We start from the raw sequence: 71,696 nt of genomic DNA on the forward strand, positions 1-71,696 counted from the left end.
AGGAGGAGGGCATAAATGTTCCAGTGCATATATAGAACATAGAACATAGAGCATTACAGCGCAGAACAGGCCCTTTGGCCCTCGATGTTGCACCAACCAAATAATGAGAGGTAGATACAAGCTTATTCCTGTTGGTATGGGAGGGATCTGTGTGGCATGTATATATGGTAGAACTGATGCTATGTACTGAATAATACTGAATCCATTTGGGATTCGAGTTCCACATGCACCTCGTGACCTTGCTCTTGTGTGAGGCTGTTTGACTAAGGAAGGCATCGGCAATGAGTCTGAGCTTATCCTTAGCCAATATTCCTACTGAGCTGATCAGAGAGGGAATTCCTTACCTGGGCTGAAGAGGCTGCAGGATTAGAAACAAAATGGAACAATGTTCCAGTGTTAAATTCGGAAAATTGCAAAAGATGTTTTTACTTCAAATGCTCAGGGTTTTTTTCCCCAAGTTATCTTTCCTATTTCTCTATCTTACCCAGTGTCACACCTTACTGGAAATCGAGCGCCTCTATTTCTAGAGTCATCACCAAAGGTGAAAGTTTTATCGAAGTATGTGAAGGCAACAATATACCTCTCAGATAATACAAAGCACAGCATAAATTTCTGTACTTAAGCATTGCTACTTATTGCACATAAATGAATTCTAAGCAGTAAACAACTGTGGACTGTTGACATACTACTCTCAAAGTTAAAACTCAATGCCATTGTATAACCTCTTTACATGTAATTAGACAGGCAAAAATATTTAGTGCTGTGACCAGAAGGGCAAGCCCTAGGAAAGCAGTTTGGTGACTCCACAGGGTTTTGTTGAGATGATTTTTTGGATCGCTGTTCCTGACTCCCATCTCCAGTCCTATCAGGTCTTTACAAGAGCCAAAGACAATTGGCCTGTTTTCTTTCCATTTATAATCAGCGGAGATGGTGACATCATGGAGGAGGGCAACCACAGCAAGAACTCTTGGCAAGGTGGTGGGAGCCTACCCTGGCAAATGGGACTAGAGTCGTGGCATGCCTGGAGCTGGGCAGCGGAGGCAGGGGCTCTCGGTTGCAGGGCAAGTGTGGGTCCAGAGTGGAATCGTGTATAGGCCCTGCTGGCGGGATGGGCCCAGCAAGGAAGAGATGGCACCTGAAGAGTGGTAACTCCGACCCTGGATCTGGCACAGATGGCGGCCCCGGTGGCGGAGGAGGTTAGCGGCACAGCTGTCGTTGGTGAGCCGAATCCGGGCTCACGATATTGGAACGAAGATAGACCCTCTTTCAGCTGCACACTTTTGTTCCTTTTATTCTTAGCAATGGTGCTAGATTGTGGCTGCAACTGAAGCTTTTCACTACTTTGCTACAAAATTCAAGTGACAATATACCAGCATGTGTCTTTCATTCACATTAAACACAAAGACTCTCAATTTACTGGTTAAAGCCACAGCCTAGTGGCTGCTGAAGTTAGGATTCCTGTAGTACAATGGCAGCGTCCAAACCTCTGAGCAGGTTGATTAGAAAATATCTACAGCAACTGATGGCGGAAAATAAACTGGCTTCTACAGGATGAAGGGTCTAGGCCTGAAATGTCAGCTTTTGTGCTCCTGAGATGCTGCTTGGCCTGCTGTGTTCATCCAGCTTCACACTTTGTTACCTTGGATTCTCCAGCAACTGCATTTCCCATCATCTGTGGCTTCTACAGGCTTCGTTTTTTTTTCGAACAAGAGGGAAAGACATACTGCTTCCTCTTCAGGGAAGTTCAAACGCTTCTGGCAATATTGATTTTAACCTCAAGTCTGCATTGCTGCCTACCCCTAGTAGCCTTTCACCCTTTGCATGTTAAGAATCAATCTGCCTCTGACTTAAAAGCATCCAAGGACTGCTTCCACCATCTTTCATTGGTTACCCACTTCCCCTTTTAAACATGACGCATTCTGTTTTTCCCCTGCTGTTTATAATAGTCTCCTGAAGTCGATTGCAATCCAAATCAAAGTTAATTAAGTTCGTTATTTTGGGAGGTACATGCGATCCTATAGTCAGTGCCTATGTTTTGAGACCAGCAGTGATCTCAACACCGGGACATGACAGATTACGCTCGCCCAGTTTAGTGAACATTGACGTGCCTCTAACCACATCTATTTCAATTCCCTCAGTTTTGACGCAGATCGGGCTCGAAACGTTAACCTTTTTTCTCTCCGCAAACGCTGCTGGGTCCTGCTGAGTTTCTCCAGCGTTCTTTGTGTTTTTGTTCTGTAGCTGGCGTGACCCACGCTGACCTTCTCCCACAATAACATTCGCCTTCATTTTATCGGATCGGTATATTTTACCAGAATGCCTTCTCTGCCGCGTCTCACTCATTGGCTTCTCAGACAGATTTTTAAAAAATGACATTTGTCAGGCATGACCTGCCTTGTGAGGCTGACACTGGGCTGACTAGTTAATAAAATGTGAGGCTGGATGAACACAACTGGAATAAATAGGGAGAGGGGGAGGCGGACCGAAGATGGAGAGTAAAGAAGATAGGTGGAGAGAGTGTAGGTGGGGAGGTAGGGAGGGGATAGGTCAGTCCAGGGAAGACGGACACTAACCTCATCCCACCTCCTTGACCTGTCCGTCTTCCCTGGACTGGCCTATCCCCTCCCTACCTCCCCACCTACACTCTCTCCACCTATCTTCTTTACTCTCCATCTTCGGTCCGCCTCCCCCTCTCTCCCTATTTATTCCAGTTCCCTCTCCCCATTCCCCTCTCTGATGAAGGGTCTAGGCCCGAAACGTCAGCTTTTGTGCTCCTGAGATGCTGCTTGGCCTGCTGTGTTCATCCAGCCTCACATTTTATTATCTTGGAATTCTCCAGCATCTGCAGTTCCTATTATCACTGGGCTGACTAGTTTCGAGTTACCTGGCTTATCTCTCCCTTGTTACACAGCCACCCTTCTATCTTCAACGTCCAAGGAGATTGAAAATCTATGAGCACAGTTTTGCTGTTTCCTCTCTGCCTTCCCTCAGTCTATTGGATGTAAACCATCTTTTTAAATTGAATTCCCTATAGTTGATCAGCTTTACTTGCTGTATGCTTGTCGTTAGGCAACTAAATTGCACAGCACAGGAACAGGCCCGTCAGCCCCCGATGTTGTACCGAACGAGACATCAAATTAAATCAACCCATATTCCCCCATTCCTTGTACATTCATTCACTTATCTAAACGTTCCTTAAATGCTCCCGTTGTATCTGCCTCCGCCACCACCCCTGGCACCACGTCCCCATATTCCTACAACTCTCTGTGTTACATAAAAAACCTGACCCGCACATCCTCCTTCGAACCTTTCCTCCTCTCGTCTTAAATTTCAACTCTGGGAAAAAGGTTTCTGGCCATCGGTCGATCCTATCTATGCAACCTGATAGACATATATCAAGTCTCCCCTCATCCTGTGCCGCTCCAGGGAAATCAGCCTGGGGTGACTGGATCGTTTGGAATGTCAGAACAGGATCAGGCTACTCAACCCCGGAACCTATTCCAACAAAGGAACACTTGGGACAGTAATCACCGGAGTTTGGAAGAATGAGCAAGGGGAGGGGGTATCATATAGAAATCTATGAAATTCCAACAGGATGAGGCAGAATAAACGCAGGAAGGATGTTCCCAAATGACTGAGGAGTCGGAACCAGGACTTTAAGGATGTTGGGTGGTGGGTTGGCCATTTCTTCAAGTCTTTGCTTGGGGAGCCTGTGGAATTCTCTGCCGCAGAAAACAGTGAAGGCCAAAACATTGAACAGTCTGGCAGCATCTATGGAGAGAAATCAGAGTGGATCAGGGACGTATGGGTTATAGGGGGATGGGTCTGGGTGGGATGCTTCAAGGGGTGGTGTGGACTTGTTGGGCCGAAGGGCCTGTTTCCACGCCGTAGGGAATCTAGTCTAAAAATTGAGTCTAAAATTTCCAAGATATAGTTCTGGGGGCTAATGGGACCAAAGGGCGTGGGGAGAAAGCAGAAACCGGGTATTGACTTAAATGATCACATAAAATGGTGGGACAGGGTTAAAGTGCTAAATGGCCTACTCCTGCCCCCCCCCGTTTTCAACGCTTCTGTAGGCAAGGCCCACTGCTTGACAGCAGGACACCGGTTTCAACTCAGCAAAGTACATAGCCATTCAGCTGTTCGTTGCTTGGAACAAGGCCCCGACTAGTCACTAGCTGTTAACTGTCAGCCATCATTAATTGGTACATCCTCCGTGGCGACAGCTCAACCATTCAAGTGTCCACTTGCCAACCAATCAGCACTCTCCTCATTCGGTTTCAAGATTGAATTGGCATTCTTGCAAATTGCCCTGATGGGGCTGGGAAGGAAATGTTCAACGTAATACTCAAGTTCTGTTCTTCCAAATGACTGCATCTCTCATGTGTTTCGTATATTTCTTATTGCTTCCCCCTTATGTTTAACTTCACACCTTTCCCCTCAGAGCCAGTGGCTCAAGTGGCAAATCTGTATTCCGGGCTATGTATCTCAATGTCCAAGACACTCAATGCGGACTGTACTTCCGTATTCGGCTGATTGAGTTCTAGGCCTGTTCGCGTGCACTGGCCACACAGTGAGGTGCACTCTCGATGATGGGCTGGTACTGAGAATGATTTCTAATTTCTTCATTGTTTGAAATGTGACCGTCTTTGGCTCTGTTGTGCTTTCCCACCCCCACCCCCACCCCCTCGCTCTGTTTCCATTCAACACTGACCTGAATGTTTTCTCATAATGGAGAGATGTTTTCCACAACCCCCCCCCCCCCCCCACCACTGTTGTTTTCTCTTTTTAATAAATGTTTGTTGAATTCCTGAATCCTTTGAGTCTAATCGCCTGACTGATCTGGCTCCTATTGTTTGAGCAACATTTGGCTCCATTGATGAATTTAGTTTCCCAGAGGAGCAGGACTGAGGGAATTAACAGGGAGACAGGGAAAGTTCACATTGTGTCTCTTGCATTGAACATACAGGAAGATCTGCATTACTACGATAAACCCAAGGTTGTGATTGCAGCAAGACTTGTCATAGTTTGACTGCTTATTCATTATTTTCTTGGATGTGCTATTTATTTTCCTGTTATTTATGGCTCTCTAACCACACAACTGTGCCTCCTGCCAGCCCCCTCCACCCGCCATCTCTATACCTGCTACTTTGCAACAACAGGTAGAATCTGCATTTTTAGAGATACAGCCAACTGGGCTCAAGCATAGAGATTGCGTTCAACACTGACCCCATCAAACACTCCCAGGATGGGGACAGCACAGGGTTAAGATACAGAATAAAGTTCTCTCTACACTGTCCCCATCAAATCACAGGACAAGGACTGCATGAGGTCAATGCAGAGTAAAGCTTCCTCTACACCGCTCCCAGCAAACCATCCCAGGACGGAGACAGCATGGAGTTAGTTACAGGGTAACATTCCCTCTACACAGTTCCCATCAAACACTCCCAGGACAGGGACAGCACGGGGCTAGATGCAGAGCAAAGCTCCCTCTGCACTGTTCCCATCAAATGCTCCAATGACAGGGACAGCGCGGGGTTGGACACAGCGTAAAGTAGCCTCTACACAATCCCTTCATGTGAATCATCCATAATTGCAGGAAATACGCTGTCAATGGGTCTTGAGTCATGACTTCGTCTCAAGGCGTGAGAAGGGAAGAGAAGTTGTAATGAAATCGATTTATCCTGGAAAGTAGATATTTTATCCGGATGTTCATTTGTCCTCAGTGATTTATCAGCGATTCAGCTCCTAAACAAGGTCTCCTTCAGACCACAATGGCCATTCTGTACATGATGACTGCTTGTTTAGATGTAACATTCATGCTTTACTCTGTCCTACCCAACAGCGCTGCTTCATCCCAGGCAAGGGAGGGTCCACCTGGTTTTGGTAATGGTTTTGGTTCTGACCTGCCAGTGAGGCAATGGAAGTCGCAAACATCACCCACTGACCCACCCCCACTCCCGCCACCCTCCCAAGCGCAATCAAAACACGCACTTTCCCCACCCCAAGTACCCGCAAAGTGTGTTATAAGCCCAAGTAACGAAGATACAAGGGTGTAATGCTGATGGAGCAGTGTGTGAAGGCCTTTGTAATACACACCCTCGTCCCAAAACCGGGTGGAGGCGAATCACCGACAAATTCCCTGTCGATAAGATTTGGAAGCAGGAGTAGGCCATTCAGCCCATCGGGTCTGCTCTGCCATTCGGTAATCCCGTGGCTGCTCTGATAATCCTCAGCTCCACTTTCCTGCCTTTTCTGTACAACACAGATTCCCATACTGATTAAAAACCTATCTCTCTCAGCCTCGAATATACTGAATGACCCAGCCTCAGAGGCCCCTGTGGTAAAGAATTCCACGGTTTCACTGCCCTCTGAGAGAAGAAATTCCTCCTCATCACCATCTTAAATGGATGGCCCCGGTTCTAAGATTATTCCCTCTGGTCCTAGAATCTCCCACCACTCCACATCTACCCTGCCAAGCCCCCTAAGACTCATTTTTTTTTAATATACCCATACACTGCTGCTATACAGCAGTAGTGCTTATTTTTATCCCACATGTTTTGTGTGTGTGTGTAAGTGTGTGTGTGTGTAAGTGAGTGTGTGTATAAGTGTGTGTGTGTAAGTGTGTGTGTGTCTGTAAGTGAGTGTGTGTGCATGTGTGTGTGTGTAAGAGTGAGTGTGTGTGTGTAAGAGTGTGTTTGTAAGTGTGTGTGTAAGTGTGTGTGTGTTTCTAAGTGAGAGTGTGTGAGTGTGTGTGTGTAAGTGACTCTGTGTGTGTGTGTAAGAGTGTGTGTGTGTGTTTGTGAGTGTGTGTAAGTATGTAAGTGTGTGTGTGTATGTGTTTCTAAGTGTGAGTGTGTGTGTGTAAGTGACTGTGTGTGCGTGTGTGCAAGTGACTGTGTGTGCATGCGCACGCACGCAAGTGCAGAAGTCAGGAAAGATGCCATGTGCAAAATAATTTTATCCAACATTTCCACCACCAGGTTAAAAAAAAACGCCGTGTGGCCAGGGAACCAGTAATAAGCAAAGCCTTTTGTGCTCCGAGGATGCTGCTTGGCCTGCTGTGTTCATCCAGCTTCACACTTTGTTATCTAAGCAAAGCCCCAGTCGGGACAATGCTTATGTGAAAGGAAAAAGTGAGGGAGAGGTTAGGGATCCAATCATTGGAGGGGGGAGGAAAGCAGTTCCCACTCGTCTACATCAGCCCTCAACCCCAGCTGTACCCACCTCTTCCTAAAGGCATCCAGAGTGTTGTTGGACCCTGTCCAGGGACACCCAGGCTTGAGAGGAACTGGGGCAGGCTGTAATGACCCCCTCCACTGCCCACTGTCTGGACCAACTTGACCAGGAGCAGATCCACGAGGAGATCCTCTGACCTGCCTGTGCCCCTCTGTACAAAGATCAGGAGCCTGGAGCTGAAGTGCCACCAAAAGAAAAATGCAGAGGAGAAGGTCTTTGAGATAATTGAAAAGGGAGTGCAAACACCCAGACCCATTATACACATGATCAACGGGATCCACAGCGTTACAAAACCAACAGTTGGGTTGGGAGCTAAGAAACTTGTACACTTCTCATTTGTCTAAATTCTAATGAGTCTCGATCTACTCTACCACTGCTCATAAGGCAGTCTTTCCAATGCCTGGTATCAGCCAAGTGAACCTTCTCCGGACTGCCTCCACTGCCATAAAACCTTTCCCTAGCTAAAGGGCCCAAAACTATTCAGTGTTCCAATTGCGGTCTGAAGGCCTTGTATAATTTTAGGAAAAACTCCCTAAATTTATACTCCATTCCTTTTGAAATCAAGGCAATTGCCTTCCCTATTATCTGTTGAACTCGGATGCTAGGTTTTTTTTGCATGTGTGACTCATGCACTAGCACCTCCAAATCTCTGTGTCAGAGATAATGGGAACTGCAGATGCTGGAGAACTCCAAGACAACAAAATGTGAGGCTGGATGAACACAGCAGGCCAAGCAGCATCTCAGGAGCACAAAAGCTGACGTTTCGGGCCTAGACCCTTCATCAGAGAGGGGGATGGGGAGAGGGAGCTGGAATAAATAGGGAGAGAGGGGGAGGCGGACCGAAGATGGAGAGTAAAGAAGATAGGTGGAGAGAGTGTAGGTGGGGAGGTAGGGAGGGGATAGGTCAGTCCAGGGAAGACGGACAGGTCAAGGAGGTGGGATGAGGTTAGTAGGTAGCTGGGGGTGCGGCTTGGTGTGGGAGGAAGGGATGGGTGAGAGGAAGAACCGGTTAGGGAGGCAGAGACAGGTTGGACTGGTTTTGGGATGCAGTGGGTGGGGGGGAAGAGCTGGGCTGGTTGTGTGGTGCAGTGGAGGGAGGGGACGAACTAGGCTGGCTTAGGGATGCAGTAGGGGAAGGGGAGATTTTGAAACCGGTGAAGTCCACATTGATACCATATGGCTGCAGGGTTCCCAGGCGGAATATGAGTTGCTGTTCCTGCAACCTTCGGGTGGCATCATTGTCCTGCAACCCTCGGGTGGCACCAAATCTCTGTGTGTTTGTTAGCTGGCTGTAGTATTTCTAAATAATATTCAGCCCCTCTGTTCTTCCTGCTATAGTGTATAACCTCACATTTCCCCACAATACGCCCTGTTTTTGCCCGCTCACCTAACTTATCCACAGCCCTCTGTAGACATTCAGCGCCAACACTTGCCTTTTTTTTGTGTGATCCATAACCCCATCCACTTTTTGGATGGAGGTGGGGGTGTGCGCTGAGAGAGTCACAGAGTAATATCCCCCTAGGCCAGCTTCTGAAAGCGCTCTGGCCTGCAGCCTCAGTGAACCCTGTGTTGTGTCAGCAGCTCAGCTATTGGGTTTCTGTTTTCACAGAATGGGTGACTTTACGGGGAGCATAAATTTCCTGCAAATCAAGGTTAGAACTTGAGCAGCTTTTTGTTTGAATCCCGCCCCCCGGTCTTGCCCTGATGCCTGGATCCTGCTTGATTAGTCTTTACCACTGTCAGCTTTCTCCCCCGCAGTGATTACAGCTTGGTGCAGTTCAACGTGTCCTTCCTCAGCTGTTGCCTTCAGTACTGGCAGTCCCTAGAAATGCAAAGAGACTAGTCTGCCAGAGCATTGTGGTGTTCAGGCCACTCTGAGTCAGGCTTCGGTGGGAGAATTGGTCCCTGTGGCCTCCAGCCTGAATGCAGCGAAGTGTGGGGATGTAATTGAACAAGGCGCTTCCTTGCTCCTGATCAAGATCCAGCCCCTTGATCCCTGTGCCTGGAAGTCTCTTGAGGTCTGTTTTGATTTGGTTTGATCATTGTCACATGCACCTGAGATACAGTGAAAGGTATTCTGATGAAGGGTCCAGTTCTGATGAAGGGTCCCAACCCGAAATGTCAACCCTCCTTTTCCTGACTGACTGTGTTCCTCCAGCTCCACGCTGTGTTGACAGTGTAAAGTATTGTTTTGCGTGTTACCCAGGCAAATCACACGTTACGTAAGTAAATCAAGATAATGGAACAGAATGCAGAATATAGTGTTACAGCAGCAGAGAAAGATGACTCCAATATATGAGAGGTCCGTTTGTAAGCCTGATAACAGATTCTTGAATCTGTCAGTACGCATTTTTAAACTTCTGTTTTCTGCCTGATAAAGGAGGGTGGAAGAGAGTATAACCAGGGTGGTTATAGAACATAGAACATTACAGCACAGTACAGGCCCTTCGGCCCTCGATGTTGTGCCAACCCGCCATACGATCTCAAGCTCATCTAACCTACACTATTCCATGTACGTCCATATGCTTATCCAATGATGACTTAAATATACCTAAAGTTGGTGAATCTATGACTGTTGCAGGCAAAGTGTTCCATTCCCTTACTACTCTCTGAGTAAAGAAACTACCTCTGACATCTGTCTTATATCTTTCACTCCTCAATTTAAAGCTATGCCCCCTTGTGCTCACCGTCACCATCCTAGGAAAAAGGCTCTCCCTATCCACCCTATCTAAACCTCTGATTATTTTATATGTTTCTATTAAGTCACCACTCAACCTTCTTCTCTCTAATGAAAACAGCCTCAAGTTCCTCAGCCTTTCCTCGTAACACCTTCCCTCCATACCAGGCAACATCCTAGTAAATCTCCTCTGCACCCTTTCCAAAGCTTCCACATCCTTCTTATAATGTACACAATACTCCAAGTGCGGCCGCACCAGAGTTTTGTACAGCTTCACCATAACTTCTTGGTTCCGGAACGCGATTCCTCTGTTAATAAAAGCTAAAACACTGTATGCCTTAACAGCCCTGTCAACCTGGGTGGCAACTTTCAAGGATCTGTGTACATGGACACCGAGATCTCTCTGCTCATCAACACTGCTAAGAATCTTACCATTAGCCCTGTACTTTGCCTTCCGGTTACTCCTACCAAAGTGCATCACCTCACACTTGTCTGCATTAAACTCCATTTGCCACCTCTCAGCCCAGCTCTGCAACTTATCTATGTCTCTCTGCAACCTACAGCATCCTTCGTCACTATCCACAACTCCACCGACCTTAGCGTCGTCTGCAAATTTACTAACCCATCCTTCTACGCCCTCATCCAGGTCATTTATAAAAATGACAAACAGCAGTGGACCCAACACCGACCCTTGCGGTACACCACTAGTAACTGGTCTCCAGGATGAACATTTCCCATCAACTACCACCCTCTGTCTTCTTTCAGAAAGCCAATTTCCGATCCAAACTGCTATATCTCCCACAAATCCATTCCTCCGCATTCCTTCCTTAGCCTATTGTGGGGAACCTTATTGAACGCCTTGCTGAAATCCATATACACCACATCAACCGGTTTACTCTCATCTACCTGTTTGGTCACCTTCTGAAAGAACTCAATAAGGTTATGGTGCATCTATAAAAATTGGTAATAGTCATTGTGGCTGTGCTGAATTCCCTTAGACTTCAGAGGAATTCCTGGGCTTTCTTGACTGTAGGGTTGATGTGAAGGGACCCCAATAGATTGTCTGAAATACTCCGAGGAGCTTCAGATCACAGAATCCCTACAATGTGGGAACAAGCCCTTTGGTCCAACAAGTCCACACTGACCCTCAGAGCATATCACTCAGACCCATCCCTGAACGCTACAGGCAATTTAGCGTGGCTGATCTGCCCTAACCTGCACATCTTTGGACTGTGGGAGGAAACCCACACAGGCACTAGGAGAACATACAAACGCCACACACAGTCGCCCTGGGTCCCTGGCGCCGTGAGGCAGTGTTGTTGACCACCGAGCCACTGTGCTGCCCCAAACCTGAAACGCTCAGCACCATTAGTACAGATAGGAGGTGCTGTCCCTCACTCCGCTTCCCATTGTCAATGCCTGGCTCCTTGGTTTTGCTGATATTGAGGCAAAGATTGTTGACAGGGTCAATACTGAGAGACTGACTCCTCTGGGGTGGGAGGGGGGGGAAGTGGGCGGTGGTGATGTTGGTGGTGAAGGTGGAGGGGAGGGGCCCGCATCCTCAGCATAAAGGGTCCAATGAACTTCAGACTGAGCTGAGGAGAAGCGTCTTCCCTCGGGGTGGGGTGGTGTGGGGTTGGGGGGGCGGGTCATGACCCATTGGAATTCTCTAACCACTCCCACCCCACCAACCCTTCCCAGCAGAGATAATGGGAACTGCAGATGCTGGAGAATTCCAAGATAATAAAATGTGAGGCTGGATGAACACAGCAGGCCAAGCAGCATCTCAGGAGCACAAAAGCTGACGTTTCGGGCCTAGACCCTTCATCAGAGAGGGGGATGGGGAGAGGGAACTGGAATAAATAGGGAGAGAGGGGGAGGCGGACCGAAGATGGAGAGTACCTGGTTTGACAAGAGAGTTGCAATGGGAGAGAGATTCCCTGAGGTTGGTCCGGAGGGAGGAGGAGGGTCAGGTTGACTTTGATCAATCCCACCCTTGGCAATGTGGTGCCTCAGAGACATCAGGGGACAGTGGGCAGAAAAGACTCGTTGAAGCTGAAGGCGGTTAACGATGGTACCAACGCCGTGCGGTGAAGGGTCCCGACCCGAAACGTCTACCCTCCTGCTCCTCTGATCCTGCCTGGCCTGCTGTGCTCCTCCAGGTCCACAATGTGTTGACTCTGGCTCCAGCTTCGGCGGTTCTCGCTGTCTCTAACGACTGTACCAAACGGCTAACGGGAGTTTCAAGGGGGTCACACTGTGCCGTCCCCTGGCTACTGCCTGTACCCAGAGAGATTTCAGGAGGTAATGGAATTAACGGGTATAGAATTCTCCATCCCTGTGCTGAGTAACCACATTTAAAAGACTCAGCAAACAGCATTTATTGATTGTAAATAATAAGTTAAAAAATAGCAAACATAGTTGTTGATAACAGTGATACAGTTGGTGATAAGAAGACTGAACGCAGACTAGAGCGCCATCCCCACACACCCACCTCAACACACCAGCCCCGCACTCCAACAGAGTTACAATGTTCGTCTAAAAATCCCATCTCCCCACACGCACAGCTACAGCTGATGGCGAGGTGCCGGAAGGGGTTCGTACTTTGCACCACATCGAGCTGGCGCTCCGAAGCGGCGCTGGATGAGCGGTACGGCCGGCGCAGTCCTCGGCCGTCGGGCTCCGTCACCCCGGGCTGTTCAGGCACACCCGGGCGCCGCCCGACGCTCGCCGCTCGGCTCGAGGGCCAGGCTAGCCGCTTCGATGGAGAACAAGTGCTCGTCCTCCACCCCTGGGCAGGCCGAGCGCATGAAGTGTGCCAGTCTGAGCAGGTACTCCAGGTTGTGGCCCGAGTGGCCGCGAGAGCGGACGATCTGCCCTGCGATGTCCTCAGCCTCGGCAGGGCCCAGGTAGAGCGGGTTCCGGGGGGTGGCGATGTAAACCAGTGCCAGGGTGCTGCGGCCACGGGCCGTTGACCCACGGGAGTAGAAGGTGACGGTCTTGCGCACGTATCCGCCCAGCACGCCCTCCCGGAGGTTCAGGTACTCCAGCGAATGTCTGAGCTGGTCCTTCTGGACCTGGTAAGCCACTCCCCATGTGTCAGCCTGGGCAGAGGGAGAAGGAGACAACACTGCAGTTAGACAGACACACACACACACATTCCAATCCTGACTTCCCCGATCCACAAAGCAGGGATTTGTGGATAAGCACCTCAAGATCCCTCTGTTCCTCAGATCTGACGAATACCCTGCCACCCGCCGAGTGCTCCCTTGTCCTGTTGGTTCTTCCAACGTACATTACCTCAGGATTGTCAGCGTTAAATTCCATCTGCCAAAGCCTGTCCGCCACCTCCAGGGCATGGGTCAGGACTGTGATGGAATACTCCCACTTGCCCTGGATGGGTGCAGCTCCAACACTGTTCAAGCAGCTTTGACACCACCCGGGCCAAAGCAGCCCGCTTGACTGGCACCACATCCACAAGCATCCACTCCCTTCACCACCGACCCTCAGCAGCAGCAGTGTGTACTATCTGCAAGATGCACTGCAAAAATTCACCAGCACCTTCCAAACCCACAACCACTTCCACCTAGAGGGACAAGGGACACAGATGCACGGGAACATCAAACTCCCTTCCAGGCCACTTGCCATCCCGACTTAGAATGATATCACTGTTCCTTCAGAGTCACTGGGTTAAAATCCTGGAATTTCACCCCCTCCCACCCCCCAACCAAGGGCATTGTGGGTCTACCTATAGCACATGGACTGCAGTGGTTCAAGAAGGCAGCTCAAAGCCACCTTATTCTGAAGGGCAGCTAGGGATGGGCAATGAATGCTGGCCCCTCCAGACACGCCCACGTCCCATAGGTGAACAAAAAAGACTGGCTTTCCTTTCTAGGCATTGGTTGCTGATGCAATTTACGATCCGGCATTGGCCAAAACAGGGACCACCTACCAGCAGGGCTGTGGAGCAGGGAGGAAGGTGGCTGAAGAGTGCCAATCTAGATTATTCACCCTGCTGTAACATAACCCTTTGATCCCCGGTACGAAACTGGTCATTTGGCTCGAAGTCAACTATACAGCCTGTTTGGGGAATCATGCCCAAAACTGAATACGTTATCCCGGATACTGTTAACCAGATCACAACACACCTAACTTGTATCCTTGTATATTCCAGTCATCTTGAAAGCTAGCTATTTCAACTCATCTTATTTACCCTGTCTACTTGCTGTTTATCTGTCACAGACCCACAGTTCCCAGATTCTAATTGACCGATAACGACCACGGACCTGATTCTGGGGAGCGAGGTCGAAATGGCAATGAAAGAGCATTTTAGTGACACCAGGCACAACTCTGCATGATTTAAGATTGTTATGGAAAAGGATGAAAGATGGCGTGCGAAGGAAGAGTTTTGGATTGGGGGTGGGTGGAGGACAGAATTTATTAAAATAAGGCAGGATCTTTGGGCCAAAGTAGACTGGACCTTGTGGGAAAGTCTGCAGCAAAAACAGAAGTGCAGGATGTTCAAAAAGGAAATGGGATTGGGATGAAGTGTAGGAGCAACAAGCCCCGAGAACTCCGGGAGTCTAGGAATATTCAAGGCTGGCTAAGGAAAAGAGGCTTTTGGCAGATGTAAAGGGAGGAGATCACTGGAGGTCCTCGTGGATTATAGGAATTGCAGCAGGGTTTACTCAAAACAATTAGGAGAGCAAAGAAAGGGGCATGTGAGAACACTGGCGGGTAATATTAGGGAGAATCCCAAGATATTTTGTACATCAGAGGGGAGAGGATAACCAGGGAAAGAGTAGGGCCCAGTAGGAAACAACAGAGCAATTTGTGTGGATCTGGAAGACATTGACAGGGTGTAAAATTAGTGCTTCATATTTATCTTAACTGGGGAGGAGGTTGTAGGTACAGAATTCTGGAAGAGGAACTGTGAGGTTCTTGAACAGATTGAGAAAGGGAGTTGGAGGTATTGGCAGGCTTAAAAGTGAACAAATCCCATTTCTGGATGAGTGCTGCGGGGAGGAGAGGGAGGAAGTTACAAGGGCTCTGACCCAAATTTTTAATTTCTCTTGGATCAAAGGGGAGGACAGGAGGATGGCTGATGTAGCCCTGCTTTTCCAAAAGGGTGGAGGAGATAAACTGGCAAATTACAGACCAGTGAGTCTTACATCAGTAGTAGGGGAAACTGTGAAGGAAAGATTTAACTTCCACTTGCAAGGATCAGGGACAGTCTGCACATCTTTGTCAGAGGGAGGTCATCCTAACAAATCTGGTTGAACTTTTCAAGGTGCTGACCAGGTGTGTGGATGTAGTTGATGTAGTTTACACTTATTTTAGCAAAGCCTTCGACAAGGGAGACTGAAAAAGATGATAAAAGCACGTGGGATCCAGGGTAAGTTTGCAGGTTGGACCTACAATGGCTTCAGTGATGGGAGAGGGAGGGTGGTTGTAGGATATTTGTGTGGAGGCTGGTATCCAGTGGTGTACCACAACGATCAACCCTGGCTCCCTTTTCGTTCACGATCTACAGAAATGTTATCAATAAAAACGTTTGTGTGATTGCAGGGAGTCAGAGAGAGTGACAGAGATGATAAGTAAATTTGTGGATGACCCGAGGATTGGTCAGGAGATCAGTAGCGAGGAAGAAGGTATTAGGTTATGGGAAGATACAAATAGATCGGTTCAGACAGGCAGGCCTTTGGCAGATGGAATTTAATGCTGATAATTCTAGGGTAATGTACTTTGGAAGAAGTAACAAATCAAGGGAGTACTCAATGAATGGCAGGGTATTCATAAGATCCAAGGATCTTGAGGTGCTTATCCACAAATCCCTGAAGACCACAGGACAGGTTAACCAGGGGTCAAAGAAGGCATACAGCTGTGGCATAAATTGTAAAAGTAGGGAGGCCATGTTGGATCTGTACAGGACTCTGGTGAGGCCATACCTAGAGTGCTGTGTGCAGCTCTGGTCCCCGCACTGTAGGAAGGATGTGATTGTATTAGAGTGGGTGCAGAGGAGATTCAATGGGATGTTGCCTGGCATAAAGCAGGTTAGTGATGAAGGTTGGATAAGCTTGGAGCACAGAAAGTTGAGGGGTATCAAAAAGAGTTGTGCAAGATTTTGTGGGGCATGAACAAGGTGAATAGAAAGTAGCTGCTCTCCTTTTCATAGAATCATACAATCTCTACAGCGTGGAAACAGGCCATTTGGCCCACTGAGTCCACATCAACCCCCCAAACAGCATCCCACCCAGACCTATCACCCTAACCCATCCTTGTAACCATGCTCCTTGTTTGAAGAGTCAACAATGGGTGGGCATAGTTATAAAGTGAAGGGCAGGATGGGATTTGAGGGAAAGCTTTTCCACTCAGAGGGTGCTGGGAATCTGGAATGCACTCTTGGAGAATAGTTGAGTTGGGAAACTCGCAACTTTAAAAAAAAGTATTGGATGAGATTTCGAAGAATTATAACATTACAAGCAAAGGACCTAGTGCTGGAAAGTGGTACTGGTTTGGGTGGGTGAACATAGACTCAATGGACTGAAGGGCCCCTCCTGTGCTCTACGACTCATTTTTAGGCAAAGTATCTTTTTCCTTGAAAATGTGTGCATGGTTTCCTCAACGTCAGTTCACATTGTTGCTTAGGAAGTTTGGTACCTAAATGTGCAGAGCATGCGGTATCTGTGACTTGGACCTAGGTCAGAGCCTCACAACGTCACTGTTACATACTCACATTAGCATCTTCCAGCAAAGTGACAACCCGGCCAGGCTGAAACACAAAAGCAAAACCAAACCCAATTAGTTAACTTGCTGATGGCCTGTGTAACGGAGGCAAAACAAGGGACAGCTCTGGACTGCAACCCAGTTTCTGTGGGTCACACCCTAAACAATCATCCCTCCTGTGCAGGGACAGAGTGGGGTCTGTCTTTGTGATTCCCTGACACTCTGGTTCTTGGGCTGTCAGCTCTGAGCCAGCGTTGAGTTCTATCCAGAGCTGCTCTTAACAAGCATTATCGACACTGACACTTCAGTGCAGCGCTGAGGGAGTGCTGCACTGTCGAGCATGCTGGTTTATGATATAAACCCTTTACCCCAAAGCTTTGCCTGTCCACACAAAGGATCCCACGGTATTATTCGGAAGAGCAGATACCCTGGATGTCATGGTCACTACCAACATCACTAAAAGAACAGGCGACCTGGTCATTACCATGTTGCAGCTCATTGAGTTCATAACTGAGTTGCTGTGGTTCCTGGGTTACAGCAGGGGCAATACAATGAAAGTGGTTCAAGTCCTCTCCTTTAGTGAAACGTCAGGGGTCTCTGTGCTGGCTTTCCACTATAGAGAATGGGGCATCTGCTGCTGATTCCCCAAAATGCACAGTCAACCACATCACTGCGGGTCAGGAGTCACGTGTAAACCGGACCAGGAGGGAACATGAGAAATTCCCTCCCTAATGGGGGCATTTTTACAGGAATCGGTCTCCATTTCAGAATCGATTCCAATTTCACCCGCGGGTTGGTGGGGAAGGGTGAGGGGGGGGGGGGGGGGGGCGTCGGCTTCGAACCTGTGCCCCCTCGACATTAATGGCATTAGCACCAGCTCCCGTTATAACATGCAAGAGAGAGAGAGAGAGAGACAGGGCAGGGACATCTGTGAGCGTGCAGGCAGATGGAGACCCAGTCGGACTGACTGGAGGTCCCAGTCCAGCAACCTCACCGCCCCCCGCCAAATCTCTGTTACACACATTCCATCAGCCCAGAGCACGTACTTCCTGTTGGTTCCCGCGATGATAGGAGTCTCCCTGCCAGAACCTCCTGCTGTATCCCCGGATAAAGCCAACCCTCCTGCGGGTGAACTGAAATCCCGGTTTCCAGATGAGAGAGCCGTACCCGAAGATCCACACAGGCTGTCCCCGGAGGCTCCGGTGATCCGGGGGGAGCGAAGCCCCCTCAGACGGCTCCGCATCTTCACTGACCTGGGGAGGCATCACTCCTTGCCTCTGCCGGTCTGTCTCTCACTCCTTGTCCTTCTCTCTCACTCCCCTCCCTGTCTGTCTGTCTCTCTGTACACACTCTACCTCTCTCCTAAACACTGTGTCTCTCTAACACTCCCACTCTCCCTGTCTCTCTCTTCTTGTCCCTCTCCCTGCCTGTTTTCTCTCTCTGTCCTTTGAATGTATGCAGGTGTGCTTTTCTGTAAGTATCTCTCACGCTCCCCGTCCCCGTCCCCGTCCCCGTCCCCGTCCCCGTCCCCTCTGTGTCTCTGTCTCTCTCTTTCATTCCGTTTCTCTATATCATCACGGTTGCAGTGGGCGGGTTGTTTATGAGACAGTTGACCAATCGGTGTTTTGTTGAGTGAGGTTTGGATTTGGAACTTACCAATCAGAGAGAGGGTCCCGCAATGAATGAAACACCATGAAGAAATTGCATCAGAACCAACAGGAGAACTGATAGGGAGAGAGAGAGGCTCAGAAAGGGAGAGAGAGAGAGCTGGACAGAGAGACACAGAGATGAGGAAAAAGACAGAAAATAAAATAGAGAGAGAGAGAGAGAGAGGGAGACAGAGGGAGAGAGAGCATTCCTTAGCCATGCAAGTGCATACCTAAATACCTGTTCAATGGTATGAGGGTTTCTCTCTACCACCCTTACTGCCGATGAGTTCCAGATTACCTCCACCCTCTGGGTGGAAAGGAATTTCCTCGCATTCCCCTCTAAACCTTCTGCCCCGTACCTTAAATCTATGTCCCTACCCTAACTATGCCGCACTTAAATTTATGCATCTCAATGATGTCCACTTCCAATCTCCTCTGCTCTAAGCAAAGCAAGCCCAGTCTGTCCAATCTCTCTTTGTACCTGAAACTCTCCAGGCCAGGCAACTCAGCACCCTCTCCATTGCAATCACATTCTTCCTATGATGTGGATTCCAGAACTGCACACAATGATCTAGCTGTGGCCTAACCAATATTTTATACAGTTCCAGCACTACCTCCCTTCTCTTAACATCCACACCCCCGCCAATAAATGCAAGTAATGCCCTGTAAATTTTTAACTACTGACAGGGAGTAAATCTCATTCCACTGCCTCCATCAAACACTCCTAGGACCAGGACAGCACGGGGTTAGATACAGAATAAAGCTCTCTCTATGCTGTCCCCAAAGAAGACTCTCAGGTCAGGGACAACACAGGGTTAGATACAGAGTAGAACATCCTCCAATCTGACCCAACAAACAGTCCCAGGACAGGGACAACACTGGGTTAGATACAGGGTAAAGCTCTCTCTACATTGTCCTCATCAAACAGTCCCAGGACAGGGACAACACTGGGTTAGATACAGGGTAAAACTCTCTCTACATTGTCCTCATCAAACAGTCCCAGGACAGAGATAGCACAGGGTTAGATTCAGAGTAAAACATCCTCTAATCTCACCCAACAAACAGTCCTAGGACAGGGTCAGCACTGGGTTAGATACAGAGTAAATCTCTCTCTACACTGTCCCCATCAAACACTCCCAGACAGGGACAGCACAGGGATGCTGGAATAAAACTCTCAATATCTCTTGCAGGTCTAACCCATGATCACACTCAGTGGAATTTAAAATCAGGGTTATAGTCAGTGCAGAGTGTGTCTGGGGTGATATCTGACCCTGGATAATGAAGGACACAAACAGGCAGATTTTGGAGCAGGAAATAATTTCATTGGACAAAAAAATAAATTCAAACTTTGCCAACAAGTTAAAACCATGGGTGAAAGTGATAAGTGTATTTACATGTGAAGACATTTATAAATATACATTATATACAAAATAATTATATAAAAGTATAAAGTTCAGTGCTTCACATTTAAATTAATTACGAAATACCTAACCTTAACAAAAATAACATTATCAATGCGTTTAGGGGACCATCATGGGGCTAATCTGTATTTGAGACCCTGCTGTCTGCTTGAAGCGAAGATGTTAACTGAGATCCTGGGTCGAGGGAGTAGATCTGTGATCCTGGCTCGGTCCAAAATGCCCCTGCCTGGGGCTTTTCTCCAATCGAGGTCCCAGCCAATCTCAGTTGATGTGAGTGAGCGAGTGGGTGGGTTCCTCAGAGTTAAGGGCGGTCCTGGTTAAAAAAAGTATTCACCACCCCCCCACCTTCTGACATAAAAAAGTAGAGGCCGGACCGTGCATCAGGTTCCCGAGTCTGTCTCTCTTCAGAAATACAGCAGCATCTGCAGTGAGAACAGCGGTGTGAGTTCATGCAGCACCCCTCAGGCTCGGGTGCATCCTCGGGAGTTTCATTCTGTCTGTGGCAGCGGCCTCCCAGTAAATCTCCCGCGCTCTCTTTCTCCCGCTAGCAGCTGCCCATTGGGCCGAAGGGCTGGTGCAGTTTGTCGCAAGCCGGGCGGAGAATCCGAGAGGCAGAACGCCAGCCCCTCACAGAAAACACGCAGGCTCCACTCCTCAGCCCCTTGGTGGTGGTGGTGGTAGTGGTGGGGTGGGGTGGGGGGGGTTGTGGTGGTGGGAAACCCGGTAGCCAGTGGCGAATATAAGACGGCAAATTCCACTTTGGGTGAACAGATAGGGTGGGAGGGTCCCGACAGATATGGGAGGGTCCCGACAGATTCCCTCTGCTCTTCTGCATCAAGCAATTAAACCTGCACCCACACACACAAAGAGAGGGGGGGGGGTCATTTCCAGTGCCATGATCTCACCATGAGCTCAGCTCCCTGCCAAGGGACTGTCATGTATCCCCCACCCCGCCACCCAGAGACCAGCCAGACTCTTGAGTGACAGACCTTACCCCCACCACCCCCACCACCAACTCCCCACCACGATCCCCAGCCAGTCTTCCAACAGGCTTCACTGGATAACACAGAATGTCTTAGCCTGACTCAGCCTTAAACCCAGCAAAGCCCTCATCCCTCAACCTCGTCCCGAGACTCTCAAGCAAATCACCCCCCACCTCCACCCTAAACATGGGGACTCCCCTGTCCCTCTCCCCCACTATGGGAGCCTCTCTCCCCTTCCCCCTCCACCATCGTGGGACTCCACCCCCCCACCAGCCTCCCCTCAATCATGGGAACCTCTCCCTCTCCCCCATCATGGACACCTCTCCCCAGCCCCTCCACCATCGTGGGACTCCACCCCCCCACCAGCCTCCCCTCAATCATGGGAACCTCTCCCTCTCCCCCATTATGGACACCTCTCCCCAGCCCCTTCCCCACCAGGGACACCTCTCCCCACCCCCTTCCCCACCATGGACACCTCTCCTCACTCCCATCCCCACCATGGACACATTTCACCACCCCCTCCCCCACCATCGACACCTTTCCCCAGGCCCTCCCCCATCATGGACACCTCTCCTTCTCCCCCCACACCCTATACCCCAAATACAGCTGATTTTCAGGAGCCCCGCAGCACAGAGTGTGGCATTACCTCAGTGACAATATCGTGGACCCTGCCCTCACTAGGGCAGTACACGGGTTGGTACATTAGGCCCCGGGCACTCGATACCGTGGATACTCTGCCGTCTGGCTGTTGATGGCTTAAAACAAAACACAGAGAGGAAACCAGGTGAGGGGCCAGGTCAGAGACAAGCAGTCCATCAGCAGGAAATGAGCTACCCCAGTCACTCAGGTGGTTACACAGCAGAACCACTCACCTCTGCAAGCTAAGGGGTTTGAGCTGGGAAGTTTAATTCAGATAACTACGAGATGTTGCATTTTGGGAAGACAAACCAGGCAGGAACAACAGAGTTAGTGGTAGGGCCCCTGGGGTGTGTTGCTGTACAAAGAGACCTGGGAGTTCAGGTGCTTGCTTCCTTGAAAGAGAAGTTGCAGGTAGACAGGGTGGCAAAAAAGGCATTTGGTATGCTAGTCTTCATCGGTCAGAGCTTTGAGTACAGGAGTTGGGATGTCATGTTACGGCTGTACAGGATATTGGTGAGACCACGTTTGGAGTACTGTGTACAGTTCTAGTCGCCCTACTACAGGAAGGACGTTATTAAACTGGAGAGGATGCAAAAATGATTTACAAGCACGTTTACTGATTTTACTGGAAGGTTTGAGCCATAGGGAGAGGCTGGGTAGGGCTGGGACTTTTTTTTTACCTGCAGCACCAGAGGCTGAGGGGTGACCTAATAGAGGTTTATAAAATCATGAGGGACATAGATACGATGAATAGCCAATACCTCTTCCCCAGGATGGATGGGTCCAAAACCAGAGGGAATGGGTTTAAGGCGAGAGGGGACAGATTTAATGGGGAACTGGGAGGGTAACTTTTTCAAACAAAGGGTGATGCATATATGGAGCGAACTGCCAAAAGAAATGGTAGGAGGGGGTATGGTTACAACATCTAAAAGACATTCGGATAGGGACATGGATAGGAAAGGTTTAGAGGGATATGAGCCAAATACAGACAAATAGGACTTGGTCAGTTTAGCAAACTTGGTCAGCATGGACATGTTGGGCCAAAGGGCCTGTTTCTTGTGAGTCTATGTGGCAGGTGTTGGATCCTCAGCAGGCAGAAAGAGCCCACCCACTAGGTCCAGATGGGGTTGAGGGGGAATGTGTGGATCTAGTCGGAGCTGGGCACAGAGCTAGTACCCATGGTTCTGGTAGATAGACACCAGACATCAAGTACAAACCACATCATGGACGAGACTGAGACGTTCCAGTGAGGATGGGCAGACAGTGGTGAGAGTGAGAAGGATCTCCATTGTACCCAACAAGGGTTCACACTATCAGAGTGAGCAGAGAGAGGGATAGAGAGAGGCAGGATGAGGCTGACAACAATGGTGAAAATGAGGGTAAGGCATGTAATGGACACCATGAGTGAGAGATTGACACAATAACATCATATTTCTGGGACATTGCTGGTGAACTCAGTTCATAACGGTTTCTGAAACCACAGGGAGATCCACTTTTTCCCATCATTTCAATTACTGCTCTAATGATAGTTCATGGCTAATGTGGACCATCTGAAAGTTGCGGCACTCCCTCAGAACTGATCCTCTGACACTGCAGCACTCCCTTAGTATTGCCCCTCTAACAACACTCAGTACTCACCCTTCAACAGTGCAGCACTCAATCACTCTTTACCTTTTGATAGCACAACACTTCCTCATTACTGACCTTCTGGCAGTTTCATAATCCCATAATCCCTCCATCAGTTCCACACGCCCTCAGCACTGACCCTCTAACAGTGCGGCACTCTCACAGTACTGACACTCTGACAGTGCGGCACTCTCACAGTACTGACACTCTGACAGTGCGGCACTCTCACAGCACTGACCCTCTGACAGTGCGGCACTCTCACAGTACTGACCGTCTGACAGTGCAGCACTTCCACAGCACTGGTGCCCTAACAGTGCCAGAGCTCTTTATTAGACAGCCTCTGAAAATTCACCATTTCCACAGTACGAACTCCTCTACAGGGAAACACTGACTCATTACAGATTCCCTGACAATCCAGCACTTCCTCAGTACTGATAGTTCCACATTGCAGCACTCCCTTAGTGCTGAACCCCTGACAGTCTTGTGGTCCGTCAGCACTAACACTTTGACAGTCCAGCAACCTCCTCGTGACTGACATTCTTAACAGTGCAATATCCCCTCAGTACTGAACGTCTGACAGTGCAGCCCTCCCTAAGTCATGACCCTATAACAGTGCAGCATTTCCCTAGCCCTGATGATCTTAAGACGCAGGACTCCTTCAGTACTAACCTTCCAAAAGTGTATCACTTTCTCAAGACTAACTCTTCTACAGTGCAGCTCTCCCTCACTACTGGCCCTCTGACAGTACAGCACTCCCTTAGCATTGACACTGCGGCACTCCCTCAATACTGACCCTCTCACATTACAGCACTTCCTCAGCACTGATGCTGGAAAAGTTCAGGACTCCTTCAACACTAACCCTCCAAAAGTGCAGCACTCCCTCAGCACTGACCCTCTGACAGTGCGGCACTCACTCAGCACTGACCCTCCGACAGTGCGGCAGTCCCTCAGCACTGACTCTCTGTCGGTGCAGCACTCTCACAGCACTGACCCTCTGACAGTGCGGCACTCCCTCAGTACTGACCCTCTGACAGTGCGGCACTCTCTCTGTACTGACCCTCCGACAGTACAATACTCTGTCTTGAAGGACCCCCTGAGGGTGCAGTATTTTCTCAGTACTACTCTCTGGAAATGCAAGTTCCCTCAATACTAACCCTCCAACAGTCAGCACTCCCTCTGTCCCAGCCCTCTGAAAGTATCACAATCCCTCAGGACTAACCTTCTGAAAGAGCAGCTCCCCTCAGTACTGACCCTCTGACAGTGCAGCACTCCCACAGCACTGACCCTCTGACTCTGCAGCACTCCCACAGCACTGACCCTCTGACACTGCAGCACTCTCTCAGCACTGACCCTCTGACACTGCAGCACTCCCTCAGTCGTGACTCTGTGACAGTGCAGCACTCCCTCAGTACTGTCCTTCTGATCCTGCAGCACTCCCTCAGTACTGACCGTCTGACACTGCAGCACTCCCTCAGCTCTGACCCAATGACACTGTAGCACTCCCTCAATAATGACCCTCTGACAGTGCAGCACTCCCTCTGTCCCACTTCCAAGGTTGATAGACAGCATGAATGCAGGGGAGCACTGACTCTCTGTCAGGTAGATTGCCCGATGCTGGAGCGCTGAATTCAAATTCAGTTCGCAAGTGAGTCCATGATCTAATGGAAGCTCAGATTTGTGGGGAGCAAAACTGATCTAGGGAAGTTGAATGCCAATGTAGAATACGCATGATACATGGGGCATAGGAAAGCAATCTGTATAGAGAATATTTTTAACAGCAGAATTAAGGACAATCTACCTGAAAATAGACAGCATTCATAAAATGTTAGATTTGAATGCATAGTGTGTGGTCAATGGAGTTTTGTTTATGGCTACAGGGTGATCAAAATTGGGAACAGATTGCCCAAAGATGTTCAACATTTAGGAGGGATGACGACAAAGAAAACAATGTGGGATCGTTATCTTACTAAGAGTTGACACCATTACATTTGTAAGAGAGGACTTCAGGTCAAAGAAGCAGTTTGGGTAGAACTAACAGATAGTAAAGGGCAGCAAAACCTCCGTAGGAATGGTTTGTACGCCGTCAAACGGTCAAGGTAACACTGGGGATAACGTAATCAGGAAATTAGAGCTGTATGTGCCACGGGTAATTCAGTCACAATGGACAATTTCAGTTTACACACCGATTGGGTTAACCAAGTCAGCAGTAACATGACAGACAACACATTCCTGGAATATGTGCAAGGCAGGTTTCTGGAGAGGTACTTTGAGGGACAACTAGGAACTGGTCTATTTTTGGTTTAGCGTTTTGCCACGAGGAAAGGCTAATTGATAACCTTGCTGTGAGGGAATCTCTGGTAAATGGTGACCATGACAGGATGTCATGTTAAGTTTGAGTGCCATTATGGCTCATTCTGAACATCTGTAGGGTCTTGGATGTGAAGCAAGAAAACTATGAACGCATGAGGGGCAAGCTGGCCATGGTGGTTTGGGAAAAAGGCACAGAAAGATTTGACGCTAGAGAGGCTAGTATTTAAAGAATAGTATGCAGTCTATGACAGAGAGATTACGGAGAGTGTGGGGTTTGCTGCACACAGAGCTGGGTCTGCGAGGAATTGGTGGGATTGTGGTGTGAGAGGGTGGGAGAGGGGTTTGGCTTATGTCCTCACCAATACCTGCATGGTGTGGTGGCTGGTAGGGGTCACCTACAGTCGTCGGTGACCAGGCTTCCTCTCCATGCCTGGGCCACCTCTGCAAGACTGGACAGATGGCAGGCAGGGAGTTGTGAAGTCTCGTAAAATTGGGGACCACTGCTCTAAGACACAAACACCCAGGAGGAAATGTAAATTAACTCACAGAAGTCAAAGATTGCACTCGATCAAAGGAAGCAGCTTATAAAGTTGCCAGAAAAGCTGATAAGCCTGAGGTAACAAATGGCAGAGATGGAAGAACACAGCAGGCCAAGCAGTATCTTAGGAGGCCTGCTGTGTTCATCCAGCTCCACACTTCGTTACTTCGCTTTCTCCAGCATCTGCAGTTCCCGTTATACCTGATCACAATAAGCCTGAGGATCAGGAATAATTATAAGGTAGCAAGAGAGGTCCAAGAAACTATTATGAAATAGAGAAACACAAGTGAATGCAAACTAGTAAGGAACATAAAGGAGAAGTTAACTAGACCGAAGGTTGATAAAGGACCTTGGACCAAATGAGAACATTCAAGGAGGTGGCTAGGGACAAAGTGGATGCACTGGTGGCTATCTTTCAAAATGCTTTAGTTTCTGGGCAGGTCTCTATGGACTGGAAAGTAGTAAATATAACCTCACTATTTAACAGGGACACAGAATGGAAAACCGCAGGCCTGTTAGCTTGATGTCAGTAGGAAGGAAAGTGTGAGAATCCATTTTGAAGGTTGGGGTAACTGGTAATTTTAGAAAACACTGGTAAAACTGGACAGAATGGACCTGGAGCTGTGAAAGGGAAATCATGTCTCACAAGCGTCTTAGAATTGTGCAAGAAAATTACTTGTAATATAGATAGAGAAGAACCAAATGTACCACTTTTGGATTTTGGCTTTTGATAAGGCTTACAGAGGAGATTCGTAAATAAAATGATCGTAGATAGGATTGGGGAGTTGTATGAGTATGGATTGTGAATTGGTTAACAAGCAGAAAATGGAGAAAAATGGGCCCGATTACAGTTGCATTGACTTGTGTAGTGGACACAGCTCTTTCCTTCAGTCAGACCTCCAGTTCAAGCCCCTCAGTAGCCCCCAGGCTCTGTCCATTCTGAAGAACAGGTACCCAGAATGTAGACAGCTTGGACTGTGAGTTACTTCCCAGACCCTGTGTTGAACTCAGAGTGGGATCTGTGCCACAGAGCTCATGTCTCTTCCCTGCATTTACCTCAAGAAGCTGTCACCCACCTCTCCAGACTCAATCCCTTTCCAGACTTTGCTCCCTCCTCTTCCCAACCTCACCAGGAGTGCTCTTCCTCACCACCCTTCTGTTGTGCCCTCGCCCTCTGCTACTTCGGTTTTTGGCTCTCTCTTCATTAGGCCTTGTCTTTCAAGTCTGAAGACCTGACCAAGTTAGTTTGGAGACCCCCATCCCGTGCTCTTCAGAGTGATCACAGCAGCAGCAGGCAGAGTCAATGTGGTTATCTCACCTTCATCCTCCCTCAAGTCACACACAGTGTCCCCCCACTGAGTGTTTGTGATCTCCGCAATAACATCAGACATCATCTTGGATCTCCATGACAACAGACAGCATCGTCTTGGATCTCCACAACAACAACAACAGGCATCATCCTGGACCTCCAAGTGCTGAATCTCCATGACGACACACAGCATCATACAGGGGCTTCCTTGACGACAGGCAACATCATCCAGGATCTCAACCGTGACAGGGAGCGTCGTCTGGGATGGCAACAGCGACAACAAGTAAGTGCTGTCTGCAGTTTCCATGACGACACTGAGTCCTGGTTGATATGACCTGATGGCAAAGGAGGAGCTTGTACTTAACACAAGGTGTTTGTTGTTGTGACAGCGTCCTCTTTGATTTCCCAGAAAGCTGTGCCTTTTACAAGACATTTAATAGGCTTGACATACTGCGAGTCTAATGTTACAGGCAGCTCGTCAGGTGGAGCTGTGGGTTTGAGAATTTCTGTCGTCTGCAGATTTAATAAGGAGGAGGCAACTGCTGAACAGTCCTGTTTTAGCAGCACTGTCCCATTGAGGGCAAAGGGGATAAGCAAACCAAGGCTAACCAGGGATGTTAAGGATAACATCAAATTAAAAGAGATAAAAATATACAACGTGGGCGCAATTAGTGGCAAGCCAGAGGACTGGGAAAGTTTTAAAAACCAACAAAGGACAACCTAACAAATTATAAGGAGGGAGAAGGAAAACTTTGCAGGCAAACCTGCAAGTAATATCAAGATAGATATCAAGAGCTTCTTTAAATATATGAAAAGGACGAGAGAAGCCAAAGTGAACGTAGGATGCTCAGAGAACAAGGGGGAATGATAATGGGGGACTAGGAAGTAACGGAGGAGTTGAATAAATACCTTGCATCAGTATTCAGAGTGGAAGACACCTATAGTATTCCAAAAATACTAAACATTTAAGGTTTAAAAGGAGAGGAAATAAATATGATAACTGTCGCTGGTAAAAAAATGTTAGGAAAACAAATGGTATGACCCCTGAACCTGATGGGATGCATGCTGGGATCTTAAAGGAAGTAACTACGGAGATAGCGGTTGCACCAATAAATATCTTCCAGGAATCCTTAGACTCTGGAAAAGTCCTAGAGGATTGGAAACCTGCCAATGGAACACCTCTATTTAAAAAAGGAAGGAGTCAAAAATACAAATAACTGTAGACCAGTTAACTTATTGTCTGTGATAACAATGTGTGGAGCTGGATGAACACATCAGGCCAAGCAGCATTTCAGGAGCACAAATTCGGGCCTAGACCCATCATCAGAAACGGGGGACAGGGAAAGAGTTCTGAAATAAATAGGGAGAGAGGGGGAGGCGGACCAAAGCTGGATAGAGGAGAAGATATATCCTGCCCCCTTGACCTGTCCGTCCTCCCTGGACTGACCTATCTCCTCCCCACCTCCCCACCTATACTCTCCTCTCCACCTATCTTCTTCTCTATCCATCTTCAGTCCGCCACCCCTCTCTCCCTATTTATTTCAGAATCCTCTCCCCATCCCCTTTCCTGATGAAGGGTCTAGGCCTGAAACGTCAGCTTTTGTGCTCCTAAGATGCTGCTTGGCCTGCTGTGTTCATCCAGCTCCACACTTTGTTATCTCGGATTCTCCAGCATCTGCAGTTCCCATTATCTCTGATCCCAACTTATTGTCTGTAATTGTTAGAGTCTATGATAAAGGATGTGATAGCAGAACATTAGGAATAACGTGATAAGAGTCAGTATGGCTTCATGAAGGGGAAAATCACACCTGACACTTTTACTTTGAGCAGGTAACGAGCGGGATGGATAAAGGGGAAACAGAGGATAGAATATATTTGGATTTTTGATAAGGTACCATACATTATCACACATTATTATAATACGAAGCATGGTGTTGAAGGCCGTTCATTAACACAGAGAGATGATTTTCTAACAAATGGAAGGCAGAGTTGGGATAAGGGGTTTTTTTTAAATTTCAGATGGCAACCTATGACCAGGGCCACAGGGATCAATATTGGGGCTACAGTTAGTTGTGGCTAGTTAGATAAGAACATATGAATTATGTTCTTATGAAACAGATTAGGTTGTACATTTTGCTCAGCATTCGATAAGATCACAGCTCATGGGCTGTTTGGGTGTTGAATTCTATGTTCCCATCTGCATGCTCTCAGTCCACGCATAGCATACCCCACTACCCCCATTACGCCCCACATATATCTTAACCTTCACTCACATTCCTCTCCCTGCTGCCCTAATAGCCCTCATGGCCTGCCCCTACAGGGGTCTAATGTCCTGAGAGAGTTGTCAGACCCCAGTTTCTCCAAGCTCCTCTTATCTCTGTGTAAAGGCACAGGGTCCGAGAGGTCTCAGTTTGTTTTAAACTCCAAGCACTAGGCCTCACCCAGGCCATGATCCTTGCCTTGTGGCTTTCGGGTTGTCAAATGTTTAACTGTTAAAGAGCGAGCGGAGCAAAGAAGCCTTACCACGGGTTTCTGAGGGGCAAACTTTCCTCTCTTCTGTGGTTTTTATGGCATTTCAGGTCTTGAGTCAGATCAGGCTTGAGGCCTGCAGCTAAATCCCAATCCAGGGCAAAGTTCCTGTCTTTGTAATTGGTTTTCTCCACAATGCAGTCTGAATCCAGGTCAACCTTCTTGTTTGTCAGCTTGAGCTGTGATTCCACGATCAGATTGTCCCTCTGGGACTCAGTCAGGTTGTTCATCGTCTCTGTGTCATGGTGCTGCCTTCCGTTTGGCCTCTGCACGTGCCTCAGGGCAATAGCTAGGACGCAGAGCAGCATAACGAAAGCCATCAGCCCGAAGGCCAGAGACACGGCAACCCAGGGGAAGGGGCTCGGGGGCTGCTGGCGTTTCTGCAACGGTATGGAAAACACTGGAATCTCACAAAGGGACCCCATGAAGTTGACGGGGCACTGACACACAAAGCTCTGACCGTGCACGCCAGCGTGGCACTTCCCGCCATTGTGGCACGGCCTGGAGTCACACTCACTCCCCAACGGTTGGTCGCAGTCCCGGCCTGTGAAGCCAGCGGCGCACGTACACGTGTAGTTGTTGATCTGGTCGATGCAGGTGGCCCCGTTGGCACATGGACTCCTGGCGCAGTCGTTCACGTTGATCTCACACCTTTGCCCAGCAAAGCCGGCCTGACAACGGCACATTCTCGACAGCCCCAGATCTAAGCATCGGCCTCCTGTGGGGAGGGAGAGGGAACAGGATTAACAGCAGTTCAACAAATGGCAGGTCTCAATGTGAACATTCAACAAACGCAACCTAGATCTAACTGACAATTGACAGGCCTCACCAGCGTTGCACAGGCCCCACTGGTGATTTGTAGGCCCCGCCAGTGACTCACAGGCCCCACTGGCAATGTACATACCCTACCAGTGATGCGCAGGCCCCACTGGCAATGCACAGGCCTCACTGGTGATTCACAGGCCCCACTGGCGATTCACAGGCCTCACTGATTATGCACAGGCAGGACACCAGTTGGGAAGATTTCAGTGATACATCATTGCCTGTACCCACCACGAAGCTGAACAACTTTCCCCCAGGTGAGCAATTGCAACACAGGATAAACACAGACACACCATTCTGTCCCAGGCCCAGGACCCAACGGTCAATTAAAACAGAGAGAGATGTTTAAAAACGAGTGCAACTGCCAATGTTATCCGAAAATAACGCGGTGAACCAAACAAAAATGGATTCACCAAACAGTCTTCTACTCCCACATCCGTCCTATCCAAAATCAAACCCTCCTGAGACATCAACTGAACTGTCACCCCGCCTTCATCCCTTTGAGCCTGGGAATCTTTTCTGTTTCGTCTTAATTACCCATAAAATCTTTCCTAAAGCCTCCTCAGCTTGAAATTCTAACTTTTCGAACCATCTCGTCAAGCAGTATTCCCTGCAGCAGCTTCAGAGGACTCTCCTGGCGAAGTAGTGCTGTAATTGCCTCTGGGTCAGGAGGTCCAGGTTTAAACGTCACCCCATCACAGTCAGGTCTTGTAACAGCTTGATTAAAACTACACTTAATAATCATCCAGGATCTGAGAGGCCTGTATTCAACATTCCATCCCTCTCTCTCACTCCATCCCATAACCCTGTGAGAAAAGGGACAGAGGATTGTGAGGAGGACCTGCCATTGGGTGGGTTGGGAGTTGCAACATCCCCACTCCAACATTCAGTGGTAAAGTCATGTGGTTGAGGGGAGAAATCTTCAATATCCTTCAGGAGAAAGAACATCCCGGAGAAAAAAAAAACTATTGCCAGTAACCAATTCCATTCCAGAGACATTGAAACACTGTTGCAGATGGTCTGTCAAATTACTTTGGCTTCTAGAGATCATTGTATTTAAATCAGTCGGTCGCAGATTTGACTCTGAGTGCTGAGGGAGAGCCGCACTGTCAGAGGGTCAGTGCTGAGGGAGTGTTGCATTGTCGAGGGTCAGTACTGAGGGAGTGCCGCACTGTTGGAGGGTCAGCGCTGAGGGTGTGCCACACTGTCGGAGGGTCAGCGCTGAGTGAGTGCTGCACTATTGGAGGGTCAGCGCTGAGGGTGTGCCGCACTGTCGGAGGGTCAGCGCTGAGGGTGTGCCGCACTGTCGGAGGGTCAGTGCTGAGGCAGTGCCGCACTGTCGGAGGGTCAGCGCTGAGGGTGTGCCGCACTGTCGGAGGGTCAGTGCTGAGGCAGTGCCGCACTGTCGGAGGGTCAGCGCTGAGGGAGTGCCGCACTGTCGGAGGGTCAGCGCTGAGTGAGTGCTGCACTGTCGGAGAGTCAGCGCTGAGGGAGTGCCGCACTATTGGAGAGTCAGCGCTGAGGGAGTGCCGCACTGTCGGAGGGTCAGCACTGAGGGAGTGCCGCACTGTCGGAGGGTCAGTACTGAGGGAGTGCTGCACTGTCGGTGGGTCAGCGCTGAGGGTGAAGGGGAGAGTTTTGTACAGTGCCCTGCATGATACCTGCCTTCAATAAACATCTCAAAAATCTGATAATTATCACATTGCTGTTTGGGAGCTTGCTGTGCGCAAAATTAGCTGCAGTGTATCCCACATTGTGAGAAGACAAAAAAAACTACTTCTTTAGTTGTGAAGCAATTCAAGATGTCCGATGCTTGTGATCGGCGCTATATAAGTGCAAGTCTTTTTTTGGAGGACAGGGTCACCCCAGCGAGAATGTCTGATAGAAACTGGGATAATAAGCATCAGGAATATTCTCACCTGGAACTGGTCTGGACCAATCCCTTAGGGCCTTTACCTTTTTCAGTTTGGGGTAACTAGTTTACATGCAGTGGCCTCATCCCAATACCTCCAATTTCCCACCCCATGAGTAACACACTTTAACAAGGCACTTCCCTAAGTTGTCCCTCTAACTGCGGCTTCTGGCACATTCCCAGGAGGGATCTGATCCCTGCTCATGGACCTTCCAGCTATCACTGTGGTTACAATGCACGTGAGACCCCAAAAGCCCACTCTTTCAGCCTGAAAGGTAGCAGAGGACTTGTCTCACCCTAACTGTACCACCCGATACTGAAGACATCATGTTGGGAATGTGCTGTCATGGTCATAGTCACATCAACCCCGCAATTTCTTATCCTCTGGCACAGCAGATGTGAGGAGCTGAATGGCCTGCTCCTGCTCCCAGAACATTCATAGGGATATGTACAAGGAATGCGTTAAGGGTTATGGCCCAAGAGCAGGATAGGCTGATTATCTTGGAGCTTGATGCAGGGCTATGGGGACAGAGTGGGGCAGTGGGATTAGTTTGGGATTGATATGAGGCAATGGGGACAGAGTGGGGCAGTGGGATTAGTTTGGGATTGATATAGGGTAATAGGGAAAGCACGGGATAGTGTGAATAGTTTGGGATTGATACAGGGCAATGGGGAGAGAGTGCAGGGCAGTGGAATAGTTTGGGATTGATACAGCGCAATGGGGAGATTGTGGGGCAATGGGCATAGTTTGGGATTGATACAGGGAAATAGGGAGAGTACATAGCAGTGGGAATAGTTTGGGATTAGTACAGATAACCGGGAGAGCGCGGGACAGTGGAAATAGTTTGGGATTGATACAGGGAAATGGGAGAGCGCAAAACAGTGGGAATAGTTTGGGATGAATACAGGTAATTGGGAGAGCGCGGAACAGTGGAAATAGTTTGGGATTAATACAAGTAACCGGGGAAGCGCGGGACAGTGGGAACAGTTTGGAATTGACAACAGCATAATGGGGAGAGCGCGGGACAGTGGAATAGTTTGGGATTGATAAACTGTGACATAGTAAAAGCACAAAATGGCTAAATGGCCACCTCTCGTGCCAGAGGGCATTATAGTTCCATGTTAATTTTTTAAACCAGTTTCCTCCACACTGAAGCACGTGTTTACAAGGAGAAGGGAAGAGGAGGACAGAAGAGATGCAGGCTAGAGGATATGAGTTACCGTTTGCACACAGGTTCCTGGTGCACCAGCCCACTTTCTGCTCACAGTTTAAGCCGGTGAAGCCCAGTGGGCAGATACAGCTGTAGGGAGTGCCCTGTGATCTCTCGATGCAGGACCCACCATTGAAACAGGGTGAGTCAGCGCAGGTGAGGGTGCTGACCTCGCAGTGTTCCCCAAAGAAACCGGGGAGGCAGGAGCACCTGTATGAATCTTCCAGTTCCTGCAACATAAGCACATGAGGAACAAACTTACCAAAGGTACACTCCCTCCAGAGTCTCTCTCTCTCTCTCTCTCTCTGCGTGTCTGTTTGTCTATCAGTGAGCGTCGTCCACACCAAAGGTGGACATTCAGCCAGTTGTTAATATGCTGTCCCTCTGCGAGAACCTCGGTTGGTCCCACAGTGCTGTCTGCTTTTTTTGTCCTTCTATTATCTATAAAATGACCTTTCTAACACCACAGCTTTAAATCCTGCCTACTGCCCACCCCCACTCTCCACCATGGATATCCACCTCTCCTTGATGGATATCCCCCCCCAGCATGGATATCCACCTCTCCCTGATGGATAACCCCCCCAGCATAGATATCTACCTCTCCCTGACGGATATTCCCCACTCCCCACCATGGATATCCACCTCTCCCTGATGGATATCCCCCACTCTCCACCATGGATATCTACCTCTCCCTGATGGATATCCCCCACTCCCCACCATGGATATCCACCTCTCCCTGATGGATATCCTCCCACTCATCACCATGGATATCTACCTCTCCCTGATGGATATCCCCCACTCCCCACCATGGATATCCACCTCTCCCTGATGGATATCCCCCACTCTCTGCCATGGATATCCTCCTCTCCCTGATCGATATCCCCCACTCCCCACCATGGATATCCACCTCGCCCTGATGGATATCCCCCACTCTCCACCATGGATATCTACCTCTCCCTAATCGATATCCCCCACGCCCCACCATGGATATCCACCTCTCCCTGATGGATATCCCCCACTCCCCACCATGGATATCCACCTCTCCCTGATGGATATCCCCCACTCTCCGCCATGGATATCCTCCTCTCCCTGATGGATATCCCCCACTCCCCACCATGGATATCCACCTCTCCCTGATGGATATCCCCCCACTCTCCACCATGGATATCCTCCTCTCCCTGATGGATATCCCCCACTCCCCACACTGGATATCCCCCTCTCCCTGATGGATATTTCCTCTCCCTGATGGATACCACCCCTCATCCTGATAGATATCACCCTTCCCCAATGAATAGTGCCCCCCTCCAATGGATGGCCCCCTCTCCCTGATAGGTATTATCCCTCTCCCCAATGGAAATTCCCCCCCAATAGATATCTCCTCCCTCCCATCTTCCTGATGGATATGCCTCCCCGATGGATATCCCCCTCTCCCTGTTGGATATTCCCTCACCTCCCCGACAGATATTGTGCCACCCCCTCCCTGATGGATAGATATCCCTCCGTCTCCCCGATGGATATCCCCCTTTCCTGATGGATATTCCCTGACAGATATTGTCTCTCCTCCCCTCCCTGATGGATATCACACTCTTCCTAATGGATAGACCCTTCTCCAATAGGTGCCCCTCTCCTGCCTGGTAACCCCCTCCCCTGCTGGGCCCTCTGAGCTGGTTGAGGCCTAGCCAGGCCTGGCCATGCCTTGAGCTCTCTTACCGTGCAGGTACCCCCGTTGCGGCAGGGGCTGCTGTCACACTGGCGAAGGGGAGATTCACAGTTGGTGCCGGTGTACCCGGGCTGGCAGGTACAGGTGTAGCTGCCCTGCCCAGTGTTGGTACAGGTGGCATTGTTCAGGCACGGTCTGTTGTGAGTGCAGTAGTTGAGGTCTGGGGGTCAAAGGCAGAGTCACAAGGTCAGTCACAACACATGTTCGGGGAGGGGGCTGCAGGGCACCCACCCCTGATCCGCGGAGGGGGCAACTATCTAATGACCCCCACCCACCCATCCCTAGCTTACGACTGTTAATCAACCCCCAGCTTCGACAAACCATTACTGAGCACCTTCTCCCCCCGCCCAACTTCTCAGGGGCAAGTGTTAATAAACATCAACGCCCCCTTTCCAAGGGCAACCGTGAATGAAAACCACTGTGAATGAACCCCATACACCCCCAACGCAGGGATGAATGTTACCCCCTCAATCCCCTGGGGGTGACCACAACTGAACCCCCCACAACTCATATAATCAAAGAAGGTGACCAAAAGGAATAACATGCTCTGGAAGGTAAGGGAGTGGGTGGGGTGGGGGGCTGCAGATTGGGGGTCTAGATTCTGTGGAGAGGGGGTGGGGAAAGTGACTGGGGGCAGGGGCATTTGGTGGGGGTAGGGGCATGGGGGAAGGTAAGTGGCAGAGTTACCTCAGGGAAGGTCCAGGGACACTGTTGAAGGGGCACTGTGAAGGACACAGGGGTGGGGGTGGGAAGACAGAGACACTGTGGGAAAGAGGGACACAGGTAGGAGGGGGGCCAATTGGGTGGGGCATGGTGGAGGTAGGGGACACTGTGGGGAGGATGACGCAATGGTGAAGGGGGGACGCTTGGGGGGGTGCGTGGGACACTGTGGGGGAGGGGGCAATCTGGAGGGGCTGAACACTGTGGGGCAAAGGGACACTGTGGGATGGGGGATACTTCAGAGGGTGGGACAATCTGTGGGAGGGGAACACTGTGTGGGTAGGGGGGACTACAATGGGGGAAGGGACACTGTCTGGGTGGGGCAAATCATTGGGGGAAAGGCACACTGTGGGGGGAGGGGCACACTATGGAAGGTGGGGGTGCTGTGGGAGGAGAGATACACTGTGGGGGGGGGGTGAACGGTGCAAGGTGGGTGTGGGCGACACTGTGGGGGAGGGGGACACTGTTGCAGGAATGGGATGGGCAATGTATGTGGGAGGGGCACACAGCTCAAGAGTGTATGAGGCAGTGTAGTGGGGAGGGGGTTGAGTGAGAATCTGTCCTCGCAGTGGTTTATTCTCATCATTTCCCGCCCCTGCAATTGCACGTATCTCCCAGGGTGAGGCAGTAAGACTCTCCCTGCTGCTGCTCTCTCCCAGCATGCTCAGTAACAGGGAGCATGCTGTGAACTCCCTACCCTTGCCCTTCAAGAACCAAGTGATCCACCATTAGTCAACGTCATTGCGAGTTTCGGAGAGTGAAGTGGGGCGTTGGCTCGGACCGTGGGGAGCTCCTTCCTGTGGAAGGCTTGGATTTGGGAGCAGCCAGCCCATGGCTAGATGGCAGGGGACCATTTCTGAGGATGGGACTGGAGCACTCACCTTGATTACAGAAAAGACCACCCCAGCCTTCCTTGCAGGTACACTGAAAGGGCTGCTGGCAGGTTCCATGTAGACAACCAGGATAGTGCATGCAGAGATCACACAACGGGCCCTGCCATCCGTAGTGGCACCTTGTCAGGGGTGGGGTGGTTGGGGAGAGAGAGAGAGAGAGAGAAAAAGGCACAGGATTAATCACATCACGCAACAAACAGGAAGGCAGTCACAAACGCAATCTTCTGTTACAAATGTAGGAATAAACCCTATCATCTGATGCTGTGATAGTCTTTGTCAGGGGAGGTGTTTGTAAAGAGAAGATATTATCACATCACTAATTAAGGAGTTAGTTACTGCAGTAAGGAGGCTTATCTTGGAGAGCATCGTCCAATGAGGCTTTTTTTTGTGGGTACAGCTTGGCTCCTAAACAGTCAGAGGAGCCAGTACGCAGACAATTCACTGAGTTGTGTAAAAATAGTAAGCAGGTAATTCGAGCAAGGGGTTTCGACTTTCAGCTGGGGATAATTGAATGGTTTGCAGGTGAGTCAGGTTTCTTGAAATGGATGCACGAGAACTTTGAATGCCCACGTGAGGAAGGTCCAGCAAAGGACGGCACAGTGCTGGGCCTAATTCTGAGGATTTTGGGAATGGAATCCTACATCCTTGCTGGATCTGGCCTATATGAAACTCCAGATTCACGGCAATGCAGGTGGCTGAACTGCCCTGCCTGAGATGGTTCTAGCAGGTCGCTCAGTTCAAGCGCAATCAGAGACGGGCAATAAAATGCTGGCCATGCCAGTGATGCCCACATCCTGTGAATGAATAAAGGAGATAAAAACCACAGGGATATTAGAAAAACATTTGAATATTTCTCTGTCCATTATTAAAATATTGGAAGTGGAAGAACAGAGCAGCTTGGTTGACAGCTAAGCACCAGCCAACTGGGTCTTGAAGCTTTTTGCTTTGGAGGGACGAGGAACAGAGGGTGCGACAGGGTAGAGCGACAGCCATGTGCCAAAATCTTCAAGAATAGATTGTTGACAGTTTACAGAACGGGGATGTGTCTCAGTGTTGGGAGTGTGTGTGTCTGTACCTGTGGGTCTATGTGTGTCTGTCTCTTTGTATGTGTGGCTGTCGCTCTGTGTCTGTCTCTCTGTCTTTGTGTGTGTGTGTGTGTGTGTGTGTGTGTGTGTGTGTGTGTGTGTGTGTGTGTGTGTGATAGAAAATAGGTTCAGGAGTAGGCCATTTAGCCCTTTGAGCCTGCACCACCATTCAATATGTTCACAGTTGATCATGCAATTTCAGTATCCCATTCCTGTTTTCTCTCCATTCCCCATGATCCCTTTATCCACAAGGGCCATGACCAGCTCCCTCTTGAATAAATCTAATGAACTGGCCCCAACAGCTTCCTGTGGGAGAGAACTCTCTGAATGAAGAATTTCTTCCTCATCTCAGTCCTGAATGGCCCACCCCTTATCCTTAGACTGTGACCCTAATTTTGGACTTTCCCACTATCAGGAACATTCTTCCCACATCTCGCCTGTCCAGTCCCATCAGGATTGTATATGTTTCTATGAGATCCCCCCTCATTTTTCTAAATTCCAGTGAATACAAGCCCAGTCGATCTAGTCTTTCCTCATATGTCAGTCCTGCCATCCTGGGAATCAGTCTGGTGAACCTTCGCTGGACTCTCTCAGTAGCAAGAATGTCTTTCCCCAGACGAGGAGACCAAAACTACACACAATACTCAAGGTGTGATCGCACCAAAGCCCTGTATAACTGCAGCAAAACATCCTTATTCTGATACTGTCATCTTCTCGCTATGAGGGCCAGCATGCCATTAGCTTTCCTCACTGCCTGCTGTATGCCAACCTTCAGTGACTGTTCCACCACGACACCCACGACTCATTGCATCTCACCTTTCCCTAAACTTCTACCATTCAGTTAATAATCTGCCTTCCTGTTTTTGTGACCAAAGTGGATAACCTCACATTTATCCACATTATACTGCATAATATGCAACTGTGTACATTCATATGTGTACATGTGTGGGGGTCTCTGTGTATGTCTGTCTATGTGCGTTAAGTCTTCACGTGTGTGTCTGTGTGTCCACAGGTGGCGGCTGGGGAGGGTCTGAGGTGAGGAGGGATGTGTTGTGGCAGGGGTTTTGGGCTAGGATCAGCTGGGGCAGAGTGGGGTGACTTCAGATAACCGGAGTAACACAGAGTGGCAGGGGGCAGCCACAACAGCGAGAGGAAACCAGAGGATGTGGTCCGAATGAAGGCCCTGCGTTGGTATGACGTGTGCGGCGGGGCGATGTCCCGTTACTCGCTGCCCATGCTCCTCCATCACTTACTTGCACTCGCCTGGTTGGTCACAGTAGCCATGATCCAAGCTGCATCCAGCCTGGCAAATCGCTGGAGGGAATTAAACAAAAAAAACAGGAGAAGATATTGTAAATCTGAGGCAGTGACAGACTCATCCCCGGTCCAGTAGTAAACTACACCGCAAACACCTCTGCCCCTGCTCCTTTTCCTCACCAGTAATAATGCCCACGGTGACACGTTTTCCCAGCCCCACACGAAGGCAGGCAGCTGGCATGGTGGGAACACCACTGGGCTGGGAATTCTGCGGCCATGGCTCGGGGATCTGGTGGCACGGGTCTGCTGCCGGAATTTCGATCCAGTTGAGGCAATCCGCAGCTGAAACTGGTCTCGGTGGCCGTGTGGTTGGTGAATGCCCTCTCGGGGAGGCAAAGGTGCCACCCGTGACCCGGTCCGGCCCACGTGTGACTCCAGGCCCACTGCAGTGTGGCCGACTCTCTTGGAAATGGCCTTAGCTGGACGCTCTGGGAATAAATTGGCAGCAACGGGGTAGATGGGTAGAAAGAGCCCCTGTGCCATGAATGACTCTCCAGGACGGGTGGGGGGGGGGGGGTGCGGTTGCGGAGGTGGATGGATAGACAGAGCCAGGATGAAACTCCAGTGGAGCTAAAGAATGTACAGTAGCGGGGTGTACGGTCCACTGGTTTTCCCTCTGCTTGCTCCTCCACTCTCTGTGGGTCACAGTCATAGAATCCCAAAGCAGCGTGGAAGCCGTCCATTTGGCCCATCAAGTCCAAACAGCCTCCCATCCAGGCCTAACCTCCTATCCTATCCCCACAACATGGCTAACCTACGATACTATGGCCGATTTAGCACGGCCTGCGCACCTTTGGAACTGGGGGAGGAAAACCGGAGCGCCGCGGGAAGCCCGTGGCGGAGAGCATGCAAGCTCCGTGCAGGCTGTCGGCCAAGGGTGGGATCGAAGCCGGGGCGGGGTGGGTCCCTGACACTTGGAGGCAGCAGTGCTAACCGCTGAGCCCAGCCACTGCGCCGACGTTGGTCTCGGTGCTCCGTGCCCCTCCTTACGTTGTGAGCAGTACTCATTCTGCCAGCCCGGCAGGCAGTGCCTCTGTCCCTCCTTGCCGCAGGTGTAGTGCCCGAAGGTGTCGTTCCGGGGCCGGCAGTAGTCGGAGCATCCCTCTCCGTAGTAGTGTTGGCTGCATACCACCCGGTACGAGTAGTGCAACTGAGTGTGCTCCCCTTGTAGGGAATCCTGGGCCCAGGCTGTGCCCACCGACTGGTGCCTCTGGATGGCAAAGCGGCTGATCAATGTCTCAGGGCTGGTCACATCTGCGGAGAGCAAACAGCCCAGATTAACACGGAGGGTTGGATTCATTATTAATGCCGCGTGTGCCGGGATACAGTGTAAAGCATTGTTTGGCGTACAAAGTCATATCTCACGCAAGGCGGCCAACATCGTCAAAGACCCATCACACCCCGGTAATAATCTCGTACAACCTCTTCTGTCAGGTAGAGGATACAGAAGTCTGAACACACTCAGGTTCAGGAACAGCTTCTTCCTGGCCATTATCAGACTGTTGAATGGGCTCTGTAGCCTCAAATCAAGCTGATCTTGCCTAGTGCACGCCCTGTGCAATCTAACCTGTGCGCCTCTGTCCAAATCTCTTTGATCTGTACGTCAGCACATCAGAGCAACAGAAAAGAGCACAGAATGAAGGGTTACAGCCACAGGGAAGGGGTGCAGAGATGAGTCAACTCTAACAGGTGAGGGGTCCATCCGTAAGCCTGATAACAGCGGGGAAGAAGCTGTTCTTGAATCTGTTGGTACATGTTTTTAAATATTTGCACCGACTGCCCCATGGGAGGGTATAACTGGGGTGGGCGCGGTTTTTGATGATGTTGGCTGCTTTCCCAAGGCAGTGGGAAGTGTAGTCGGAGTCAGTGGAGGGAAGGCTGGGGGTTTGTTTGATGGATTGGGCTGTGCTCACGACTCTCTGCAATTACTCGTGGTCGTGGGCACCAGCAGTTGTCATGCCATGCCATGACGCATCCAGATAGGATGCTTTCCGTGGCAGCAGCTATAAAAATGAGTCAGGACCACTGTGAATTCCCTTAGCCTCCTCAGGAAGCAGAGGCGTTGTTGTGCTTTCTTGACATGTGTCAACAGGGATGGGCCCAGGACAGATTCTTGCGGATTTTCACTCCTGGGTACGTGACGCAATGTAATTGACTCTCACCTGCCCCCTAGATGATTAGGGATAGGTACATGACGCTCCTGACCATCTCCACCTCCGCACCAGTGATGCAGGTGGGCACACATCCTCCAGTCCATTTCCTGAAGTCGATAACCAGCCTTGTCATTTTGCTGGCGTTGAGGGAGAGATTGTTGCCTGCACACCACGCCAGTAAGTCCTCTATCTCTTTCCTGCACTCTGTCATGTTGGAGGGTTGAGATCCGACCTACGATGCTGGTGTCTTCAGCAAACGTGTAAATGGAAGTGGCTAAAGATGAGGGCAGAAATGCCACGGAGGCTACAAAACCAGGGCAATTCAGTCCCTCCTCATTCCATCCTGGGCTCCCTTCCCATTGACACTGCAGTAGCTTGGCCCAACTATTACAAGAGCATCCAGTTCCTTGGAGTGATGATAACCAACAATCTGTCCTGGATTTCCCACATAGATGTGATGGTCAAGAAGGCACAACAATGCCTCTTCTTCCTCATTCAGCTCAGGAGATTTGGCATGTCCATATCAATCCTGACTAACTTCTACAGATACACCATTGAAAACATTCTGTCTGGGTGCATAACTGTCTGGTACGGCAACTGCTCTGCTCAGGGCCGTAAGAAGCTACAGAAGGTGGTGTGCACAGCCCAGATCATCACGGAAGCCAACCTTCCATCCATGGACTCCATCTACACGGCTCGCTGCCGCAGACAGGCGGCCAACATCGTCAAAGTCCCATCACACCCCAGTAATAATCTCCTACAACACCTTCTGTCAGGTAGAAGATACAGAAGTCTGAACACACTCAGGTTCAGGAACAGCTTCTTCCTGACCATTGTCAGACTGTTGAACGGGCTCTGTAGCCTCAAATCATGCTGATCTTGCCTAGTGCACGCCCTGTTCAATCTAACCTGTGCACCTCTGTCCAAGTCTCTTTGATCTGTACATCCTTTGCTTACTATCGTCTGCCTGTATTGCTCATAAACAAAGCTTTTCACTGTATTTCGATATACAATGAAATAAATAAATCAATCAATCACTCTCATTAAACCAGGAGCTAAACACCGGGCACTGGCTTATTGCCAGAGACTGGTAGCTTCACAAACAAACAAGAGACCACCAAGACTTGGGGAGCTATGATCTGGTGGTATTATCACTAGATTATTAATTCAACGACCCTTAGGTAGTGTTCTGGGAACGAGGGTTCAAATCCTGCTATGGTCGAGAGTGGAATCTGAATTCAACAACTCTCTGGAATTCAGAGGGGAAACTGTTTCCAATTGCCAGGGGGAATAAAACTTATCTGGTTCACTAATGGAAAAGAAATTTATCTCCTTCCCCAGTCTGACCTACATGTGACTCCAGATCCAAAGCAATGTAACTGACTCTCAACTGCCCTCTGGGCAATTAGGGATAGGCAACTTTTAGGGAAGATACAGGAGGAACCTCCTCAGCCTCTGTGTGGATCTCCCTGTGCATTGGGTCAGTTGGGGATGGCAGACTCGCCAGGAATGGGGGGGGGGGGGGGGTGATGGGAAAGGTAGAACTGTGCTGGGGTGGGGATTGGGGTTGGGGGGTGTGGACCTGGCTGTCCAGAAAGAATGAAATGGGATGGGAATTGGAGGAAAGTAGCAGGGGAACAAGGCAGGAGCGGCAACCATCAAACCTGGGCTTTGAGAAACCATCTGGGGTATGTGGGGGATTCAATGCGAAAATTAAGCCCAAATCATCAAGCATTTGAGAGAGCAAATAAAAAAGTAACAGTTTCAGATGTCAACCACACAGCTGATTCTTCAGTTCCAAAACCGATGAGAGAAAAACAGAGATCCCAGAGTGGATGCGAGAATCAGACGCACAGTTGAGGAGGTAGACAGATCCTGGAGTGATGGTTATAAACTGTCCCAACTTATATTGGCACATAAATTCCGGAATTAACTGATCCTGAACTGATAACATCCTCTATCCATCATTTTTTTGTCTGGTCTATGCACAGTTAGAGCAAGGAGTGAGGTCCATTATAGCTAGAACAACGAATGAGCTCAACATCACCGGAACCAACTTGATCTGGCCCAACTCCTCAGCCAACCAGTGCACCTGGGGTTTAGGTTGCCATAGTAACATCCATTTTTCCATGCATGTTGTGGTCTGGAGTTAGGGAAAGAGGTGGCAGAGTCTCCCAATCTTCCTTGTATCACTTTGGCTGACCAGGAATATCTCCCACTCCTGCCATCTACCATTGGGGTTTGTTGGAAGCTGCTGCAAATGGTCAAGCTGCATTGTGAATGCACATTTCTTGGCTAGGAGTGCTCAGCTGCTGGCTCAGAGGCAGGGACGCTACCCACTTCTCCCCACACCACCACAACCCCCCACCCAACACTACGTGCCCTGAACAGCACGAAGATTGAATAAGGCACCCGATGAAAATCTGTCCCAGGAAACGGGTGATGAATGTCGGAGTTGATGGGGGTCGTGGGTGACTTACTGACCTGGTGATGAGATCAGCTAAGTGAAAGGTGACAGAGGGTACTAGCACTCTACAGACAGTGGCATGTGGCTTGTGAAGCACTGTCAGGATCAGTGCTGGCTTCTCTACATTTGTCGGCAGCTGCAATGAAGGGATAGCAAGTCACCAATTCAAGTCTGCAAATGACAGGTGACCCAAAGCTATGTGGATCACTGACGCTCAACCTATGGCTTGTCAGATGAAAATTCACCATCACGGACCCCGTCCATTTAGTTATTGCTCGTAATAAGCAGAATGGGAAAATGAAGGATGTTGTGAAACTTGGAAGGGTTTAGAAAGGTTTTGCCAGGGTTGGAGGGTTTCAGCTACAGGGAGAGGGTGAATAAGCTGGGACCATTTTCCCTGGAGTGTCAGACACTGAGGGGTGACCTTACAGACGTTTAAAAACCATGAGGGGCATGGATAGGATAAATAGCCAAGGGATTTTCCCCGGGGTGGGGGAGTCCAAAACCAGATGGCATAGGTTTGAGGTAAGGGGGAAAGATCTAAAATGGGATCTCAGGGGCAACTTTCTCACGCAGAGGGTGGTGCATGTATGGCATGGGCTGCCAGAGGAAGTGGTGGAGGCTGGGACAATTACAACATTTAAAAGGCATTTGGATAGGTATATAACTAGGAAGGGTTTAGAAGGGTATGGGCCAAACGGGACTAGACTAATTTTGGATATCTGGTCATCATGGACGAGTTGGACCGAAGGGTCTGTTTCTGTGCTGTACAGCTCTATGATTCTATTGGCTGACAACAGAGTGCTTTAAGTTTTTGGGGGGCATCAGCTATTTGCCTGCAGTGTTGAGCGAGATGGGGGTTCCCTCTGTCTCTCTATCCTTGGCAGCTATATTAGGGTTAGGGTAAGGGCATTACACAGAAATGATTTTTTTTTCTCCCCAGACAGGGAGCAGGACCTCAAAGGGGAATGGAGCTTGCTCCTGGACATTCCTGCTTGTTCACTTCTGTTAACAGTTCACTCTGATGTAAGGACCCTCTGTAACGTCTCTCACGTTTCCTTTGAAATGGTTTTGCTCCATGCTTTGGGAAGCTCCATACTCGCACAGTGGTATGAACAGGAATGGTGCCAGGAATAAGAAACCTCAGCGACGAGGAAAGATTGAAGAAGTTGGGGCAGCTCTCCCCGAAGAGATAGACTGAGAGGGATATCGGATAGAGGTTTTCAAAATCATGGTAGGGCTGGACAGAATAGACAGGGAGAGACTGTTACTGCTCTTAAAGTAAGAGGGCATCGATTTAGAGTGATCTGCAAATGAAGCAAGAGAGGAATGTGAGAAAAATCTTATTCACTCAGTGAGTGGTTAGGGTGAGGAGTGCGCTGCCAGGAAATGTGGTGGAGGCAGGTTCAATTGAGGCGTTCAAGAGGATGATTATTTGGATAGAAATCGTGAGCAGGGATATGGGGAAAAGGCAGGAGCCTGGTGCTGACAGGATGGGCCAAATGTTCTGTGATTCTGACAGTGGGAAAAACCATGATAAATGGATTTTTGATGTGAACTCATCAACTTTGAATAGAGACGGGATTGACTGGAGTACTTCTTAGGGCAGGATAGGCTAGAACCACTGGAGCTTTGAATAGACTGAAAGGCTTGTGTGCATTGATCATTAAAATACCATCAACACTGACAGGAACTTCACAAAAAGCAAGTGAAATGCTAGCTTTTACTTCCATAGAATTGAAGAGTATAAATCAGCTGCATTGAGGTCCTAGTTACAGTACAGTGGAGTAAAGTGAGTGCATCACACTTTAGAAAGGACACAACTACGGTGAACGATGCCCAGATTAAATTGACACGAGAGTTTACTCAAAGTAGGATGATATTTCCTGGAACTTTGAAGATTAAGGATCAGTGAGGGCTCAATGGTTTCCTTTTGTTCCTATGGAAACAGATGGACAGACCCGAGAGTATTCAAAAAGCTGTCAACGTACACAAATCCTGCAGTGAGTAATCCCAATGTGTGGAATCATAGGTAGTAGGAGTGATCCTGGAGTGATAGAGACAAACAGATTCTAGAGTGTTCAAGACTCGCAGATTCTGGGAGTAATCTCAGGGTGGCAAAGATGTACAGATCCCAGACCAATCCTGGTGTAATCCTGCTTCGAACCAGTAGAGACAGAGGGACACAGATCCTGAAGTAGTGGGCAAACACATGGCCCAGCATGACTGAAGTCTCCGCAGCTCCTGCAGTGATCCTGGAGTGACACAAACAGGCAATCCTGGATCGACATTCCCAGAGTGATGGGAACAATCCCAGAGTGATGGGGTCAAATCCAGAGTGATGCTGACAGTCCTGGAGCGGTAAAGACAGACAATCCTGCGTGATGGGGATAAGCAATCCGGCAGACTGGGAACATCCCAGAGTGATGGAGCCAAATTTGGAATGGTGGGAACAATTCTGGAATGATAATAACAATCCTGGAGTGATGGAGACAGGCAATCCTGGAGTGATGGGCGCCCATCCCAGAGCAATGAGGTCAATCCAAGAGTAATGGTGACAGAATCCCGGAGTGATGGGGGTGATCCTGGAGTAATGGGGTCTGTTCTGGAGTGGTGGGAACAATCCCAGAGCGATGGGAACACTTCTCGCGGAATGGGGTCTATTCCGGAATGATGGGAGCAATCTTGGAGTAATGGGGTCTATCCTGAGTGATGGGAAGAGCCGAGAGAGGTGGGAACAAACCTGGAGTGATGGGAACACAATCCCAGAGCGATGGGAGCAGGTTCTTGAGGAATGGGGTCTATTCCTGAGTGATGGGAACACAAATCCCAGGGTGATGGACTGGGTGTGTGGGTCTTTGAGCCACTCTCCCCAACAATTTTGTCAGCTTCTGCCTAAACCCCATTCCTGAAAGCCGGTCAAAAAAGGGCGGTACTGATTTGTTGCAAAGGTGTAAAACGCAGGAAAAGGCCGTCTTGACTTCTTGGCAAAGCTCAGCTTTTCTCACCAGCTCGGTTTCCCACACCAAAAATAACCGAGAGGAAGTTGATTGTGTTGTGAACACTGGGGGAGATGAGGATCTGCTGCACCAGCACTGAATAAATGGGAAGCTGTAACTTCATAAAAACAAAGCACTGCAGTCAAACTAAAACAAAACCAAAACAACAACAAACAAAAAAAAACAAAAGTGGAGGGAGTCTGCGAGAAGCCTTTGTTCGAATTTATGACAAATAAAACAAGTAAGACTGTAAAGTGGGGCTGGGTCCCAAGAGCGGTGCTCGTGGAAGATGCGGCTCGCTGCCGCCCCCTCGCGGTCTGTGGCACTTACTGGGACTCGGCAGGTTCGAGGCAGAATTCCAGGCTTCAATGATCAGAGAGAAAGTTCCCTGTCAAACATGAAGAGACAGAGACTTGGAGTTAGCAAACCATCGCCCGGTTGCAGCAGGCAGAAGATTTATATCCGCGTACACTGGGTACGGCGTTAAGGGTTTCATTCGGATTGGTTGCCTGATTTCTGAGGGGGCCCGGGGTTAGTGAACATACACCACCGTCACCCCCCCCACCGCCACCCCTGGCTCTCTAAAAGGGCTCCTGTGTTGGGTACAACTGAGAACTACTCGCCTCACATGTGCATCAGCATGGTTATTATGTCCCTGCACAAGATCATCTTCAGTTTGTATTTCTTCGCGTCTCTGTGTTTTGTGCATGGTTGTGTCTGAGTGTGTGTATCAGTGCGTTCGTGTCAACATGTCTCTTGTTTTTGTGTGCGTCTGTGTGTCAGCATCTCCGTGTCTGAGTGTATCTCCGTACCCGACTGTTTCAGTGTGTCTCTCTCTATATGTGTCTCTGTCTGTGTCTCTGTATGTGTGTCTCTCTCTGTATCAGTGCCTGTGTCTCTCTTGCTCCCTGTCTGTGTCTCTGTATGTCTCTCTCTCTCTCTGTCTGTCTGTGTCGGTGTGTCTGTGTGTTCTGGATATTGAGTGTCTTGCCAGTGCCCGTGTCTGCCCTTCTCACTGCTCAGTCCACGCCGTCAGGTTTGTAGGGGGTAGCGCACCCTCACATTAAGCCCAGGGTCCGGTTCCCAATCTCATATTACGCTTTATTTATTTGAGTTCATAACTTTCTGCACAAGGTGAGCTGTCAGAGTGCAGCCACCTCCCCAATCCCCCCTAAACATGCGCATCGGTTTGCAACACACTCTCTGTCTCTCTGTGCCTCCCTGTCTCTCCCACTCTCTCTGTCTCTCTGTGCCTCGCTCTCTCTGTCTCTCTATGCATCTCTCTGTGCCTCCTTATCTCTCTGTGTCCCCCAGTCTCTCCCTCTCTGTGTCCCCCAGTCTCTATCCCTCTCTGTGTCCCCCAGTCTCTCTCCCTTTCTGTGTCACTCTCTGTCTCTCTGTGACCCCAGTCTCTCTCCCTCCCTGTGTCCCCAGAGTCTATCCCTCTCTGTGTCCCTCAGTCTCTCCCTCTCTGTGTCCCCCAGTCTCTCCCTCTGTGTCCCCCAGTCTCTCCCTCTGTGTGTCACTCTGTCTCTGTCTCTTTGTGCCCCAGTCTCTCTCTCTCCGTGTGCCTCTGTCTCTCACCGGCCATTTGAAGGTGAAGTTGATTCTGAGCGGAGCCTGGCTGTCCGGCACTGTGAATGAGTTTGTGCCCAGCAGCGGGGTCAGTACATTGCCGTAGGTGCACGGCTCCGGGGACACCACCTTCTGGAAATGTTTCAGACACACCCGAAAGAAGGTTCGACATTCAGGCACACAGCGGTTCCCGGCAGCTAACAGAGCGCCAGAGTTCTCAAACTGTCCGATCCTCAACTCGAATGTACCGCTAGCAGACACCTTTCAAAAAGACAGACACCGAGATCAGCGCGGCGAACAGAGAGAAGTGGGGGGGGGGGGGGGGGTTGGTGAGGAGGGAGAGAGAGAAAGGGTGATGGTGAAGGGAGATAGAGAAGGGGTGATGGTGGCGGAAGGGAGAGGGTGATGGTGGAGGGAGGGAGAGGGTGATTGTGAAGGGAGGGAGAAGGTGATGGTGAAGGGAGGGAGAGGGTGATGGTGAACCGAGGGAGAGGGTGATGGTGAAGCGAGGGAGAGGGTGATGGTGAAGTGGAGGGGTGGTGGAGAATTGACAAGGGAGAAGGAAGAAGGGAAAGGAAAGATAGAGTGCGATGTAGAGAAAACTAGAAAGATAGCGACAGAAGTAGATAGCATGATAGAGAGAAAATTAGAGGGAACCAGATATTTATGCATATACAGAGTGTGTTATAAAGGAAAGGGGAGAGAAGGATAAGGCGAGAAAGACAGCCGTTTCGAGAGAAAGAGAGGGAGCACGATGTAGAGAGCATGGGAGAGAGAAAGATCGACGACATACACGCAAGGAAGGGCAGGGAGAGAAAATTAATGAAATGAAGAGAGACAGAAATTTGAGAGATTAATGTACAGAAAGATGGGGAATGTTTAAATGGGAAGGAGCTGAGGAAGAGAGGGGGCAGAGTCAGGAAGTGAGGGGGTGAATAAGGAGGTGAGTGCTGGAGTTACCTGGGGAACTAACAGCAGAAAGAGCGCAGTGCCAATGCTGGGGAAAGCTGCCATCGCTGGGTCTAACACTGTCCCAAAGATCGCTTTGCTCCTTTCCCTGTGCCCGGCTCCCAGCAGCAGATTCCCAAACAAACGCGGGGGTAGAAATCCCAGGAACTGGCTCCTTTCTGCAACAAAAACAAAACCCCCTCCGCTGGAACGAGAAACCAGGCGTCAATCCGGAGTTCCAGTGCTGGTTAGGTTTCGCTCCACTCCGGCTGTGGGACTGGAACTGGAATAGCTTCCTCTGTGGTAATGTGTGTCTGAATATATATGTGCGCGCGTGTGTGTGCTTCTCTTTCTCTGACACTTACTGTGCGCCTGCACTGCTCGGACTCCCTTTAAATAGCGACGCTCGATTGGCCAAGCTGTCAATCAAAGTGAGACGAGCATCTGTGTCTGCATGTATTAAGTAGCCTGCCACTCACTGCTTTACTCCTTTCTCTGTGTGTGTCTGCGTGTCTGTGTATGTATCTGTGTATGTATGTGTCCATGTGTGTCTGTATGTCTGTGTGTGTCTGTGTCTGTGTGTGCATGTGTGTCTGTGTGTGTATTTGTGTCTGTGTGCGTGCGTGTGTCTGTGTGTGTATTTGTCTGTGTGTGCATGTGTGTCTGTGTGTGTATTTGTATCTGCGTATGTCTGTGTGTGTGTATGTGTCTGTGTAGTGTGTGTGTGTGTGTGTGTGTGTACCCTTTTCACTCACCCACCTTTTCCTTTACCAACTTGTTATAAACTGCCTGCACCCTAGAATCACTCACAGCTCCCGTCCCTAGTCCTCCCTGTGGTCAGATCTTGCCCCACTTTTTAAAATCAGTCCACATTCACCTTAAGAGAGCATATTTGCCTGCTAACTCTGTCAAGGTCACCAAGAGCTTCCTCACGCTCAGGATCCCATTTATTAATGATAATGCCAAGTTCCAAGAGAATTTTATTGTAAACGACCAACACAATAGTCTCCCCCCACCCCCCTGCAAGATTGTTTCTATGAAATCTCTAACTTAGTCAATTGATCCCTCACTGTTAGATCTTCTTATAAAAATATCTTCCAATCAAGCTGAGAGTAGGTAGGATTTGAGCACAGCCTCACAGCTCCAGTCGTGTGCCATAAGAGTTAGACCATAGGGCTACATTTCAATATTTGAACCACTTCATGTTAAATAATGCACAAATTGGTGACATTTCTCGAGCTATTTCTGAAACCCCTCTATCCCCATCTCTCTCTCTCACACACACACAAACACACACACACACACACACACACACTCCCAATCTACCTCTGTGTCTTGACACCAGGTTTATTTCTCTCCGTGCAGAGAGAGCTCAGATTTCGAAGTTGGGTGAGGATCTACTCCTAGCACCTCCCAGCTTCCCCCCACCCCAGGGGAGTTGTGTCCTGCTCACTGACAGATCCATTGGGAATGGGTTGGTGTTGGAGAGGATAGAGGTAAGTATGATGCCTCATGTAGCGCTGGGCATTTAGTCCCAAGCACTGAGGGCACCATTTGCTCTCACATTGACTTCACAGACGTAAGTATCTCTCCACCTCATCAGAACGTGAGATACAGGAACAGGACATGTGGTCCCTCAAGCCTGCTGCACCATTCAACAAGATCATGGCTGATCTGATGGTGGACTTAACTCTGCTTTCCTGACTGACTCTCCACTCAGCTATAACCACATAACCTTTGGCTCCCTCGAAAGATCAAAAACCTGTCTATCGATCAGCCAAGTTTAAACACAAATACAAGGGCTGGCCAGAGGCTAGAAATACTGTGATGAGTAACTCACCTCCTGACTCCCCAAAGCCTTGTTACCATCTGCAAGGCACAAGTTAGGGAGTGTGACAGAATACTCCCCATTTGTCTGAATGGGTGCAGCCCCATCAACACTCAAGAAGCTTGATACCATCCAGGACAAAGCAGCCCGCTTGATCGGCACCACAACCACAAATATCCACTCCCTCCACTGCTGAAGCTCGGTACCAGCAGTGTGTACCATCCACAAGCTGCACTGTAGAAATTCACCAAAGACCCTTTGAAAGCACCTTCCAAACCCATGACCCATTTCCATTTAGAAGATCAGGGGCAGCAGATATGTGGGAGTGCAACCATGTGCAAGTTCCCCTCCAAGCCACTCACCATCCTCACTTGGAGATTTATCACTAATGCTTCACTGGCACCAGGTCTAAATACTGGAATTCCCTCCCTCAGGGCATTGTGGGTCAAATTGCAGACCAAAACTGAGTGCATTACCCTAGGTATGATCTCAACAATGTGCCATGCAGCTGTTGGAGGGCTTTCCTACTTTTATACTCCATCTTGCTTGTTAAAAATAAACAACCTATTTGTGTCACTACTTAGTTGCTGTCCCTGTGTGTTGCCATTGCATGATTCACATACACAGGTGGTCTCTTCATTTAAATTGCATTCTGATTTTATACTCTTTCTGCCAAGGTGGACTAGGTCACTTCTTTCCACAATTATACACCATCTGCCATATTTTTGCTCACTCATTCTCACGCCCCCGGCAATCCCTTTGTATCCTCCCCACAGCTTGTTTTCCTACCTCTCTTTGTATCATAAGCACATCTGTCTGCAAAATGCTCTGTTCCCTCATCCAAGTCTTTAATACAGATTGTAAATCATTCCAGCACTGTCGCACTTTGCTAGTTACAGTTTGTCGACCTATAAAAGCCTCATTTAATCCCAATTCTCTGTTTCCAGTCAGTTAGCCTGTTATCTGTCCTGCTGTTACATCACTCCCAATGCCATCATCTGTAATGATCGTTTCTGTGGCACCTTGTTGAATAGTTTTTGGAAATGAAATAGACTACATGGTGTAAGGTGAAGGGAGATTTCCTTGTCAGTGGTGATGGGGAGACTGATATAGACAATAAGGGCTAGTCTATCCATTTTGATGTATTTTCCAGCTCACAGTCCTGATAGATGTCAAGGCTTCTGGTCCCTGCACTCATTGCCTGATGTATTAACAGGACGATAGGTCTGTTAAGATGCAGAAGCATGGCCATTCAGCCCATCATGTCTCCGAATGATCATCATGTCTTTGTGCTATTCTCCTGCCTTTTCCCATACCTTCGCACATTGTTACCATGCAAGTAAACATCCAATGACCTCTTGAATGCCTGAATTGAACCTGCCTCCATTAGATTTCCAGGCAATGCATTTCTGACCCTCACTGCGTGAAGAAATTGTTTTCTCAGGCTATGAGATTAATGGGTCAATGCACGCAACCTGTCCTGTTCAGTGAGGGAGCTGTAGGGGAAGTGATGGCATTGTGATGTTATTGCTGGACCGGTAATCCAGAGCTGTTTCCATTTCCCATTCGGACCAGTGTCAAGCAGGGTTGTATCATCACCCCAACACCATTCTTGATCCACCATGCTGCAATGCTTCACCTCATTGCTGACAATCTCCCCGCTGCTGTGGAGCTAATTTACAGAATCATCTTCAATTCAAAACCAAACTCACTCTAACCACTGTCATTGAGCTGCACTGCGCAGACAATGCTTGTGTGTGTGCGTGCAATCTCAGAGGAAGAACTCCAGACCATTGTCAGCATCTTCATGGAGGCATATGAGAGCATGGATCTGAGTCTGAACATCTGCAAAATGAAGGTCTTCCATTAACCTGGCCAGGCATTGCAGAGCGAGCCCCTGATCATCAAGGTCTATGGGGAGGCCTCAGAGAACCTTGGCCACTTCCCAAACCTTGGGGGTGCCCTGTCAACCAAAGTGGTTATTGATGAAGAGACCCAGCACCACCTCCAGAGTGCTAGCATAGCCTGAGGAAAAAGGGTGCTCGAGAACAACATCAGATCAACACCCTAAGCTGTAGTACCATGTTTACATAGACTGTAGATTGTTTGTTGCAATGTGGGCTGTATATGGATTCTTTAGGCTGATTGGTATAGTGTAGGGTTTGTATGGAATGAGATAGATTGTTGTATAGAATGTGGTAATGAGGCGTTTGTATAGATTGTATACTGATTGCTATTGTTACAGTTTATGTAGCCTGCCTACTGAGTGCTAAAGTGGGATTGAAATAGATTGTAGACTGATAGCTGTAGTGTGGGATTTAAATAGGCTGTAGACTGATAGCTGTCGTGTGAGATTTAAATAGACTGTAGACAGATAGCTGTAGTGTGGGATTTAAATAGACTGTAGACAGATAGCTGTAGTGTGGGATTTAAATAGACTGCAGGCTGATTGCTATAGTGTGATTTAAATAGACTGCAGAACGATTGCTATAGTGTGATTTAAATAGACTGCAGAATGATTGCTATAGTGTGTTTTAAATAGACTGCAGACTGGTAGCTGTTGTGTGAGTTTGAATCGACTGTAGACTGATTGCTGTCGTGTAGAGTTTATGCTGGCTTTATACTGATTGTTAAAGTGTGGGGTTTATCTGGACTTTATACTGACTGTAGTGGTGTTGTGCTTGAATGGACTGTCTGAACTTATTATAGTTCTGTGGTGTTTATATAGTCTGTAGGTTGTTTCTGTAGTGTTGGGTTTATATAGAATCTTTTTGATTGCTGTAGTGTAGAGTTTATACAGACTGTAAACTGATTGGTGTGCAAATAGGCTGCAGCGTCAATGTTACAGTCTGGTGTTTAAAAAGTCTGTAGACTGATTGCTATAGTGTGCTTATCCAGGCTTTGGATTGATTGATGTAGTGCAGTGTTTACATGGGCTGCAGACAGATAGTTGTGAGTAGACTGTAGACTGATAGCTGCAGTATGGGATTTATGTCACCTGTGGACTGGTAGCTGTAGTGCGCCATTTTTATGCACTGCAGACTGACTGCTGTAGTGTGTAGTCTATGTAGACTGATAGTTATGGTGTGGTGTTTATGTCAAATGCTTGCTGTGGTGTGGTTTTTATGCAGACTGTAGTCTGATTGCAGATTGTAGTGTGGTCTTATTTAGACTGATTGCTCTGGTCATTGATTGACTGATTTATTGCTGTCACACGTACCGAGATACAATGAAAGGCGTTGTTTTACGTGCTAAGCAAGCAGATCGGACCATACAAAGTGCATCAGGGTAGCAGAACAGAGTGCAGAATAGAGTGTTACAGTTGTAGGGAAGGTGCAGGGAAAGAGAGATCAGAATTAATGTTTGAAAGGTCCATTCAAAAGTCTGATAACAGCAGGGAAGAAGCTGTTCTTGAATCTGTTTGTACATGTACTCAAATTGTTATATCTTCTACCCAATGGAAGAGGGTGAAAGAGAGTATAACCAGGGTTGGAGGGATCTTTAATTATGTTGGTGGCTTTCCTGAGGCAGCAGGAAATATAGATGAAGTCAATGGATGGAAGGCTGGTTTGCAATGTTCACGACTCTCTGTAATTTCCTGCGACCCGGGGGACAACAGTTGCAACACCACACTGTGTTGCACCCAGACAGGATGCTTTCTATGATGCATCTATAAAAATTGGTAAGTGCCTTTGTGAACAGGCCGAATTTCCTTAGCATTCCTGAGGATGTAGAGGCATTGCTGACCATAATATCAATATGGATGGTCCAGGACAGATTATTGGTGATCGTCACTCCCAGGAACTTAATGCTCTTGACCATCTCCACCTCAGCCCCATTGATACAGGCAGGGGTGTGCCATCCACTCCAGTTCCTGGAGTCAATGATCAGCTCCATTTTTTTGATGACATTGAGGGAGAGATTGTTGTCTGTACACCATGACATGAAGAACACAATCTCTTTCCTGTACTCTTGTTGTGTCGTTGTTTGAGACCCCACCTACAACAGTGATGTCATCAGCAAACTTGTAAATGGAGTTGGTGCGCAATTTGGCCACATAGTCGCGATTGTATAACGAGTCTAGTAGGGGGCAGGGCACACAAACTTGAGGGGCACCAGTGTTGAGGATTATCGCGTTGTCGCCCATTCTTACTGATTGCAGTCTGTGGGCCAGGAAGTCGAGGATCCAGTTACAGGGGTGGGGAGCCAAGACCTAGGTCTCAGAGTTGGACATGAATTTGTTTGGAATTACGGGGTTGAAGGTGTAGTCAGTAAGTAGGAGCCTGATGTAGGCAAGATAAATAAAATATGAGGCTGGATGAACACAGCAGGCCCAGCAGCATCCCAGGAGCACAAAAGCTGACTTTTCAGGCCTAGACCCTTCCTTGTTATCCGGATGTTCCAGGGATAAGATTAGGGCCAGGGCGATGGTGTCTGCTGTGGGACCTGTTGTGCCAAAAGGTGAGGGATCAAGGCAGCTTCAGAGCTGATGTGTCCTATGACTGAGCTCTTGTAGCACTTCATAAAAACAGAGACTAGAGTCACCGGGCAATAGTTGTTGAGGCATGCTGCAGCATGGATTTTCTCTGCCACCGGGATGGTGGTGTACTTCTTGAAGCAGGTGGGGACTTCGGATTGTAGTAAGGAGAGGTTAAAGACATCAGCGAATACACCTGCCAGCTGGTCCACACAAGGTCTCAGTGCACGGCCAGGATTCCATCCGGCCCAGTTGATTTTCCACGGGTTCACTCTTTAGAAGGCCACTCTAACATCTGCGGCAGTGACCGTGGGTGCTGGTGCATCAAGGTTGTTGGGATAGGTGACATCATTTCACTGACCCTCTTAGTTCAAAGCTAAGCATAGAATGCATTGAGCCCGTTGGGAGGTGGGGATGTATTGTTACCCGTGATTTTGTTTGATTTCGCTTTGTAACCTGTTATGTCATCTTGGCCTTGCCCCAAATGACGGGTGTCCATGTGGCTGGTCTGGGTCTCAAGCTTAGTTTGGCATTACTCTTTGAGTCTGTGATGGTCTTATGAAAGTCATACCTGGATTTTCTGTATAGGTCAGAGTTGCCTGACTGGTAGAGAATGGATCTCTCAGTTCACCCATGGTTTCTGGTTGGGGAACATTTGGTCTAAATAGACAGTGGCCTGATAGCTGTAGCATGGGGTTTAAACAGACTGTAGACTATTTGCTGTAGCGTAGAATTTATATAGAACTGTACAGTCATAACTGTAGTGTGGTGTTGATTTAGACTGTGAAATGATTGCTGCAGTATGAAGTTTATGGACTATAGACTAATTACTGTAGTTTTGTGTTTAATTAGACTGCGTCAATCGATTATTGTAGTAAGTTTGTATAAACTGTAGACTGATAGTTGCAGTGAGGTATTTATATAGGCTGTGGACTGATCTCTGCAGTGTGATGTTTAAATAGACTGTAGACTCACAGCTGTAGTGTGGCATTTAACTAGACTGAAGACGGAAAGCTGTAGTGTGGGGTTTGAATCGACTGTGGACTGATAGTTGTAGTGTGGGGTTTGAACTGACTGTAGACTGATAGCTGTAGTGTGAGGTTTGAATTGACTGTAGACTGATAATTGTGTGTGGGTTTTGAATTGACCGGAGACTGATAGCTGTTGTGTGGGAGTTGAATCAACCGTAGGATGATAGTTTATGTCAACTGCTTGCTGTCATGTGCAGTTTATATAGGCTGTAGACTGATTGCTGTAGTGTGATTTTAGTTAGATTGATTGTAAGAGTGTGTGGTTTAAATAGACTTGTAAACTGTTAGCTGTAGTATGGTGTTTATACAGATTACAGACTGATTGCTGTAGAAGGGAACCTAGATACATATTCCCTTCCTCTCTTTTGTCAGGTTTCCCCAGGGATCATTCCCTCCAGGACAATCTGGTTCACTCCTCTTCCACTCCCAACATCTCCCCACACCCCCATGGCACCTTCCCATGCAATTGTTCCTTGCAGTTTGAAGAAACGTGCTTTGCTCTTGTAGCCACCGAAATAATTCCACAGCGGCCAGTATCCTGTCACCAAGTCACCCTTCATTTACACGCAGAAAGTCCTTGATACTGATCCAGCTCCCTCAGAGTGTCAGGGTTTCTGCCACTCTGGGATTTACCTGTCAGCCAGGACTCCCTGATTGGACCAGATTGAGGGCCTGAAACAGGGAACTCATATTCTATGAGGTCCATCTGGCTGACTTTGTTACAATCACTACATTCATGTAGGATGTATAATCTATAGTCTGGTGGTTGTAGTGTGGAGTTTATATAGACTGTAGACTGATTGCTGTAGTGCTGTGTTTCTATGGACTGTAGACTGACTGTTATAGTCTGGGGTTAATACAGATTGATTGTTGTAGTCTGAGGCATGTATAGACTTTTGGTTGATTGCTGCTGTGGGTTTTATATAGGTTGTGGACTGTTTCCTGTATTGTCTGACTTATATAGCCAACTGTAAGCTAATTCATGTCATGTGAGGTTTACCTAGACTATAAACTTGTTGCTGCAGTGTGGCATTTATATAAACTCTAGTTGATTTCTGTCATGCCACGTTTAAATAGACTGACTGATTTCTGGAACCATATAGTCATCGAGTTATACAGTACATTAATAAGCCCTTCAGTTCAACTTGTCCATGCTGACCAGATATTCCAAACTGATCTAATCTAATTTGCCATCATGTGGCCCATATCCCTCTAAACCCTTCTTACTCTTGAACCCATGCAAGTGGGTTTTAAATTCTTTTAAATGTCATTAATTCTATCAGCCTGCAGCACTTCCTCTGGCAGCTCATTCCATACATGCACCACCCTCTGTGTGAAAAATTTGCCTCTCGGGTCCCTTTTAAATCCTTCCACTCCCACCTTAAACCTATGCCCTCTAAGTTTTGGATTTTCCAACCCTGCAGAAAAGACCTCGGTTATTCACCCTATCCATGTTCCTCATGATTTTCTAAACCTCCATCAGGTCACTGTCAACCCCTGAAACTTCAGGGAAAATAATGCCCCAGTCTATTCAGCCTGTCCCTATAACTCAAATGCTCCAATCCTGAAAACATCCTCTTAAGTCTTTTCTCCACCCTCTCAAGTTTAACAACGCCTTTCCTACAGCACGGAGACCAGAATTGAATATGGTATTCTAAAAGTGGGCTCACCATGACATGACATCATGCCACAACATGACATCCCAACTCCTGTACTCAATGCACCAATCAATAAAGGCAAGGGTGCCAAATAGCACCCTGTCTAGCTGCAACTCTACTTTCAGGGAACTATGCACCTGCACCCCCTGGATCTCCTTGTTCAGCAACACTCCCCTGGACCTTCCAATTAAGTGTATAAATCCTGCCATGACTTGCCTTTCCAAAATGCAGCACCTCACATTTATCTAAATTAAACTCCACCTGCCATTCCTTGGCCCATTGGCCCATCTGATTGAGGTAATCTTCGCAGTCCATTACACCTCCAATTTTGATGTCAACTGCAAACTTAACAACCATACCTCCTATACCCTCATTCAAATCATTTATTTAAATAACAAAAAGTGCTGTGTTTAAATAGACTCTGTGGATCTATTGAGGGATGTGGTTTGCAGTTCATATAGACTGATTGTTGCACCATATATGAATATGCTGAAGATTGATTGCTGTAGTGCGGTGTTTTTAATGACTGTCTTTCGGTTGCTGTACTGTGTCTTTTATGTAAAATATAGGCTGTTTGCTGTAATGCCTGGTCTATATAGACACCGTTGGCTGATTAGTGTGATATGGGTTTTACAAAAACTTTCGGCTTGTGGCTGTAGTGTGGGTTTATATTGACTCTGTAGCTGGTTTCTGCAATGGGGTGTTTAAATAGACTATAGATTGATTGCTGTGTTGCTGTTTGCTGTAGCATGGGATTTCTATCAACTCCAGAGTAATCATTATAGTTTATGCCTAAATAGACACTGGATTGATCGCTGTAGTGTGGTGTTGATATAGACCGTTGGCTGTAGTGTGGAGTTTATATAGGCTGATTGATGTAGTGCAGTTTTCATAAAGACTGTTTCCGAATTGCTCTAGTATAGGTTGTTTGCTGTAGGTGTGCAGTTCATATACACTGTAGACTGATTGTTATAATTAGGTATTTATATAAACTGTTGGGTGATTGCTGCAGTATGGCACTTATATAACCTGTAGAATAATTGTAGCAGTGCTGTGATTAAATAGACTCTGTGGACTAATTTCTGTAGTGTGGTGTTTATATAGACTGTAGGCTGATTCTGTAGTGTGGATCATATATGGACAGTCTTTTCTGATTGCAGAAGTAAGGAGTTTAGATTGGCTGTAGCCTGAATGGTCCAGTGCAGTGTTTAATAAGACTGTGGACTGATTGCTGTTGTGTGGTATTTATTTTGACTGTAGCCTGATTGCTGTAATGTGGTATTTAATTACACTGTGACTGATTGCTGTGATGTGATGTTTATATTGACTGTAGCCTGACTGATTGCTTTAGTGCGATGTTCATATGGAGTGTAGTCTGATTGCTGCAGTGTGTTGTTTATATAGACTGTAGCCTGGCTGCTGTAATGTGGTGTTTAATTAGCGTGTGACAGATTGGTCTAATGTGAAGTTTATATGGACTGTAGCCTGACTGCTGTAATGTGGTGTTTAATTAGACCGTAGCCTGATTGCTGTGATGTGGTGTTTAATTAGACTGTAGCCTGATTGCTGTAATGTGGTGTTTAATTGGAATGTAGCCTGATTGCTGTAATCTGGTGTTTAATTAGAATGTAGCCTGATTGTTATAATGTGGGGTTTAATTAGACTGTAGCCTGATTGCTGTGATGCAGCGTTTAATTAGACTGTAGCCTGATTGCTGCAATGTGGTGTTTAATTAGAGTGTAGCCTGATTGCTGTGATGCAGTGTTTAATTAGACTGTATAGCCTAATTTCTGCGATGCAATGTTTAATTAGATTGTAGCCTGATTGTTGTGATGCGGTGTTTAATTAGACTGTAGCCTGATTGCTGTATGCATTGTTTAATTAGACTGTAGCCTGATTGCTGTAATGTGGTGTTTAATTAGAGTGTAGCCTGATTGCTGTGATGCAGTGTTTAATTAGACTGTATAGCCTAATTTCTGTGATGCAATGTTTAATTAGATTGTAGCCTGATTGTTGTGATGCGGTGTTTAATTAGACTGTCGCCTGATTGCTGTGATGCGGTGTTTAATTAGACTATAGCCTGATTGCTGTGATGCGGTGTTTAATTAGTCACTGCTGTGTTAAGAGACTTATCTTACCTTTGCATGCTATGAATCCTAAGTTCTACCTCAGTTGTAAATCTTTGACACAATGGCGCCAACAGACAGCCTGACCTCTTTATTCACTCCCCTGATGTTCGCCATTCGCTGTCTTCTCCCTTCCCAAGTCCTCCCTTCAAACACGACACCAATCATCAGCCTAAAACTCCCTACCATGTCCTCTCATCACTGGCTTCTCAGGTCATCACTCTGGCTGACTGCTGTGTGGCAAGTGCATAAAGAATAAATCTGGTTGGATTTGTAATAAATTGTAATTCTAGTTCAGTGCACGCTTTCTATCAGCCTGGGCCTGACAATCAGGTGAGGTGGGGAATTTCACAGAAATCTTGAATTTTTGTGATGATTCCAGGAGTAGCAAATCCTGATTTCCAGCACACTGTTAGATTGGTTCTCCAATATCAGCTGAGTATTCAGAGCTGCTAACATGCTGATCAGACGGCCGTCAATGTTAAAATGGTAGGGTGGGACTTGCTGTTGGCTCGGGAGTTTTTTGTTCAAAAACTAACATTGGGGTCCTAAGGCCCCAGTGACATTCAGCTCTCAGGGGAATTATGATATTATGGTAAAGTGATTGACAGATAGATAGACAGACCCAGACAGCAAAATAATGAAAGTGACAGATTAATCAGGGATACATGGATAGTTATAGATTGATCGAAAGGTAGATGGAGCATAAATAGATGGCAGTAGAGAGATATAAGAATAGATAGACTGATGGATTAGATAAATAGAATAACGGGTGGACAGATAGCTCAAATAATAGAGTGGGAGATGGATAGATAAAGTGAGATGTAAACTAACATAGAGATAGATGGCAATAGAGAGATATGTGGAAAAGAAGGGTAGATATAGATAGAAAGTTAGAATGATAGATATAATTGTAGAGGGATCACGTTAGGGTTAGGGCTTGAATGTAACAACTGTACAAGTGGTTTGCCCACCCACTGCTGGATCTAGCTGAATCACTGTGTGGCACTATGAGACAGAGAGGCGGCAGTGCTAACCTCTGAGCCAGAGGACAGTTTATCCAACCAGGGACGCAGTCACAGAATAAAGGATAGGTCCCTTTATGAGGAGAAATTTCTTCAACTAGAGTGTGGTGAGCCTGTGGAATTCTCTACCTTGGGGTCTGTAGAAGTTCAGTCAGTGAGTATACTGAAGGCAAAGGTCAATAAGTTTCTAGATTATGAATAATAATTGAATAAAGATATAAAAAGATATGGGGGTTGGGGCGAAGGCTTTGAGGTAAAAAAGATCAGCCATGATCTAGTTGCACATTGGAGGGGCTCCATCGGCTTACTCCTGCTTCTATTTTCTACATTTATATTGCTCACTCGGCCAGGGAGCAGTGCCAGAATATCAGAGAGAGACCTGAACCTACAAACCAGACCTCCCCACAGCACCACAAATGTCTCAACAAGATCAAGAAGATTCCAGAAAAATACTGGCAAATGTTTTGACATCTCGAACAGCCCACCATCTGGTTCAGACCGATCTAATGTATCACCAGAGGTTCTGTTTTTATTTCGGAATTGCACAACCTTTATTTACATTTGCAATATTTCAATGTTTGGAATAATCAGTGAACTGTCACAGCACGCAATGTCCCAGCCCTATCTCCAGTTACTGTTCGTCCTTTCCCTGAAAGACCTCTTCTCCCTTCAGGCCCAATCCTCACATTTTCGCCTTTTGCTTGATCCAAATATTTGACCTTTTTATGAGCTCTAAAGGATTCTGCTTTCTCTGCTGCCAAATGGCTTACCAACACCCTCCCTTTGTAGAGTCGATAAATTGACCATTTCCTCCAATTTCATTTTCTCAAGGCCCCTCACAATTTTGAGACCCACTGTCAGATGGCCTCTGGTCTAACGAATGAAGACATCTGTCTGCTGGCTTTTCACTGTTCTCCCCAAATCCTCATTCACAAGACCCTTGGCTATTGACATCCATTGGATTGGTCCATGCTTATAGGCAAAATGTCACATGTGGCTTGCCGTTCTCTTCTGCAGATTAGCCAATCAGAGGATCCTCCTGCTCCCCCCCCACCTTCAGATGAAATGGAAGGATTTACAGGACATTCCATGGCCAATAAGTCCCGGGGTGGTATTTGAACTGGGAGCTTCTGGCCTAGAGGTAGGGCTGCTACCCACTGCCGACAAGGAAGGGACTGTACTCCTTAGCAGTACTTCTTCCAATCTATGAATATTGCGGGTATCTATAGGATTAAAGTGTAATGTAGTCATTGCTGTAATGTCTAGAGACACAGCAGCGAATTTGCGCACAGCAATATCTTGCCGAATAAAGACGATGGAAGAAACAGTCTGTTTTGGTGAAGTCATTCGAAGGATTAAAGGGTGACCAGGAGAATATCCCTGCTCTTTTTCCAAAACGTTGTGGAGTTACCTGAAAAACTAATGAAGGAAGTGTTTGGTGTGCGTACCTTTATTGGTCAGTGCACATGTATAGGAGTTGGGAGGTCACGTTGCAGCTGTACAGGACATTGGTGAGGCCTCTTGTGGAATGCTGAGTGTAATTCTGGTCTCCCTGATATAGGAAGGAGATACTGTGATACTTGAAAGGGTTCAGAAAAGATTTACGAGGACGTTGCCAGTGTTGAAGGATTTGAGCTACTGGGAGAGGCTGAAACTGCTGGGGCTACTTTCCCTGGAGCATCGGAGGCTGAGGGGTGACCTTAGAGAAGTTTATAAAATCATGAGGGACAAGGGCAGGGTGAATGGACAAGATCTTTTCCCGAGGATAGTGGAGTCTAAAATTAGAGGGCACTGGTTTAAAGTGAGAAGGTACAATTATAACATTTAAAAGGCACTTGGATGGGTTCATGAATAGGAAGGGTTTAGAGGGATATGAGCCAAAATTGGCAAATGGGACTAGATTAAGTTTGGATATCTGGTCGACATGGATGATTTGGACTGAAGGGTCTGTTTCCATGCTGTACAACTCAATGACTCTAATGTTTTGACATGTTTCAGGGCCTGCGTTTTATCTTTTACCTTTAGGGTGGTACCTCTGGTAGTGCCTCCTAGGCTTGGTTCTCTGGAATGAGATTTGATGCCAGAACCTTTCATCTTGGACAAGAGTGAACAATCTTTGCTCTCACTACTCAAACATCTGACCGTGAATAAGGCCTTTCCTTCCTTCTTGTACCACGTCCGAACTTGAAAGTAATTTCTCGCTCTCCATCGGCTTGACGTCTATAGAACGGAATTGTTTACCCATCTGGTCTTTTCCTGTGGGTCAATTTTGAACACTTGTGTTGTAAGGCGCCTCAACTGAACTCTATGAAAAGCAAGATAATAAAATGTGAGGCTGGATGAACACAGCAGGCCAAGCAGCATCTCAGGAGCACAAAAGCTGACGTTTCGGGCCTAGACCCTTCATCAGAGAGGGGGATGGGGAGAGGGAACTGGAATAAATAGGGAGAGAGGGGGAGGCGGACCGAAGATGGAGAGTAAAGAAGATAGGTGGAGAGAGTATAGGTGGGGAGGTAGGGAGGGGATAGGTCAGTCCAGGGAAGACGGACAGGTCAAGGAGGTGGGATGAGGTTAGTAAGCCGCACCCCCATCTACCTACTAACCTCATCCCACCTCCTTGACCTGTCCATCTTCCCTGGACTGACCTATCCCCTCCCTACCTCCCCACCTATACTCTCTCCACCTATCTTCTTTACTCTCCATCTTCGGTCCGCCTCCCCCTCTCTCCCTATTTATTCCAGTTCCCTCTCCCCATCCCCCTCTCTGATGAAGGGTCTAGGCCCGAAACGTCAGCTTTTGTGCTCCTGAGATGCTGCTTGGCCTGCTGTGTTCATCCAGCCTCACATTTTATTATCTGGGCACTGTGTGGTGGTCAGCTATTAAGTATCCTGCCTGGTGCCTGGTTTCCCCCACTTCCAGCCCCGGAGCACTGGTTTCCACACAACTGGCCAAGGGAAGTTAGCCCACAGTTCAGCCTAAAGGCCGACCACGCTCAGTCTTGAACCAGCGGCTATTTAAGAGCAGTGAACCATGCAACGTGGTTGCCAACGTCTACAAGACTTTGGCTTCAAGATGCAAAGTGAAGGGCATGTCTAAATCTATGTCAATGGTGCTGAGGTGGAGATGGTCAACAGCATCCAGTTCCTGGGAGTAATGATCAGCAACAATCTTTCCTGGTTCACCCACGTTGATACTATAGTCAAGAAAGCACGCCAAATGCCTCTACTTTCTCAGGAGGCTAAGGAAATTCAACATGTTCATAATGACTCTTATCAGTTTTTATAAATGTACCGTAGAAAGTATTCTATCCAGATGCATCATGGCTTGCCCAGGATTGTGAGAAACTACAAACAGTTGTGAGCACAGCCCAGTCCATCACGCAAGCCATTGACATTCCATCCATTGACTCCATCTATACTTCTCCCTGCCTTGGGAAGGCAACCAACATCATCAAAGAATCGCCCACCAATAATCTCTTCCAATTGCTTTTGTCAGGTAGAAGATACAAAAGCTTAAACCCACACATATCAACAGATTCAAGAACAGTTTCTTCCCTGCTGCTATTAGACTTCTGAATGGACCTCTTACGTTTTAAATTTAATGTCGATCTCACTGTTTGTGCATCTTCTCTATTGTTCGCTGATGATCATATTGGTATGGTATGGTCTGTCTATGCTGCATGCAAACCAAAACTTTTCATTGTACCTAGGTACATGTGACAGTAATAATTCAAATCAGATCACTTTAACTGGTGAAAGCTGCACTGTTGGATGCAGAGATGTGCAGCTTACAGTATGATAAATGACTATACAGTAAGTTACTTACTAAGAGAAGAGCTCATGGTGCTGGGGGTAGTATATTAGCAAGGATAGCTAATGTATAGAGGCCAGAGAGTCAGGCATTTCAGAATGGTAACCTGTAGCTAGTGGAGTGCCACATGGATCAGTGCTAGGGCCACAATTATTTGCAATATATAGTCATAACTTGGATGAGGAAAGTGAATTTACTGTTGCTAAGTTTGTAAATGATACAAAAATAGTTAGGAAGTCAAGCAGGGAAGGTGACACAAAGAGTCTGTGGACAAGTTAAATGAGTTGACAAAAACTTGGTAGTTTGAGCATAATGTGGGGAAATGTGAAGCTATGCAGTTTGGCAGGAAGGGCAGTGGATCTGAATATTATTTGAATGGAGAAAGGCTGTGGAGAGCTATAAGACAGACAGATTTGGGAGTCCTCATCCATGAATCACACCTGACTCACCATCCTGACTTGGAAGTACATTCACCGTTCCTTCGGAGTCACTGAGGTCAAAATCCTGGAGTTCCTTCCCTAACAGCACTGTGTGGGTCAACCTACAGCACATAGGCTTGCAGGGGTTCAAGAAGGCAGCTCACCACCACCTTCTCGAGGGCAACTAGGGACAGGCAACAAATGCTGGGCCAGCTGTGACATCCACATCCCACAGTCAAACAAAACAAGACCCCACGAAGCTGGCATCCAAGTTCACACGCTTCTAGCCAGGCAAATGGAGTGTTGACCGTTATTTCAAAGAGAATAGAAATGGAAGGTCTTGCTTATACTGCACTGAGTGCTGGTCAGACCACAGGTGGAACACAGTGTAAACAGTTTGGGCTTTATCTAAGGGAAGACATACTGGCATTGGAGGCAGTTACAGAAAGCTCACTTGGCCGATCTCAGGTATGGAGGGATTGTCTTATGAGGAGAGTTTGAGTAGGTTGGGCCTGTATTGATTGGAAAGTAGAAGAATGACCAGACTGGAGCATGCAAAATTCTTACCAGACTTGACAGGGGAGGTGTTTCCCCCTTGGAGAGAGCCTCGAGCCAGAGGGCATCATCTCTGAATAAGGAGCTGCCCATTTAACTCAGAGATGAGGAGGAATTTCTTCCCTCCCAGGGTAGTGAATTTGTGTAATTCTTTACCAATTAGGGCTGTTGAGGTTGTGTCATTCAGTATATTCAAGGCTGAGATAGACAGGTTTTTATTCACTAAGAGGAATTGAGAGTTGTGGGGAAAAGGCAGGAAAGTGGAGTTGACAATAACCAGATCAGCCGCTGAATGGCCTATATGCATTCCTGGTCTTAATGAGAGACTTTCACTGCTGACACTGTCAAGTTAACATCACTGGTTAGGGTTCAGATTTCACTGACTGTGATTGGCTCACTAGAGAAGATTAGTAGCTTTCTAGGTATAACATTCCTCACGTTGAGAGTGGAAGCATTACTCTGCTCCCACGCCTTGCCTACATTCCACGGCCTGTGCCTAATGTATAAGGAGATATACTGGGCCATGAGGTTACAGATTGTGCTGGAATACAATTCTGCTGCTGCTGATGCCCATAGCGTGTCTTGAGTTGCTCAATCCGTTTGAAGTCTGTCCCATTAAGCACAACACAATAGAGGGCATTATTAATGTGAAAGTGGGATATTATCACCACAAGGGCTGTGCAGTGGTCACTCTTGCCAGTTGTCATGGATTTCATCCAGATGGACATTCTGTAGATTAAGGCTCCTCCAGTTAGGTAATGGACCAGTGTTAGTGTGGACAAAGGAATTACACCCACCATGCAGGATATCCAAGACATGAAAGATACTAAAGAGCGAAATGATCCAAAGACCAGAACCAGTCTCAACAGAACTCAAACAAGAGCCTGAATATCCTTCCAGGTCCAAAGAGAGTGTGCAATGTGAGAAAAATGTTAAGTGTCCAGAGTACCTGCATTTGTAAAGGCAGAGACGTGGGGCAGATGGGGGTGTAGTTACTTACACTGTTGTACAATGGATGATGGGGAAAAAGCTCAGAGAGGTGATGTTGCATAAAGTCAGGCTTTTGAAGGGGTTAATTCATGTTACATTGGCTCCACCCCATCGATAGAGGTCACACATAGTCTGTAGGTGGGGATGAGGAATTTTCACATGAGCTTTCACTGGAAGTGTGCCATCTCCCTGAGGTTCTGACCAAGTATATTCATAGATCTCATGCAAGAACCCTTCTTGTTATCTCAGGACAGTGGTTCTTCTGTAAACACTCTACAAGGTGTATCCTTCGTCACTAATCATTAGATAGGCCGAAGAGAAAGATAGAGGCAAGGGAGTGGCAGTAAATTACCTCAAACAACCCCTTACCCAGTACCAGATTCTGGTAGAGGTACCACAGTATTATACCAGATGGTGTCGAGCTTCTTGGAATATTCCATCACATTCCCAACTTGTGAATGGTTAATAGGCTTCACAGGGTTGTGGGGGGTGGTGCGGTGGTCAGGAGATGGGTTACTCATTGCAGTATTCGTAGCCTCTGACCTGCTCTTATAGTCACTGTGAGAAGCAGTGACAACGACCTGGTGTTTCCTCACTGTGTGGGGACTATCAAAGGCAGAATCAGTCTGGGCAATGCCTTTCTGACCCAGTTTCAGTGTCACGGTGGCTGACACTGGTACAGGGTGATATAGGAGTGGAAGTGGTGAAACTGGCACAGAGAGGGAAGTAAATCAATTATTTAATCGAGCTAGTTTCCGCTCATTAAACAGTAGAGGGGAAAGCCGACACACCGCTGTTCTGAATATCCTTGTGTTGCTTCCTGTTTAATAGGCACGTTATTTGGACAGGGTCTGACAAGGGTTTGCCAATGAACATGAGATGTGGTTCCTATCATCCAGCCTCGTTTGTCTGCTGTATTTCTGTGTCATTTCAAGGACATGGCTTGTTGACATGGACTGCCATGGCAACAGAAACAGAGAAGGATTGAGTTGCAGCGATGTGTTTTGACCAGGAGTTAACATTATGCTGTAAAGCAGACTGTAGCAGCTCATAGTAACATTTTGAATAAAAGCGTACTCCTCAAAATAATATAAGCTTTATAATAACACACCCCTCACAAAAACAAGCCCCTCATAATAAAACACCCCTGCTAATAACATACCCCTCATAACAATGTACCCCCCACACTAACACACCTCTCACAATAACAAACCCCTCAAAATAACACACCCCTCACAACACATACCCCTCACAACACATACCCCTCACAGTAACATACCCCTCATAGTAACATACCCCTCACAATAACACACTCCTCATAATAACATCACCCTCACACTAACACACCTCTCACAATATCACACTCCTCATAATAACACACCCCTCACAACACATACCCCTCACAGTAACATACCCCTCACAACATACCCCTCACAATAACACACTCCTCATAATAACATCATCCTCACACTAACACGCCTCTCACAATAACACACTCCTCATAATAACCTACCCCTCACAGTAACAAACCCCTCATAATAACATACCCCTCATAGTATTGTACATCTCATAATGACATATCCCTCATGATAGCACACCCCTTATAAGAACATACCCCTCACAATAGTGTACTGCTCCACACACCCGAGCACAGCAATGTCCAACTATTGGGAAACCCATGAGGAAGAAGGGCATGGATAGAGTGCCTGTGAGGAAATGGGACCCCTTAAAGAATTCACCCATTGCTGTTGCCCAGTTGTTGTTTGAACTCGGTGATGGTAATGGGCCCACTGTTCAGGCCACTGGAGAAACCCCATCTGGACAGATGCACTCGCTATCGTGGAAAGGACGTATTGACCTTTACAGGGACACAGTATGCATTACCTGGACTAATACCACACATAAGGGTGCACAAGTTGAGAAGGATTTAATAGGTCAGATATGTAGGAATGAGGAGCAGGGGGTAGGCCATTTGACCCTTCAAAGCCTGCTGTCCGTTCAGTATGATCAGGTCTATCTGTGCAACCCCAGGAAGGAATGTTGCTTCTCTAGTGCCAGAGCTGTTGCAGGATATTCTTTGTGGGGGTGGTGAAGAGCCAGAAAAGTAGTGGTCCAGGTTGGTACCAGCAGCATTGGTAGGAATGGAGGGGTGGTCCTGTGATCAAAATTTACGGACCCCTGTCAAAAAGTGGCAAATGTTGTAGTCTTTGGGTTAGTCTCAATGTCACGTGCAATTGAGTAACAACTGAGAGCCAAGACAATGAATGCACAGCTAGAAAGATATTGCATAAGGGAGGGCTTTAGCTTCCTGGGGACTTGCCCGGGGATGAATGGCCCCAGTATAAGCCCGAAACACTGCACCCACACTGAGCCAGGACTGAGTTGTTTCGGGGTGAGGGGTATTTCGCACCTGGGAAGGCTTTCAGCTAAATCGGCAGGAGTGTGGGAAGCAGAAGAGTATGTCGGGGAGTAATACCAGGGCACAGACAAATACCATTAGAATAGAGAACAATGAGCTATAAGTTGGAATTTCACAAAGGAATGGAGTCTAAATTCAGGCTCACACAGGATGTCAGTATAGTCAATAAGATTGACACAGCAGAGGTATAGACTGCTGTGTGGCAATGTGTTAGAGATCTGGCTCAAGATGACGTGGGTCGCGGGCTAAATATTCCACGAACCAAGGAGTTCATAAAACACTGGGCTATTAAGCGAAAGTATTGTACCAGATGGTGTCAAGTTTCTTGGAATATTCCATCGCATTCCTGACTTGTGCATGGTTAATAGGTTTCAAGGGTCAGGAGATGGGTTATTCATTGCAGTATTCGTAGCCTCTGACCTGCCCTTATAGCCACTGTATTTATGTGGCGAGCCCAGTTGAGTTTCTGGCCAATAGGAACCCTGAGGATGTTGATAGTGGGGGATTCAGTGACGGTAACACCATTGAAAGATTAGATTGTCTCTTGCTGGAGGATGGTCATTGCCTGGCACTTCAGTGGAACACATGTAACTTGATGCTTAACAGCGAAAGGCTGAATGTTGACCCGAATTTTGTTGCATTGGAACACGGGCTACTTCAGTATCTGAGGAGTCGCGAATGGTGCTGAACATTGTGTAATCATCGACAAACATCCCCACCTTCGGCCTTTTGATGGAGGGAAGCTCGCTGTGGAAGCAGCTAAAGACAGTTGAGCCTGGGACATTATTACCCTGAGAAACTCCCGCAGAGATGGCCCGGAGCTGAGATGACTGATCTCCAACAACCACGACCGACTGTGTGCCCCCCTGATACCCACTGATTCCAGAATTCCTGGAGCTACCGTAGACGCTACATACCCTTTATCATCTTAAACTGAAGATGCGACAAATTGTTTGGGTCATGTGCGGCTGCGTGGCTTTTCAGCTCTGTGCCCGCCTACTGACAATATTGTCATGGCGATACCAGTTCCCTGTGCTCCACCAAGCCCAGCAGTCACTGTGAACTGCAAGTGCAGCAACACCCATCAACATGGGGTGGCATTAACGACACTTGGTGCTTCATCAGGCTGTGTCAATTCGCGCCCACTTTGCCGCCAAGTCTGTCCCCGTTGGGAGGGAGGGGTCGACAGAGCGGGAATCTCTCTTAGGGAACTGGAGCCCAACTGCATTGGGCTGTCTGCACTTGGTTGGCTCCAGAGAAGTAAACAACCGATTGGAAAACAGGAAGGGTAAGCGAGGTCCAGACAACTCCGATATCCTTTTAGTAAAAGTGATGGCAGATCCACAAGGTGTTTGTTGCGCCAGTGAGCACACGACTCCCGGCACTTGTCCAGCTGACTTTGCTCCTCTAGTGACTGGAGATTCTAAGATTGTGCACAACAAAGAGTCTGACTCTCCAGAGAAGCTGGTAAACAATCTTGCTTCCCCTCTGCTGACGGAATCCTGACCTTATAGCTGACTTTTGCTGTTTGGTGCAATATCCAAAGGTCTGCCCCGAAACTAGGAAATGGGAGCAGGCTGTTCGGCCTTTTGAGCACGACCATGGCTGGTCCTCTATCTCAATGTCATATTCCCACTTCCTCCCCAACCCCATCGATGCCTTTAAAATCTAAAAAACGCATCTATCTTTATCTTGAATATACTCAGTGGTCTGGCCTTCTGAGGTAGAGAATGCCGCAGGTTCATAACCCCTTGAAATGAAGACAATTTTCCTCGTCTCAATCCTAAATAGTCTACCCCGCATCCCGAGAATGCATCCAGTGGGTCTAGACTCCCCCAGACGAAGAAAACATTCGTTTTCTTGTATCCAGTCTGGTCATCCCTGTTGGAA

General features: G+C 48.0%; 2 protein-coding genes across 2 annotated transcripts; both read right to left on the bottom strand.

Moving 5' to 3' along the window:
* Positions 1 to 12,244: 12,244 nt before the first annotated feature.
* Positions 12,245 to 18,150, bottom strand: chac1 (ChaC, cation transport regulator homolog 1 (E. coli)). Its single transcript, XM_048538421.2, has 3 exons — positions 17,689 to 18,150; positions 16,653 to 16,688; positions 12,245 to 13,020 (listed from the first exon to the last, which is right to left on the bottom strand). Exons 1-3 carry the CDS (start codon positions 17,905 to 17,907, stop codon positions 12,616 to 12,618), a joined length of 660 nt encoding a protein of 219 aa, XP_048394378.1. The 5' UTR covers positions 17,908 to 18,150; the 3' UTR covers positions 12,245 to 12,615.
* Positions 12,964 to 49,819, bottom strand: dll4 (delta-like 4 (Drosophila)). The gene is made up of 13 exons (XM_059649322.1): positions 49,481 to 49,819; positions 48,530 to 48,781; positions 47,276 to 47,333; positions 40,317 to 40,580; positions 39,263 to 39,323; positions 36,913 to 37,043; positions 35,302 to 35,471; positions 33,602 to 33,821; positions 29,641 to 30,364; positions 21,342 to 21,450; positions 19,784 to 20,560; positions 16,653 to 16,688; positions 12,964 to 13,020 (listed from the first exon to the last, which is right to left on the bottom strand). The coding sequence occupies exons 1-11, from the start codon at positions 49,532 to 49,534 to the stop codon at positions 20,555 to 20,557; spliced, it is 2,049 nt and encodes a 682-aa protein (XP_059505305.1). The 5' UTR covers positions 49,535 to 49,819; the 3' UTR covers positions 12,964 to 13,020; positions 16,653 to 16,688; positions 19,784 to 20,554.
* Between the last annotated feature and the right edge of the window lie 21,877 nt (positions 49,820 to 71,696).

Source organism: Stegostoma tigrinum, chromosome 10 (genome assembly GCF_030684315.1).
Source record: "Stegostoma tigrinum isolate sSteTig4 chromosome 10, sSteTig4.hap1, whole genome shotgun sequence".
Taxonomy (NCBI): Eukaryota; Metazoa; Chordata; class Chondrichthyes; order Orectolobiformes; family Stegostomatidae; genus Stegostoma; species Stegostoma tigrinum.

Bases quoted from the DNA above. Each gene is read 5' to 3' on its own strand.
- chac1 (XM_048538421.2), bottom strand. From the start codon at position 17,907: ATGCCTCCCCAGGTCAGTGAAGATGCGGAGCCGTCTGAGGGGGCTTCG. The intron at 16,689-17,688 runs GTACGTGCTCTG...TTTGTGTTTCAG, and splicing joins ATCGCGGGAACCAACAGGAA to CCTGGCCGGGTTGTCACTTT. The intron at 13,021-16,652 runs GTGAGTATGTAA...CCCTCTGCCCAG, and splicing joins CTTTGCTGGAAGATGCTAAT to GCTGACACATGGGGAGTGGC.
- dll4 (XM_059649322.1), bottom strand. From the start codon at position 49,534: ATGGCAGCTTTCCCCAGCATTGGCACTGCGCTCTTTCTGCTGTTAGTT. The intron at 47,334-48,529 runs GTGAGAGACAGA...CATGTTTGACAG, and splicing joins ACTTCACCTTCAAATGGCCG to GGAACTTTCTCTCTGATCAT. The intron at 21,451-29,640 runs GTAAGGCTTCTT...TTTTGTTTTAAG, and splicing joins TTGCCCCTCAGAAACCCGTG to CCATCAACAGCCAGACGGCA.